This window comes from Sceloporus occidentalis, unplaced genomic scaffold (assembly GCF_023333645.1).
Source record: "Sceloporus occidentalis isolate IW3139 unplaced genomic scaffold, rSceOcc1.0.p SCAF_5, whole genome shotgun sequence".
NCBI classification, from domain to species: Eukaryota; Metazoa; Chordata; class Lepidosauria; order Squamata; family Phrynosomatidae; genus Sceloporus; species Sceloporus occidentalis.
Window position 1 is genome coordinate 118,960,051 of NW_028316985.1, and position 72,089 is coordinate 119,032,139.

Below are 72,089 nucleotides of genomic sequence, written 5' to 3' on the forward strand. Positions count from 1 at the left end.
AAGGTCAGATGCTATGGCACAATTCCTTTGGAATAAGCTCTATTGAAATCAGTGGGTCTTGTTTCACAGTAAAAACATATCAGAATGGTAAATCATCAATAATAAAAAATGTACTAAAACAAGTGACTGAAGCAACTGTATCGTACCATTCATATTCCCAGAGCTTCAGTCTATAAATGAAGTGCTGTGTGTGTATATCTAGGAGAGACTTGTTTTGTAACGAATCTACAGACTTTGGATTGGGTTTTAGTTACCATACATCTTTTAATTGAAATATGCAAAGTATGACATCTGCTGAGCCAGATGTTTTCCACCTCCTGCTTTGCCAAGAATAGAGCACTGAGAATATATTTTCTGGATGACCAGGTGCTTTTGTGTGAAAAAACAACAAACTAAGAACTGTAAATGAGTGTTAAATTGAGTAACAGATTTCTGAATTTTATTCCTGAAATGGAATATATGTGGGAAGAAAAGCAAGCAGGGACAACTTCCTTCCAAAACCAGGTGTGAAGCTGTTCATTTGCTTATCTGAATTACTTCTAAAATATTTTTGGAGGAAAATGGATTACCCAATAAAATCATTATAAATCATATAAAATGATGCAAAACTGATGTATTGGCCCATTGTAGAGGAATACTGGAAATGCAGAGAAAGCATACCTCAGAGAACATGACTGTTCTACCACTAAAAATGATAAAACAGAAACATTTACTTGCCAACTGCAAAACTGCCACATATTGAGAAGTTTTTAGTCTGACATTTTGGGCTGAAGTCCTTTGCAGTTAACGCACCAGACTGCACATATTTATACACAGGTAAGGCCCACTGCATTTTCTTTGTATATAATATATATTTATTTTTAATAATATATTACATTTATTTCTACACACCCAGACTATAAATACTATATGTGCCATTTTTGTTAATTCATGAGTTCCCTGTTGAAATATTGTACAAAATACAAAACAATGAATAAAAAATTCTTCAAAAATACAAAAGGAACAGCAGTCAAAATAGGTTTAACAACAGGTTTTTTTTTAAAAAAAAAAATCTTTACATTGTTAGAAGTCTGGGAAAGAAAAACATAGAAAATGGCCGCACAATTTCTCTACTGAAAAGCATCAGCCATAGAATCTCAGCAGCTTATGTAATTTTGTCAACATTGTTCGCAAAGTTGCATGCACAATACATCTGGGTATTTGTTCTTTCCTAGGACGATGCCTGGATTTCCAGAGGAACAAGGATTTGACATGTCACTTTTTACAAATAACTAGATACTGTTCTGAGACAAAAAAGTTAGTTACGTTAACATTTTTTAAAAAAATAACATTACCTGCTTGTTATTTAAAAGTAACTAAAGTGGCTCCCTTTAGTTGTTTTTAATCTAAATGCTACAAGCCTCTGGCCTGTAGTTAACCCATACCTTAGTAGTGAGGCCACACCCCAGTAACTACAAAAATACAATTACAGTTAAAAGAATAGAAATTATCCCAACTTAATTAGGCCTTAGTTATTGTGAAAAGTGACCCATTACAAGTAATTCAATACAAATTATTTGTAACTAATTCCAAGCTCTACAATGGTCCAAGCTCTAAAAAACGTCAAACCTTCCAATGATCATCATGTAAAGCCAACATCACCAAAAATAGAAAGTAAAACTCCTGAATCATTCAGCCGTTTTTGTATATACGGACCAAAGCAAGACTTAATTATTCTTGTCAGTAGGAAATATCCATTGAAGGAAGAACTTCAGCTGATTAAGCCTTGCACAGCCAAAATGCAACCTCTTTTAAAAAGAGGGATAAGTCCGCTTTTCACCAGTGTTCACACGTATAGTTCAACATTATTCATCCATTTGCTTCATCTGGCAAACTGAGTTCCTTTAGAGGTGTAAGCGAAAGGGAATTCTGCAAAGCCAGCAAACTGTACTGACAACATCTTTTGGAAGGCACTACAAAGGCACAGCTGAAACTCAACTGCTGACATAACTGAAAAATCCAAAGGATTCTCACTGAACTTTCTTCCATCTTCACACGTTTCATAGAAATATGTTGTCAGCATAATATTTCATGTATCTCTATAAGTCTGCAATACTGTCTTTTTAATCAAATCACATCAGTAGTTACAGTCAAACCCCTCTTAGCAGTGCTTGGTGATGTCTGATAGGTTTTAAAGTCCTTTCAAATGAAGACACTGGATCCAATATTCCATGTTGCATTTTGGGTCGATCTTATCAAAGAAGATGCAGGGAACTTTTTTTTAAACAAACCCAGGAATGCAAAGGTTATAGCCATTGGATGCAGCTAGTGCTGTTTTTTTTTAAAATGTATTTTATAAAGGCAGTGGATGCTGCAAGTTCCAGTTATGACTTACTTGGGAGGTTCCTTAAACAGGAGGTGAGCTGAGAGGTATTGCAGGGTCATACACCAGTGTACAGCAAGTCTGAGAAACATCTTCCCTGAGAGGTAAAAGTTCCATTTCTTCACCAGAGTAAACTGTGGTATCCATGTCATCTGAGTGATAGCCTGACTGGTAGCCACTGGTTGGATTTGAAGCTTCAGACATGACAGACTCCTTACTTTTACTGGAGACAAGTCCACTGCAAAACAAAAGGAAAAATTAATAACTTCACACCATGGTCTGAGCATTTCCTTTCATTTACGCTGTTGTTTTGCATAAAAAGCACAGTTCAATATTCCATCTGGGTACGGGGGGAAGAAAGATGGGAATTTGAGCTCACTCCACTGGCTCTGCTGAGAGACTTTCTATTTTTGGTTCCTTCCCTCCATGACTTGTCTCCACTCAATCTCAATGGTACTATTGGGATCAGACCACAGGGTGCAGATCTATGGCCATGCAGTCCAGAGGAACCACAAATCACCTCCAGACAAATTATGGTGATCGCATAATGCTACTTTGTGTTAGTATGCAAAGCTGCCACCATCCTGCCATTCCATTCCCCACTGTCATTCCCTTCTCCTTTTGTGTCATATCTCTTTAGATTGTAAATCTGAAGGCAGGGAACTGTCAAATTTACAATCTGTAAGGTGCTCGGTGAACCTTTGCAGATGAAGAGCATGGTATAAACACTCTAAATACAATAATAAATTTTAATTGACTCATCTTCACTCAAAGTAATCTGAATGGCAAGGAGCTGTGAGAATCTGATGCCACCATTGGGTTCCTGAGGCCAATGAGGGTAAGGGGCAGGCTGAAATTCCTCCTTATTGCTCTAGGGATATCATTAGCCCCAACACTAGTATACAAATGCAAGAACATAAAAAGAACTATGCTGAATCTGATTTAGCTCATCCAGCATTCTGTTCACACAGTGGCCCACCACTTGCATATGGGAAACCCACAAGCAAGTCATGAATACAACAGCTCATGCCACAAGTATACAGAGATATGTTGCCTCTAATACAGTACGCCCACGCCATACACGGGTGCACAATACACAGCTTTCAGCTTATGCTGAAGACGCACTGCAATACAATGAATGGTGTGCGTGCCCCTGGCGCACAAGCTCCATTATATTCAATGGGGCTTGAGCATATGTGTTATTCACCTTATGCTGGGGGGTCCAGAACGGATCCCCCTGTGTAAGACAAAGGTCCACTGTACTGGACAGTATATACATCATGACTAGTAACCACTGTTTGCCCCATCCTCCATAAATTTGTCCAGTTGGCAGCCACCACTGTTTCTTGCTTTAATAAATGTCCCTGTTTAACTAATTAGTCTGTAAAGAACTGCACCAAGACAAAAGGCTGGTCACCAGATTATGGATTGTAAAAGTGGCCACATGTTTAATGAAATACTTTATTTTATCTGTTTTGAATCTCCAGCCATACAGCTTCAGGGGTGACCCTGGTTTCTCATTATTATAAGAGGGGAGGAAAGCTTTGTTTGCACCACGTATAATTTTGTATACCTCAGTCATGTCTCCTCTTACTTGCCTCTTTCTAAAGTAAACATTCCCAAATATCACAATCTTTCCTCAATAACTTTCTTCAATGGGGAGTTGTTTCAGTCCCTTGATTATTTTATTTGCCTTCATCCATGTATTTGCCAGATCTGCAGTATCCTTTTCACAGTGCTGTATCCAGAACTGACCACAATATTGTCAGTATGGCAGTACCAGATATATCGGCAGGGGTAGTATGATTATTTTCCAGCTTTTAAAAATTCCTTTCTAACTGCACCCACCACAGACAAATACCCTTTCTTTTTTAGGGCAACGCTTTCAAGTGGGACAACACTTAGGATACCCAACACAACCCCACAGTAATTAGAAATTTTAGTCAGTCATTGCCAGCTCAAATCCCACCAATGTGTATGTAAAGTTGCCACAGGAGATTGTTGGGGCGTTGGCCATAGTGTGCCTCATTTTTGTACCTGCTCAGATTGAAACACGTGGAAGCTTTAACCCATGCCATTGCAAAGTAAAGAAGAGGAAAACCATAGGACAGAGAGGGAGAGATGGAGTAGGTGCATTATAGGCTCAGAAGGCCAAATGACCAAGTAAGCAGCCCACAACGGTACCCATCTTGATTCAAATAACCAGCCTGTTCGAAGAAGTATCAAAAATGAAACTACAAGATTTTTGCTTCATTCAGACTTACCTCAAGGGCAATGCCAGTTGTTTAGATTTCTCTTCTAGTGTCTTTAGCTCTTCAGAAGCAAGAATCATCCCACTGTCTGTCTGATTTTCCTGAAAGACCCCAAAAAGTCATGTCTCACATGAGGAGAAACTAAGAAGACTCAAAGAGCACAAATGATGTAAAATAAAGTATGGACTTACCTCTTGAATCACTTTTACTGTTTGTTCTACAGGCACAGATTCAAAGGTCTTTACGCTCACAGGACGGCTTTTTCTTTTACTGCCTTTTCTATGCTGACTGGAAAACAAAGATATTTTCTTTTTGAGAACTAATGTAAGTTGATCAGAGTGCTGAAGAGAGATACAAAACTATCATTTTAGATTTGGATACCGGAAAAGAGATTCCACCTAAACATTAGGAAGAACTGAACAGTAAGAGCTATTTTGATAGTGGCACATGCTCCCTAGGAGAGTGGTGCAGTCTGCTTTGGAGGTTTGTAAACAGAGGCTGGATGGCCATCTGTCAGAAGTGCTTTGATTGTGAGTTCCTGAATTGCAGGGGGTGGGACTGGAAGGCCCTTGGGGTATCTTCCAACTCTTATGATTCTATGACTGATTTTTCTGCCTGCATTGGACTGCAAATATTGGGACAGGGGAGCACGTGATGTCTTACAATTTAAGACTTGGGTAGCTGACCAGCCTTCCTATCCTCAGTGAAGTTGAAGGCTTTCATGGCCAGCATCCATAGTTTTTTTGTGGGTTTTTCGGGCTATGTGGCCATGTTCTAGAAGAGCCAGCCACAGATGCTGGCGAAATGTCACGAAGAAACCCTTCTAGAACATGGCCACATAGCCCGAAAAACCCACAAAAAATTATTACTATCCACAGTTTCAAAATACAGCAGGCCCTTTTGTATCTATGGACTTGCCATCCACAGATTCCAGCATCTGTGGACGGCAAGCCCACGTGGGGGGGACAGCAGAGGAGGAGGGGAAGGAAGAGGAGGAAGAGGCAGAGATGGTGGTGGGGAAGAGGAGGAGGAGGAGGAGGAGGAGGAGGAAGGAAGAGGAGGAGCAGGTGGCAGAGGGAAGAGGAAGAAGAGGAGAAGGAAGCAGTGGCGGCAGTGGGGGCAAGAGGAGGAGGGAAGAAGAGGGAGGAGGAAGCAGCAGCAGCAGCAGCAGTAGTGGCAAGAGAAGAGGCGGAGGTGGCAACAATGGGAAGAAGAGGAAGACGTGGCAGCCCCCTGCCACCCACACATGCTCTGCCATAAGTGTATGGTTTCAGATTACTACCTCTAATCTAATGCTAAAAATATTTCTTTTTCCTCAAGTAAACTCACGAGAGATTTTTAATTATTATTATTTTAAAAAAACAATTGTGTTGATTTCTGAGTTGAGCGTCTTGTTCTATTTTTTTAAATTATCACTTTGGAAGTAATTTCTTAAAGTACAACAAACAAGAAGCTTGGATCATAGGTCTTTTTCTTTGGAGTCTGCTTCTGAGCCCCCTTGCTGGACTGGCAACAGCAACCACCAGCTCAGCAAATTTCACTCCTTATTAAACTGTTGGAATTGACCCAAACTGTTCTATAACTCCCATTCCCAAAGGCTTTTCTCAAAAAAAAAAAAAAAAACCATCTGAGCTGGAAGATTTCCTAACTCTGTGACAATAAACACATCATTTGATCATCACAGGGAACCCAAAAGAGAATTTACCACCATTAGCAACAGTCAGGAATTGAAAATTCCTGCTAACAAGTAATCAAAAATTAAGGTTGCCATGGCATACTTGGTAAGATGTGAGAATTACTCCTCTGTAACAGGAGAGAACTAGAGTATTTAAATAACGACAATTCAGAATATTCAAATGTGATCTAAGAGCACTCAAAGAATAAAATGTATCCAAAGGCAAAGAAGGTTTCCATTCTCCAATCAGCAACTTTAAGGATGGTTGCTGTAGAAGTGCTTAACAAATTTCAGTTGTTATAGAAATAAATTAAGACGTCCAATATAATAATTTGTGTTTATTGTTATTAGTAATTCTACTAGGATCATTTAATTAGACATGTAATGGTAGAATAATATGTTTCTTATTTATTTATCTTTTCATTACAGTTAGGATTGGCGGTGGCAGAAGCCTATTGTCCCCCCCCCCTTTTCCCTTCTCTCTCCTCCCCCCTTTTTCTCTTTGTCTCTTCATTTTCTAATTTGCTTAATGTATTTGAATGTATACTGTCTTGGGTTTGATTGTAAATTAGACTGTCATTGTTAAATTAATAAATAAATAGATTACACCACCACCACCACCACCCCAAAAAAAACAAAGAAAAGGAAGAAATTAATAGGTCCTACAGTTGCTTCCTCTCTTGACTATTTCTTCCTATTAAAGAAAACAGTCTGAGGTCCCTTAAGAGAATGTGAAAGGCTGGATGACTTCCTCCTCCTCCTCCTTTTCATTATCACAGAATAACAGGAAAATGTAGACTGGAGAGCAAAGGTAGCAGGAGAATTGCAAAATGCTGCCAATGTTTCAGTTACCAAATTTTTCCATGTTCCATACATTACTGACTATGGTACTACAGGCTAAGTCTTCTTTATCCAAGACTTTGGATTTTATTTATTTATCTGTTTAGGATTTTGGAAGATCTGTATTTGCATATGTACATAATGAAATATCCTGGAGATGGGATCCATGTCTAAACATGACATTCATTTATAATTCATATATACCTTATACACATAGCCTGAAGGTAATTTTATACAATATTTTTTAATAATTGTGTGCATGAAACAAAATTTGTGTACACTGAATCATCAGAAAGGAAAGATGTCACTGCCTCAGCCATCCATGAAAAAAGCTTTGGTTTTTAGAGTATTTTAGATTTTGCAATGCCACGTAAGGGCTACATGTACCAACATGGGGATTCCAGGAGTTCAAATCATATCTATCTATCTAACTATTTTTATTTTGCCAAAAGCACTATGTAGAATACAGAGCTTTGAAACATTCCAATTTTGGACTACAACTCCCAGAATTTCCCAGAATGAGGTCTTTTCAAGCTGAGCAAAAGGCATGACATTAAACCTCTTTCTACTGTTTTCCTATTTTATGCTTTGTCTCCTTGCTCTTCTGGTGGTTGTTCCACTCTGTGGAGACTATCAGATGGGGGGAAATCAGGGGATTAAAAAAGCATTTCCCAGGAAAGTTGAGCTATCGTGGTGAAGATTTTCACACACATCACGATCTGAGAGGAGTTATCCCAGGAAGAACCAGGAATGCTCCAGAAACAAATCATTCATGGGGAAATTCTTCCTGGGATAAATCCTCTTAGATTGTGACACTGTCTGAAAATCTTTGTTGCTATTATATGACCTTCCCAGTAAATACCTTTTCAATCCCTTGATTTTCCCTGTGTGATAACATGGGTGCTTGGTGACTATTGTTGCTTTGTGGACACAGTTTCACAAATAAGGAACAGCAGAAAAGTGTTCCTCATTCTCACCAAATATCTCTCTCACAATGAAAAATTGAAGGGGGAGTGCATAAGGTTCCCAGTGGAATACTTATTATGTTACTAACCTCATTTCCAGTGTGCTGTCATAATGGAACTGAGGATCACACACTTCCTCTTCTTCTCCACAAGAAACAGGTGATGTTGGCAGTGAGAGTCCTGAATCCTCTTCAATGTTCATTAGTGCCATTTGGGGGAGGTCAACATAGTCCTTTCCATCCTGATGTAAAAAACAAGCCAAAATAATTTTACATTTCTGATATTTTGGGTAGACTGTATTTTTTTAAGGAATTCACTGCTTTTTTTAGGAGCTAAAACATGCCTGATGAACACTTGCTTGCAATAAGTTTCCCAGGTGTTCCACCAAATCTGAGAAAGTTGGTCTTTGTTTCGGTTCCCCATGCCAGCAGTCTAGCATCGTCCTATACCTGGAGAAACAAAATGGCAAGTATTACAATCAATTAGAGAGGGGAATCATGGAATCCTCTAGGTACTAATGGACTATAGTTCCCAGCATTCTTCATTAATGATTATACTGGGAAGAACTTCTGGGGCTTATAGCCTAATAACATTTGGAGAGCTGTATAACCGCCTGCTATAAATAAAATGCCCTTTGATCAACACATTCCACTTATTATTGATAGCTATTAAAGCAAAACAGTGAGTAGTAACCAAAACCATTCTGTCAGTAGGAAGAAAGGAAGGAAAGAAAAGGAAAGTGCTAGACCAGTGGTTCTCAACATTCCTAATGCTGCAACCTTTTCATACAGTTTCTCATGTTGTGGTGACCCCAAACCATAACATTATTAATATAATAATATAAAATATATTTTCCTCTTTTTTTTATACTGCGCCTTTTCCAATGGTCTAGGGCAACCCCTGTGAAAGGGTTGTTCGACCTCCAAAGGGGTCACGATCCACAGGTTGAGAACCACTGGTAGACAGATTTGTTTTCTCGCAATTCCTCCTTTCACCCCCTCAGTACCAACTGCTGCGGTGGCTAAGAATGGCATCTCTCGTCTGAATGCCTGCCTTGAGTCGGTAATGGGCTAGATGAGGGAAAACAAATTCAAGCTGAATCCAGAGAAAACGGAGGAACTCGCAATAGGTACCCCAAGTCCAGGGATGGAAATTTGTCAACCAGTCCTGGACGGGGGTCACACTCTCACTAAAGGACGAAGTTCGCAGTTTGGGAGTACTCCTGGAATCATCGCTACAGTTGTCATCCCATGTGGATACGACAGCCAGGAGTGCTTGGTACCAACTTCGATTGATATGCCAACTGTGTCTCTACCTGGACCAAAAGGACCTTGAAGCAGTGGTACATGCACTGGTAATCTCTCGTCTAGATTTCTGTAATGCGCTCTACATGGGGCTACCTTTGTACCAAGTCCAGAAGCTTCAATTAGTGCAAAATGCGGCAGCCAGATTGGTCAGTGGAACATCTGGAATGGACCATATAACACCAATATTAAAATCTCTTCATTGGCTGCCGATTAGCTTCTGGGCGCAGTACAAAGTGTTGGTTATTACCTTTAAAGCCCTACATGGCTTGGTTCTGAGTTACTTGAGGGAACGCCTCTCCCTATCTGCCCCACACGCTCAAAACATGTGGGAAGAATTTATTAGAGCATGTAAAGACCAGGTTAACAATAGCTTCCCACAGAGCATTCATTGCCATAGCCCCCAAACTCTAGAATAGCCTGCTGGAGGAGATCTGTCTGATTACCACCTTAGATGCCTTTAAGAAGGCACTAAGACGGATCTCTTCCAGCAGGCCTACCCATCCAATCTGTTGTAATAGATTCAATAATGCTCCACCTCCATTTGTAATTGTATGTATTTTAGTTGATAATTTAGTAGTGTCACGGTTTTTACTGAATGTATTTTATATGGTATTGTAGTTTTTATTGCTGTAATGTTGTTTTTATTGCTGTAATCCCACCTTGATCTGCAGGGAGAGGCGGGAAATATAAAACATTATTATTATTATTATTATTATTATTATTATTATTATTATTATTTGAGTCATCAACTCCTGCAACAACACTTATATACATCAGTAAAGGTTCTTACATTTCAGGTGTGGTATAATCAGGAGGCCTCATTCGTGTCCCCTCTTTCAGTCTTCTACAGAATTCCTCATCAATTTTTACACCAGGATATGGTGAGGCTCCTGAAATGACAGGTTTCCTTTTAGTAAGTTGCTAAAAATTTTGGCCTTACTATTCAAAGTTGTCACTGTTCACTGGTATGAGAACTAACTAAAATGGTAGCACATCACTGAGACTGATACATATAACTCCCAGACAACTGATCAATACAAGTCTTCCTCTGTTTCATTGATTAAATACTTTAAAGGCATCCAATCCCATCTGATCTTGGAAGTTAGCAAGATCTGCTCTGGTTAGTATTTGGACAGGCAATGGTCAAGTAATACCATTACCAGGTGCTATAGGCTATATTTCAGCGAAAAGTAATGGCAAACCACTTCTAAGAATTCAGAGAATACAGGAATAAATACACAATCAAAGCATTCCCAACAGATGGCCATCCAGCAACTGTTTAAAAATCTCTTTAAAGGGAGACTCCAGTACACTCTGAGGTAATGCATTCCACTATCGAATTATATATCCTCATTCTGAAAAGTGGGTCTAAATATGGTGACTTTCTAGTAGCTCCATTAAACATTTGAGTAGTTTAGGCTGCCATGCTATATGAACTAGAATGAATTCAATAGGACTTCTCACTAAATATGCACAAGGTTGTGCTTTTAGTTAGAAAAACTATATAACTCACCTAAGGAAAATATCTCCCATAGCAATACACCAAAGGACCACACATCACTTTGAATTGTGTACACTCTGTCAAAAATAGTTTCTGGCGCCATCCATTTCAGGGGTAACCTAGCCTGAATTAAAAAAGAAAGAAAGAAAGAAAGAAAGAAAGAAAGAAAGAAAGAACAATGTTATTTTATTATTTACTTCCTTTACAGTATTTCTATATCACCCAATAACAAAACATTATCTGAGTTTTTTGTGGGTTTGGGGGGGCTATGTGGCCATGTTTATTCCTGATGTTTCGCCAGCATATGTCAGGAATAAACGTCAGGAATAAACTCTTCTAGAACATGGCCACATAGCCCAAAAAACCCAAAAAAACTATGGATGCCAGCCATGAAAGCCTTCGATGTCACATTATCTGAGTTTTTTGCAATAAAAGTTAGAACCATAAAGCATACAAATATAATAATAATAATAATAAAAATATTTCTATACCGCTGAATGAAACAACTGCAGAATATCAGCAAAGTGATTAGGCAAAAGGAACCATTAAATATATGTTGTGATGTCATGGTTAGCATTATTTCCTATAAAATCTCCAGATTGTTGGCAATGAAACTTACATCTCCTTTCCTGACATAGTCAGGATCTTTGTAGATATCCCGAGCCAATCCAAAATCACAAATTTTGACCACATTGTTCTCTGATAAGAGGATATTTCGAGCTGCCAAGTCTCGGTGGATGCACTACAAGGAAATGAACAGCATTCAGTTCTTTCTACCATCACCACTGCTACTGCAACAATATTATTAACTTTATATCCCAAAACTAGGCTTTGAAACAAATACAAAATAGGTAAAACTAAAAATTAACATTACAATGTAATTAAGCTGTCAGTAACATCAAAACCAAGGTACACTGGCCCTACATATCTACAGATTTTTTATGCATGGATTAAAGTATCTATGGTTTTCAAAATATTCAAAAATAGATATAAATTCCAAAAAGGCAAACCCTGATTTTGCTATTTTATATAAGGGACACCATTTTACTACGTCACTGTATTTAATGGGATGAGCATCCCACGATTGAGCATCCAATGGGGAGGGGGGTCATTATAGTTCAGCAGGGCTTAATTCCTTGCTAACTAGACAAAAGATTGCAACTGCCTCTGAAGGCAGTGGAGTGTCCTTTTCTTGGAGGTCTTCAAACAGAGCTTGGATGGCAATCTTTCAGGAGTGCTTTAGTTGTTTCTTCATAAAGGGCAAGGGGTTGGATTAGATGGCCCTTGCAGTCCCTTTCATCTGTATGATTGTATTATATTGATAAAAGTATGCTTCACCAAATAACCAGAGCTTAGAAAAGTCACATTTTGAGAATGGCTACTAAGCATATGACTGGGAGATTTCTGGATGACGTAGTTCAAAGAAGTTACTTTTCTAGGCTCTGGGTCAGATGAAACAGGCAGACAACTCTCCACATGCCTGATGGTGAATTTCCAAGTGCTGACATTCTTATCAAAGCATTTGGTAATATTAACTGCTTAGACTCAGTATGTTCAGAAATGTTCAGTGAGATCCAGATATGAGCATTACAGTTTCCTGCTATTGAGCACCATCCTTATCACTATCATTTCCTGAAGCATGGAGTCATTTGATGAATGTCATTTCCCCTGAGAGAGATTTCTTACTTTTCGTGAGGCCAGAAATTCCATTCCTCGGGCCACCTGGAAGCTGTAGCAGATGAGGTCCTCCAAGGTGAGAGCATTTTTGTAAGGATCGTCAGATGTTACTGTAAAGGAAAACATTAATTCATAAACAATGCCTAGTGACAATGCACATCCTGGTTAATAATAATGTCTCATACTTTCGTACCAGCAAACCCCATCCTCCAATTGCTTCCCTAAGATCATGCTGTCAGGGTTTTATGGATAGACAACATAATAAGCAGGGATTAAAGCTTCACTCCTAGATCTGTTTATGCTTGAGTAAACCTTACTGAATGCAATGCAATTTTTTTCTGAATAGACCTGGTTCATACTTGGAAGGAAGGCTGTCAAGGAATACTGGATGTTGTAGGCTATATTCAAAGGAAGGCAATGGCAAACTACCTCTGAAAAAATCCTGCCAAGAAAACCCTAATTTGAGTCACCATAAATCAAAGTCAATTTGGAGGCACTTTAACAACAGTGTGTAAGATTGCACTATTTCTGAAGAAAGTTAAGTCAATGATTAACTGATAAAGAAAGAATCCATTTTGAAGAGTCAAAGGAGCAATATTCCCTTAAAAGCTTCATGATCAAGGAATATTTTCCCCCCGGTTTCTACTTCCACTGGAAGAGAAATGTATGTACTAATTATACAGAAAATCAGCTGAGTTTCTTTTTATATCTTCCCCTCCAATGCTCAGGGGAAAAGTCTGCAGCATCTTGAAGAGGAAGATGTTTGAAAAAGATAATTCAGGTAGACCTCTGGAGTCTTGGGCTGCATCCAAATTGCATAAATAATCCAGTTTGACACCACTTTATCTGCCATGGCTCAACGCTATGGACTTCTGGGAACCGTAGTTTGTGGCAGCACCAGAGGTCCCTGACAGAGAAGCCTACATGTCTTACAAAAGGCTACATCTCTCACAAAACCACAGTTACCAGAATTCCATAACACTGAGTCATTAAAGTTGTGTCAAACTGGATTATTTCTGCAGTGTGGATGCAGCCTTAGTCACCTACCACATACTTACTCATTATTCAGAACTGAGGTTGATTGGATTTTACCTCAAGTGGCATTAAAAAGCTAAGGCAGACCTAAACAAAAATCTTTGATCCATTGCTGTGAGCATAAATTGGGGAGAGCCATTTTATTGCCTTGAGGTCACTGGAGGGAGAGCATGATATCAAATAATAAATAAAGATAAACTGTACCTTCCCCCTCTTCCACATCACTGAGGGATCTCTCCTCTCCAAACCCAGAACTTGCTGAACTTTGGCTACTCGTGATGCTGTCCAAGCGTTTCTTCAAGTCCTCCCCAAATTCCTGCCTAAACCTAGCACTTTTAGCCTGTGATGGTTAAGAAGAGGAGGAAAACAGAATTTCTATTAGCAAAAGGTAAATGATTAAAAATGCAAATTATTACAAGCACTTAAAACTTTGGAAACATCTATACTGAAGTGATCCCCAAGCACTAAGTGGTAGCTGGTGGCACCCACATTAGTGGAACAATAAATCTATTCTGGAAAAATTATTTGTGGGCTAGGATTTAGCATCTTGGACAGCTCCTTTAACATCTGGACTAAAACCCAGAGAAGACTCACAGCCCCACTGACAGGGAAGCCACCAGGCCCCACATACAATTTGAAAGATGGAATTCAAAAGAGAAAAGCTCAGTTCTTTGATGACAGGAGCAATGGCTCCATCTAACACCATTCCTGTAATTCCTTTATGCAGGAAATCACTAAAGTCAGATCAATGAATCACTTCTTCACCAGTAACCCCTTGGTGTGATGATAAACTGGAGAGGAGAAGCAAATCCTTTACAGTGCCTTGATCTTGCTGAAGAAAAGGCTGGAAATGGATGTAAAAGTAATAAGTAAGATAAATCCCACTTTCTCTCTCTTGCTATCACTGCCATCACAAAGGAAGAGAGCACCTATGTGGGAGAAAATTGTATCATCGACCTCTGTCATATGATTTCCTGTCTAAAAGTTCCAATCCAGTTAAAGTATACTGTGACAAAATCCTAGTGATGCTAATAGAACAAGTTAACAAGGACTAACTTGTCCCATTGTTTATAGTGAGACTTGTGGCACAACCCAGTGAATGCGTACTTAGACATTAGCCTGTTGAGTTCATGTTCGAGATGTATGTTTGTAAGACTGCGACCTCAGCCATGATCAACTTCAGCCACAGACTGAGAACCCTGCCAGAACGTTTTGCTACCTAAGGAGACAGAGGGCTACCTAAGGAGACAGATGGTATCTCCTCTCCATTCCACCTTTAGAAGGTGGCTAGACTAATTGTTGAATCTCATTTCATTCCTGACAACAGGATGCTTCTATCACACTTGAGGCAAAAGACTAGGTTGGGGGGTCCAGGACATGCTGTGTGGTACACATAGCTTTGTTTTCCAACAGAGGGAAACACTGTCACTGCTTCCCAGCTTCTCGTGCCTGTGACAATCACTCCAACCTGTATAAACTTTACTGGAATGGTATGGGAAGAAGCTACGAGGAATGAACAGTCACACATCTCCAACAGTACAGGAAGAGACCCCAAGCTTGTCCCTGATTATCAAAAAAGGGCTTCTCAAAGGGTATGTTACCTGATGCATAACCTACCAATTGTAGAAGTCTTAATTGCTTAGCACATCTGCACCCTTCATAGAATCATAGAGTTGGAGGATATAACAAGGCCCATCCAGTCCAACCCAATCATCATCACCACCATCACCATCATCATAATCAATACCACTTCCACCTTTATCCTGGCCTTTCTCCCATTAATGCAACTCAAGGAGGCTAGCAACATATTTAAAGAAATATAAAGATATTTAAAACAATACAGTAACAGCTAGGATAGTGTGTGCAGTGTTGATCACAGATGGCCTACTAAAGTTTAGGTCTCAGCAAGAAAAATTGACAATTGTTTTAACTCCAGTAAAACAATCCTTAGTAATAACCAACAGATCTCACAGCAAAAAGGTGATAAACTAAAAAACCTCTTAATTAAACACATACACAGATACTGATTCCCAACATTTTAATTTGTATGCAACCTCACCTTGTATGGAATAAAATCACTTCGTTTGCTTCTTAAGTACACTGAAAGATTTCCAAACTTGCAGTACTCCACAATCACCATGAGTGGACCTGAATATGTAACAGATGGACATGGTTTAGTTTTTTTAAAACCTTTAAAAAAAAAAAAAAAAGATCTATACGAAATGTCTCCCTGCCCTGCAAAGACTGTGGCGAAACAATCTGAGGCATCCCAGCTCACCATTCATGGAACCCAGGAAGATATTGATAAGCTTTCTGTTTTGTTCAGGGTTTGGATTAAAGCTCTCAGAACTCCCAGAGAGCATGGTCATAGCCATGACAGCTGGGGAATTCTGGGGACTGGAGACAAAGGAAGTTACTTTTTCCAGGATTTGATTTTGTTCCAAAGGTTCTATAGTGTTGCTCTGTGCAACACATCACACCACAATTACTTTCCAAAGGGAAGCTTAGAAATGCTTGATTTTAAAAGTTCTCTCTTTTACTTTCCTCATGCAATATTTTGATTTTCTTTTTAAAAAGAAAACAAATTTGATTCTCATTAACTTTTAAATGATCACAAAATTTGGGCAACCAATTTTGCCTGAGGCCTAGGCAAATTACCTGGTGATATTTTGAGGTAATTTTGCTGCATAATATCACCACACAGACAGAGCTTGGAAAAGTTATTTTTTTTTATTAAAACTGTCAAAATTTCCCAAGTAGCATCACCATACTGGCTGAGGGATTCTTGGAGCTGTAGTCCAAAAGAACAACCCCCAACACTTTCCTAAATTTTGGACTTAGCATAGATGCTCTAACTATGCAAGGAAATGTCCAGTTTTTTTAACTTTCTGTTTATTTTGTAATTATGCTACAAAGTGCTATTTCAGTTGTGTTTCTATCTTCATTGCTGATCTCCAGACTGTAGACATAAATGTCTAGGAGCCAAGCTTTTGGAAACTGAAAAACTGCAGATGTTCAAGATCAAACCACAATGCTTATTTTCTACCAACTAGCTAGGCTTTCTCTACAAAGTGACAACTATCTTCCAATAAATACCTCCTGGTTTTGTGCAGGCTCCAAGTAAATTAACCACGTTGAGATGATGACCAATGTGAATGAGAATTTTCAGCTCAGACATCAGTGCCCTGTGTTCACTGTGTGTTGCACCATCTGTAAAAAGAAAATAAACAATTGGTTTGGCTATCCACAAAAAACAGAAATAAAGTTTCATCTGCCACCTGTCATCAAAGAAAGAGAAAGAATATATAATCCTAGTAGAGCAAAAGCAGTAGCAGTAAGCATAATCTTATGTTATGGTACATGCAGAACCACTGTAAAAACTATTGCAGAACTCCAAAATGTTACTTTTTGGACTGCAGTTCTCAGACTGGTTAGAGAGTTTTGGGAGTTGTAGTTTACAAAGTAAATTTTCAAACCTCTGCTTGATCCTATTCTTATGCATGCATTTTGCTGAGGTTTCTTTGATTCTCTTCTTCCAAAGACAGCTACTCCATCAACGCCTGTTATGGGCTTGACCTGGAACACATTATCTACATACTATGCTCCACTCATTTTTCTTTGAGTGGCTGTGTTTTCACTTCCAGTCTGAATGGCCAACATCTTCCCTGAAGCCAGCCACAAGAGGGATTGAGACAGTATTTCCAATAAAGTTGACACAAGAATATATTATATAACTTCAACAGAGAACATGCAATAATCACTGACTGTATATATTCCCCTAAAGGCAGTAGGGCAAATGTATACAAGACAACACCATGAAGGAGGAATTTCAAATACTGCAGAGCTCATTTTCATTACTGCCAAGAGATGGTTACAGAAAAGAGAATGAGGATAATAAACTGTGTGTACACTGGTCAGTCAGTGAATATACCCTTTACATTGTAGCTGTGTGTATTGTCCTGGAAATACGCTAACATTTAGGCAGAAGCTAGGCAGATTAGCTAGATAAAAGAGAAAAGGCCTGTGGTGTTCACATAGTCTAATATCACCAATTATCCATATTGGCTGGGAAATATAATGCTGATCCAGTCATTTTATGCACCCTTTCCACATTTTCATGCAAATGTGCACAGCTGTTAATATTTACGCATGTTTGCCAGTCAACTTACGTGAGCTCCAACATACCTAACAGTCATTTCCACATAGCAAGATACAGGAACATCTACAATCTATGAAGCCACAAGACAGTACTGTGCATAATTCTAACACTATCCTCCAGTCAGCTGTAATTGTCATAAATGTGTGCTGGTCATTCCACATTTTCTTTTGGGGTGCTTTTTAGTTCCTGATCCTCACCTTTGAGCATTTTGACAGCAACAGTACGGCAAGTTGTAGCTTTGTCTATTCCAAAGGCATCGGCTTCAATGACTTGGCCAAATGCTCCCCGCCCAAGTGGCTTACCTGGATGCAAAGGGAGAAAGAAAGAAAGAAATGGATAGCTTTTTACATATCTGTGGTCCAAATAATGGAGAAGAAAGTTAATAATTTAGTCAACAGGAGCTAGAAAATTGGGGCTAACACAAAGGAAGAGTGTGAGAACACTACAGCTAGTAGGAGAGAAATCAGACAACAGCAAAGTCCTGCCACTTCATCCTCTGGATGGTAACCCCTGCAAACATACATAAGACAGGCCTCTAGTTATTAGGGGTGTAAAGTCTTCACTAGAGAGCCAGTGTGGTGTAGTAGTTTGGGCACTGGACTATGACTCTGGAGAACAGGGGTCGAATCCCCACTTGGCCATGAAAACAAACTGGGTGAACTTGGGCAAGTCACACTTTCTCAGCCATAGAGGATGGCAATGGCAAACCCCCTCTTAAGGTATTTGCAAGAAAACCTTGTGGTAGTTTCGCCTTAAGGTTTGCCATGTCGGAAATAACTTGAAGGCACATGTACAAATTCTTCACCAAGTTGCTAGCAACAAGTGATTTCAGCAATTTTCTTCTCACTGCATAGGAAACAGCATTTTTGGTGTTGAAAATATTTCAAAATAGAAATATTAATAGAAATATTAAATGTTATTTTCTGCACAGGAAATGCTGTTTTCTATGCAAATCAACCATGTAATTAAACTCCCAATTATAGCATTTTCTGTGCAGGAATTAATATTTCTCCATTTAAATATTATTTTCCATGTAGAAAATGATGTTTCCTGCACAGATAACAACCATGTGTGAATTTTGTATTGAAAATATCTGGAATAGAAAAGACTCTCATTAGTCCAGGATTCTTCTTGTCAGGGTTTCTCAACACTCAAAAATATTTTTGGACCATTTAAAAAATATTTTCAAATTTTCTTTCCATCCCTATCACTGATGCAATCTCTTCTTTTCATGGAATCAGAGACCCCCTAGACTGCCCCTTCTTTGGGTGAACTGCCTCTCCAAGATCAGTGGTACTCCTTTTGAACAGATTGAAATTCTCCCTGAATTGTTTAATGTAAATCATATGCATCTTTCAAAATCAGAAGCAGACTTCTGGCCACATCTGGGATTTTTAAAATCCCATGTTTGACTATCTGTGCAGCCCTTGGAGTATCTCAGGGGCAAAACATTTGCCTTCATACATGCCACAGTTGCCCACTCCTGCTCTCAGTTATACCAAAAATGTGATTCTTAAGAGATCTCAGTTTTATAGACAGGCAGATAGTGATTTTGAAAGATGAGCATGGTTTGTATTAAGCAAGTTGCTTAGTCTCAGTGGAAAAAACCAAATATCCCATTAAAGAACAGCCACTTCTGGTCAATTTATCAAATGAGAGGTACTAATAAGAAAAGCTATGTTTAGAGATTAGGGCCTCTGATGAGGAAACCCAGCTTGGCAGCTCCATAAGTGAATGCATATTATGGTTATTCTATGGCAATGGGAAAGCAGTCTGAAACATATCAGGATTTCTTCCTTTATTATATAGCATGTATTATGGTTGAGACCTGGTATTAAGAGAAGTTGCAGTGCTGAAGTCTTGTTAAAGGTAAGAACCTTAAATATCCTACTACAGTAGATTCACTGGATCAACTGCTGAATGGTTAAGAGAGCCAGCATGGTATGGTGATTTGACTAGGACTCCAGGAGACTAGGGTTCAGATCACTGGGCATATAAACCACAGTGTGACCTTTGGCAAGTGACACTCTCAATCAGTCTGAGGAAAACAATGGCAAACCACCTCTTGCCAAGAAAACTCCATGACAGATTTGTCTCAAGGTTGTCATAAATTGGAAATGACTTGAAAGCAAACAACAATAATAAAAATCACCACTCTATGGTTCTGGTTTATGGATCCAGTAAAAAATAATAATAATAATAATAATTATTATTATTATTATTATTATTATTTTATTTATATGCCACCTCTCCCACAGGATCGAGGCAGCTTACAATAACAGATAAAATACAATCTCAAATACAACATATCTTAATTTAGGGTTTGGATACTCTAATTTTAACCCCTTTCATAGATATCCCTAAAAATCTAATCTAATCTAATCTCACCCGGTTTAATTAAGTTTTATTTGTTTGTTTATTATTTTTCTCCCACCTCTCTACATAATAGTACCAATCTCAGAATTCCTTACAGATTTAGAAGTGCCAACATAGACATAGTGTTCATTCCAGAGAAGAGTGCATCAACTTGGTCCTCAAACTGATACTCAATACAGCACTCTCTAGATTCAGGGCCATTCTCTGATTTGTCAATAAGAGGAAAGCTCACCTAGTTTGAGCCTCTCCCTGGGGAACTCCCACTTGCTGGCATCATAAGGAAGACGTTCACACTGCTCATCCATAGGAACTTCATCTGGATCCATGATGATGGACAGATAGCCAGTTTTTAGTTCTCCGCCACTGGCCTGGAAACAAAGCAGAATCATGGCTAATTAAATAAAATTATCTTTACTGGTTAAGCAACGTGCAATTGATCACATTTACTGGTTTTAATGAGGTCTGGAACATTCTTATTATTTAGTCCCCAAGAATGCAAGTATGTAGTCCCCTTCACCAGTTGTACTGCAGGGCATGTGCCCACAGATTGTTGTTAATGACTTGCTTTATTAATATCTGAAAAAGGAACATTTTTCTCTTCATCAGATGGCTGGTCAATTAAATAGCAAACTTTTTAATGTCCTCATTTCCCAGCAAGAATGTGATGGTACTAAGAGAGGAAAAATGCAGCTGTTGATTTAAAGACAATGCAAGAAACAACACAAAAGATGGCCCATCACTTTCCATTTGTCATGCAAGACTGATGCTGACAGGGACAGTGAGAAAAATGGTTTCATTACCCGTTTAACGGTCTGCAGAATGATGACAAGGAGTAACCAGAAGAACATGGCAATTACTGCTGTTCCAACCAAAATAATGAGCTCAAGATTCGTTTTCTCATCAGTCCCTGGGAAGAAACAATTGGATGGTTCACTAGTAGGAGATGAGAGCCTATTTTAGGTAGGTCATCAGTTGAACCACTGAAAGGGGTTCCTTGTTCAGGAAAAACAACCTGAGAAGCCTCATACATAGCAATTCAATTAAGGCAAAAACATGTCAAGGGAAAAGCATTATACACACCTTTGGTACACAGTGTAAATCCATCACTATAACACTATTGAGGTAAATAGAGCCAAGAATCGTCTATATGACTGGTCAATACGTTCTCAGATTGCTCTTCTCTGTTGCAATTCATGAATTAAATCAAGTGACCTTTCAGTGGAGACTGAACAAGCAAGCAAGGTTCAATCAAATTAACTTTAGGTTTAACCACATGCTCAGATCTTTCCACTGAAATCCTCAGATCTTAAAACTGCATGAATTTTGCTGGGACAGAGATAAAGCAGGTTCTCTTAATAGCTTAGAACCATAACAACTGGCTCATAGCCCAAGAACACTAGCACCCAATAGAGCTTGACTACATTTTACTGTAAGGAGAGCCATCATGTCCAAACCTGTTCTTGCTATTTGAGGGAGGGGTGAAATAGCTCAAGAGCAGAGAATACCACTTATATGAAGAAGGTCCCAGGTTGAAACATCATTATCTCCAGGTTGCACTTGGAAATATTCCTGTCTGAAAGCCTGAGGGACTTCTGGCCATTAGTGCAGAGCAGAGGTGGACAACCTGTGACCTTTCACAAGTTGATCAGCTATAACTCTTATTAGTTTTGTCCAGCATAGCCAAAGGTGAAGATTTATAGGAGATGCAGTCTAACACTGTCTGGACAGTGTCAGGTTTCCTATCTCTTGGTGTACACATTACTTATTGAGATGGACGAGTAGCCTGACTTGATACAATACAAAGCAACCTGCTAGGTGGTATAACTCAAGCAAGCACAGATTAAGTATGCATCTACACTTTAGAATTAATACAGTTTGACATCATTTTGACTGCCATGGCTCAATGCTGTGGAATTCTGGGATTTGTGGTTTTGTGAGCTCTTTGGCCTTCTCTGTCTGAAAGCTCTGTTGCGACAACAAACTACAAATTCCATAGGATGGAGCCATGAAAGTTAAAGTGGTATAAAACTGCATTCATTTTGCAGTATGACAGCAGCCATTACAACTCAGCAGTCAGCATCAAAGAACTCATTGTGCACACTTTTCAGGTCTTGTGTCATGTAACCAGGGTCTCACAAGGGGATATTTCAACATTATTCCACACAAGGCATCAACTGTCAAAATTTAAACAATTTATCAAAATTGTGCTTACACTTTTTATTACTTGTAAAAACATATATTGAGACCCCACCTTCCTCATGGCACAGGACCTTACATTTTCATAGAATCATAGAGTTGGAAGACACTACAAGGGCCATCCAGTACAAGCCTCTGCCATGCAGGAACACACAATCAAAACAACCCCAAGAGATGGCCATCCAGCCTCTGTTTAAAAACCTCCAAAGGAGACTCCACCACACTCCAAGGGAGTTTGTTCCACTGTCGAACAGCTTTTACAGTTGGGAAGGTCCTCCTAATGTTGAGGTGGAATCTCTTTTCCTGTAGCTTGCATCCACTGTTCATGGTCCTATTCTCTGGAGCAGCAGAAAACAAGCTTGCTCCCTCTTCAATATGACATCCTTTCAAATATCTAAACAGGGCTATCATATCACCTCTTAACTGTCTCTTCTCCAAGCTAAACATACCCAGCTCCCTAAGTCGCTTCTCATAGGGCATGGTTTCCAGACCTTTCACCATTTTGGTTGCCCTCCTCTGGACACACTCCAGCCTGTCAACATCCTTTTTGAATTGTGGTGTCCAGAACTGGACACAGTATTCCAGGTGAGGCCTGACCAAAGTAGAATAGAGTGGTACTATTACTTCCCTTGATCTAGATGCTATACTCCTGTTGAGGCAGCCTAGAATCACAAACTGGCCTTTTTAGCTGCTGCCTCACACTGCTGACTCATGTTCAACTTGTGGTCTACTAGGACTCCTAGGTCCCTTTTACATGTACGGTTATTAAACCAGGTGTCCCCACGCTTTATCTGTGCATTTCATTTTTTTTGCCCTAAATGCAGTTTAATTGTTGGTTTACAACAAATTACAACATTTATTTTTTTAAAAAAATCAAATCATTCTAGGCTATATTTAGACAAATCTTTGTTAGATAACTGAACACACACATTTACATGGAGGACTGTTTACAGGCACTTTCCAGCCAACTAAAATATGTTTCATGGCACATCACTTCAATATCTTGCTGTGGATTTATAATAACAACAGGATATAGCTTTGGCTCACTTGATCATAACAGTTTAAAAATCAGTGATTTATCATACTGTGCCAAGGTTTTTCTATTTTGTATATACAGAGAAGGGACACCAATACTTAGAACAAAAAATCTGATCATAGTTTTTGACAAGAGGGCAAGATCTTTCAGTTTATTTTAGGGTCTTACATATGCAAATAACTGCTTGTGTAAAGAGAACAAGGAGAAAGCAGGCCAGAATAAATCACCTAGATAACTACTTCCCATAGCAAAATCTAGTGTTGTAAAAGGCAACAAAGTGATAGGATTATTGCTACATGCAACTAGATAAAACCCATTAAATCAATGAGATTTGTGTAAGAATTGATTTAACACTGAGCAATTGATCCAGTATATCTGCTTTAGCAGGGACTAGCAACTGGATTTAAGTGTTAGTGAATGAATTTGTAGTTTCATTGCCTCAGGGGCATGTGTGTGTTATTTCTGGTCTCAGGTGCCAAATAACTGCTTAGTTTGGATGTGGTGGGCCATGACTCTGAAGGAAAGGTCACCATTGTACCTCAGGCAGCAAAGTGTATTTGGCCTACCCTGCAAAGAAGTACTCAAAGTAGATCTGACAGCAATGCTCTCTCTGTACTTAGACTTTCCCCTTCTCTCTTCTCTTTGGACTTGGCACTTTATGGCCTTTGTTTCTTGGCTAACATACAGCTTCTGTCCGCTCTGCTTTTGCAACTTTGGTTTCTGTCTGCCCTGATTCCATTCAACCACTCAGGAATAATTATTTTACAGAGAGCACATAGGGTTGTGTTTTGTTTTGTTTTTGATAGCAGCACTTATATAATGGATATTCATTGTAAACAGAGATTGAATCAAACATAAATGGAGGGAAGTTTTAGCTAACACATAGGAAAACTTTCCCATTGAACATCAGTACAGACCTTCCACTTCAAAAAATGCTGCTGCTTTTGTACAGCCCAGAACATTGCAGGCATGGCAGGTGTAGATCCCTTCATCTTCCTTCCTTACCCTTCGGATGGTGAGATTTCTGTTTCCATCTTTCAAAACAATACCTTATAGAGGACAAAAGCACCACAATTACTCTTCTGCTGCTATTGGGGTTTTTTTGGGAGGGGGATTAGAGATCATTGCTGAACAGGAGACAATGAAGCACAATCATTTTTAATGGGATTTTTAAAAATCTCAATGTGTACAAATATGGAGAAGCGCACTCAGGAAACCCTTATTTCGTCTCTTCTGTTCAAATAGTAGAACATGGGAAATAAATGCATCTTAGGTAGAGCCAGAATCAAACCCCCAAAGATATTTTCAATGATGAGGCTCAGTTCTGGACAGAACCTGGAAAAGGTACTTGTTTGAAGTAACTTTTCCCACTTCCTGCCTCAACCAGCATATTCACTGGGTGGTTTTCGAGCTCTAGTCCAAAATAGTTGGTCCTGGATCTTACTAGAAAGAGAAATAATATTTGCTGTAATTAATTTTTTGGCTGTAAAATGGAAAAAGTAACACAGTGGCTAGAATCCTGTGTAGTTTTTGCCTAATATTTTCATATCCTGGGATTTTTCAAGAAATTATTCCACTCAGAAATATATATTGGTTCTCTTTGCCACAATTTGGGGGATTTGTACCAAAAACACTGTTTCCAGATAGCCAGATCTCTGTGTATCCAAGATTTTTGTGCAAAAGCCAGCAACCTTGTACCCCCCCCCAAAAAAAAAAAAAAAAAAAAAGCTCTGTGTGCCTATCTGGAAATGTATTTTGTATGAAACATGATTCTTGTGCCAACCCATACATATTTTGGCACAGAATAATATCCTAAAACATTTCAGGATGTGCAAATACCTGATGAGGATGGCACAATGGGAATAACTGCTGAAATTATTTGTCTTTATTTGCAAGGACAAAAATAGTCAAAATTTTACATCCCTAGGTCATATACTACAATGATAATGAAGAGAGGTCTGAGGAAGTGACTGTGGGCAGTATATCCAAACAGCTGGCACTGGAAAAAAGTCTTCCAGACCAAAGGACACAACTTACTATTGGCCTGAATTTTGATTATTTCATGTGTAAAATTAATTAGTGGCTGGATGGAATCTGAAGACCATTTCATTTCACTTCATGTAGGATTTTCCATATCTAATGTACCTATATCACTCTTTAAGAACCTCTGTTCTATTAAAACTGTCCTGCCCTGTCACCAATCAGACATTTATAAGAAACCCAAAAGCAGGGCATGTGGGAAGAACCTTCTCCTGTCATGGGTCTCCAGAAAAAGATAGTCACAGACATGATTGCTCTAATCCTAGAGACAATTAAATAGTGGTTTGAATATTGGACTAGGACTCTCAGAGACCTGGATTTGAATCTTCACTCAGCCAAGTGAAGCCAAGAAAATCCACTTGATGGCCTTAGTCAAGTCACATTTGCCAAGACATGTGCCATAAGTCAGAGCTGAATTGAAGGTACAAAATGATATAAACCAGCAATCATCAGTAATCCTCCACAGGTATGTCTAACTCCCCTTTAAAAGAGCTTTTCATATTACACTACATTTGAATATTCAGTAAATCACAGGCAGAATGAGGTTGGCCATTGGAGGCACAATTTTCAGGTGTTAACATAATGCATAAACAGGAGACCCAGTGCTATAGACTCTGTCCTCATAATTAGCAATGCTACCACTATAGGGTTCCCAAAGGAAAGGAAAGGACCTGTTGCCCATACAGCTAGTCTGTTGTAGTTACAGTCCTGCCCATCTCCTCGTGTATTTCCTAAATATGTAGAGGAGCAACAGCTACTTGCAATAAGGGTTGATTGCTTGCTAAAGCAAAGATCAGGAAAGAAGGAAAACATGAAATAGTGGAATGTGAAAGGTGCTTCCTGGGAAGAACTAACTTAAGTAGAACCAAAATCAATGAGGAATTTTACATAAGCAACTCAGCAAATGGAACTGCTAGACATAACGTTCAGTCTCACCTGAATCTTCAACAAGAGATTCGTTGTTTTTAAACCACTTGATGAGTGGAGAAGGGATTCCATTTGCTACACATGATACTTCTATTGTTTCACCGATATATGTTGTTTGATTCTCAAGGTTCCCCATAATGCTGGGTGCCACTGGTTCTGTTTGTGAGAGATTTAACATTTAAATTTTAATGTCAGATATTTTAAAAATGCAGTTTTGGAATTATAAACCTGAAACTACTGATAAGTCATTATCAGATCCCACTGGTTAACTTTGAACTATGGGTTTAACACAGAGGGCCTATTCTCAGTACCACAAGTAGCAGCCAGTACTGCTGTAGATTCTGTGAAAATTACTGTAACCAATTTTGAAGGTTAAAGAGTCTAAAATATATCATAATACTTATACAATAAATTCCACAATGTAATTATATTGTGAAAGTGCCTCCTTCCATTTTCCTCTTCATTCTCTACTTGTTTTGCCTCTATGGCCCTGACACAGTCTACAAACCAAGTGGACTACAAACTTCCATGGAACTATCCTGAAACTCACATGCAGCCCAAATACAGTGCACTCTTTAACCTATTATTCCTAGTATGTAAAAGGATCTTGTAGCACCTATGAGACTAACTGAAAGAAAGAGGTTGGTAGCACAAACTGTCGTAGACTTGAGCCTACTTCCTCAGATATCAATTTCTTTCTTTCAGTTAATCTCAATGTTGCTACAAGATCCTTTGCATACTGATTTTCCAAACTAACACAGCTATGTCTTTGAATTCTATTATCTCATAAGAGTGTACAGGTTAGAATGGCAGTGTGCTCTTCCCAAATGTTCCAAGAGTTATTGACTCAAAAAAGATGTATTTAAATTGTATATTTAGAGAGAAAATATCTTATAATATGCATTTAAATATGTATTCAAAAATGTGAATTTTTGTGCAGTTGTTTTTTTTTAAATCACCATTATTGTAATGGTGAATAACATGTAACGAACTAAGGAATAAGCACATATGATAGTCACCAGAAGCAGACAGGTCCACCCATTCCTGAAGCCTGCAAATGTTATTTTTTGGATGACAACACCCAGAAACCCCAACCACATTGGCAGTTATTCATGGTTGGTGAGGTAATATGGGAACTGTTGTAAAACACAAATATTCAAGCCCTGTCAACTCCTGATCATAGCTTCCCTTCTCATCAAACAGCATGACCTCATGTCAGGAATAAACTCTTCCAGAATATGGCCACATAGCCCCCAAAAACATAAAAAAATAAGCAGGACCTTACCTTGAATAGTGAGGTGTTTGACAAGGCAGTGTCGCAATTTGGTCTTTTTGTCCTGTGCGACACATACGTAATCCCCACTATCTTGAAGGGAAATGTTCTGGAGAAGGAGTTCCCTGGTAACATTTTCCCCATTGGCACTTGCAGCCATGGCATTAAGCCTCTGAAGAGTTTCCAGGTTTTTGCAAATGGGCATGGGCAACCTGCCAAGTCTTGTCATCGAGGCACGAGGGCTCAGCTTAAACCAGGTCAAGTTTTCAAAAGTAAGCCTGTCTGCTGTGCACTGCAAGGAGACATTGTGCTTCTCAGTAGGTTGGCTTTGAGGCTGAAGATTAATTTCAAGGCCTCCTACAAGGGGGAAAATGAAATTATTGGAAGAGAATGAGAGAGAGAGAGATCATCCATCATGTCTAGAGATCTTCATGCCCTCAGTGGTTTTCTTTCTGAAACGTTCAGGATAATCCTGAAAATGAATAGGTTTCAGTCCCCAGTATCCTGCTATATGATCAACTTAGAGCTCAGAAAAATTATTCTTTTAGACTACAGCACCCATAATCATCAGATTGCATGGTCATAACTGGTTGTAGGTGTCTGGAAGTTCTCATCCAAAGAAGTAACTTTTGCATGCTCTGATAACTGTTGTGTGCTTTGTGCGTGCTGGCACAAAGTACCAAAGAATCAAAGAAGGGGGGGAAAGGGAACGTTTTTGAGCTCTTTCTTTTGGACACCCTGGAGGAGATGGGGAGCAAGTGAGCCCAGACCTCATACATGTAATGATAAACCATGGTTTTTTTGTAATATCCAAATGAGGCTGAAGATTATTCCCTGTTTCAAGAGAAGGAGCAATGGATATCATTATGGCTAGATTTGACTGCAATGCTTCACCCAATCAGTGCTGTTTGATCTGACAGTGCTGAACATCACAGCAAACCATGAATTCTGAGTAAGATCTTCCCACCATGCAGTACCCTTCTACTGAAGGTCAGATCCAGCAGCAGCAATCTGTTCCTATTCAGGATCATTCTCACTATTCAGGATCATTCTCACTGGGTAGTCTATAACATCTCATGATATAAATAATTAAGCTTCTCTCTTTTGGACCATTGTTGTTGTTCTGTGCCTCCAAGTCAGCTCTGACGTATGGGAACCCTATGGCAGGGTTTTTGTGGCAATAATTATTAGTGGAGGTTTGTCGTTGCCTTCCTCTGAGGCTGAGAGTTTGTGACTTACTCATGGTCACCCAGTTGGTTTCCATGGCTGAGTAGGAGGCTGAACAGACCGACATTTAATGCCAGCCTTGGGGCAGAGTGAGGGTGTGGTGGCTGCACAACATATACCTCAACTCCACCCCAAGCTACTGTCACGCTGCCCACCTAACCACACAGCGAGTGGCATTACGGCGATCCTTTGGGCGTCCAGATGATGCATGCCAAAAGGAGCACTGGAAAATGCCACCATGGCAGCAAAGGTGCCCTTTTTCCAGCTCCAAAAGGAGCAGCATTTTGCTGTTCTTTTTAAGGCCAGAAAAACACCAGATGGGGGCCATGGCATGTAGTTCCTCAGAGGAAGGCAATGACAAACCTCCTCTAATAAATATTGCCACAAAAATATTGGGGATAAAAACTGTCTTTCATTGCAGGATCAGGGCCGCGGCATGTAGCTGCTGCAGCCCATATCTGGCAAGAAAAGGGGCAGCAGGACATTGCTCCAAAGGGGGGGGGGGGCAGTCTGTTTAGCTCCTAAGAATTCAAACCCTGATCTCCCACAGTCTTATTCCAATATTCAAACCACTATACCACACTGATTCCTTACTACTCCTAATTCATAATCCCAATCATGGTATATTTCACAGTCAAAAGTGGAAGTTACAGGTTAAGAGTAAAAACTATTTCAAAAATAAACAACCAGTAAAACCATCATGTACAACCATTATAGAGTATCATTTTTAAAAAATATATATATAGTGAGGTATTTTTTCAGGTGCCTCTGAAATTTGAACTGGAAATGAATATGTGCTGGCAAGCTTACATACCACCAGAAAGTGTTTGTACATACTGACAGCATGGGATAGAGAGTGTACAAAGTATGACAGCATACAGCATGTGGGCCCCTTTTCTGTGCTCCCCCGGTTCCCCAAATTTTTTGGGGGGGGATTGGTACAATTTTTGGACAATTTTTACTCCCAAACTTTGTGGAAAGTCCCCCAAGTATACAAAAAATGGGAAAATATCCCATCCACAAGGACATCAGAATCTGATACTATGCATAAATTCCTCCATTTTCCTCTGCATTCCCTCTCAAAATGGTGACAGGAAATGACTGGATGTCATTTTCTGTTGCCATTTTGAGAGGGACTGCAGAGAAATATGGAGGTACTTGGGCTTGCTGAAGTGGAATTGGCCCCTGGCCTTCACGCAGTTCCTTGCCCCTGGTACAGAACAAAAGTGGGCAAATGCAGCCCTCTAGATGTTGCTGAATCGCTACTTTCATCAACTCTTCCCTTCATGGATTGCTACAATTATATTGTTAATTTTTCATGATTAGGTGGTAGAAATTTGTCATTGCTGGAGTTTAACAGAGGTTTTTTTTTTAACGGAGGAAGAGGAGGAGGAAAAACCTTAGTTAGCCAGAACAGCCAATGGTGAGGAATATTTGGAGTTGCAGTCCAGCAACATCTGGAAGGCTACCTTGTTCCTACACTGGTACAATAGGGTAAGAACCCTTGTTTAATGAAATTGGTTAAGATGTGATTTGCAAACTGTTATGTAGTACTTACTGGTAACGTGAAAGGAGATCACCCTCTCGCCTTCTCCAGCTTTATTGCTAGCCACACATTTGTACAAAGCAGACACATTTGCTGCTTGAATGATGAGAGCGCTTACGGTCTACAAGAGAATGAAGCAAATAATGTCAGGACACACTGATGCTGCAGGGCCTCTCTGAACCCCACACAATAAGTCAGCTGTAGTTATCCAGGCCATTATAAATTCCAGCACAACACAACCCACCATTGTTTTGGGTATCCTGTTTGCATCTGAAGCTTACATGACCTGCTGCTTACCCATTCTGGCAAACAAAAGTGAAATTGTTTACCCTCCCTAAACCATCTTGCTACAATTGTCAATAGAGACTGTGGCCAACAGAGATCTTAACATTTTAAGCAAGATCCAAAATAGAACACTTTCTTCCACATTCCATTTGCATCAGGCTGGCCAGCTTGAAGCATGTTTATACAAAAGTGAGTCTCATGGTGTTCAACATAATTTACATTCTAATAATGCAGTCAGAAATCCAACCTTAAGCTGCAATCCAAATCACAGTTACTAGTGAGCAAATCTTATTGGACATAGTGGGAATTACCTCTGAGTAAGCATGCACAGGATAGCATATCCACATGCCTACAAGGGCCATTTGGGCATGTCTACATGGACGAATGTAGACCTGGCCTCATTCTCCAGAAATGCTTAAACATCATTTGACATTGTCCCACATGCAGTCTAGATATGTACTTAGATTTTGCTGGTCAATGACCGAATAAACTTTTACATTACATGTACTTAGAAACTATTATTGCAATTTATCCTTTATAAAAATTTGAATTTTTAAAGTGCTTTACAGTCTGAAGTCGAAGGCTTCCACAGCTGGCATCCATACTTTTTTGTGGGTTTTCTGGGCTATGTGGCCGTGTTCTGGAAGAGGAATAAATTCTTTCAGAACATGGTCACATAGCCCACAAAAACCCACAAAAAACTATGCTTTACAGTTGTTATTCTCCTTTACCCACATTTTTGGTGTATATTTGATAACATGTTGGGGATTGATAACCAAGGGCTGGATCCAGATTTAAAAGTAAAGGTAGTCTCTTGACATGAATGTCTAGTTGTAACCAACTGTAGGGGGCGGTGCTCATGTCCATTTTTAAGCCAGCTTTGTCCAAGGACTGCTCTAGTGGTCATGTGGCCAACATGACTGCACAAAACACTGTTACCTTCCCCCTGAGAAGTGGTACTTGTCTATGTACTTGCATTTGCATGCTTTCGAATTGCTAGGCTGGCAGAAGCTGGGACTAGTGACAGGAGCTCATTCCATCATGCAGCACTTGGGCTTCAAACTACCAGCCTTCCAATCTTCAGATCATCAGAACTGGTGTCTTAACCACTAGATACATATAATTGAGGGACCTCTCCATCTCCTTCTCTCCACTGCAGCTGCTCCATCCCCCTGAAAATGATACTGTACATAAACAGTCAGGTCTCCCTGCTGAATAGGGGTGAGCTACAGTGCAGAGAACAGAGATTCCCAAATATCAGGAACCGGGCCTATGAGTATTTGCCAAGCATTTCTGTCACAACATTTCAGAACCAATCTATTCCTGATACTCATTTACACTGATGGGGAAATTAATGTCCAAAACACACTGCAGAAATAATCCAGTTTGAGACCAATTTAACAGCCATGGCTCAGTGCTAGCGAATCCTGGGAATTGTAGTTTATTGTGGCATCAGAGCTCTCTGACAGAGGAGTGTAAATGTCTCACTAAACTACAGTTCTCAGTGCTACAGTTCCTTAGCATTGAGCCTGGGCAGTTAAAGCAATCTGAAACTCGGTTATTTCTGCCTTGGACTTAAATTCATTATGCTACTTGTTGTCTCGCTTGTTAATTATCACACCTGTGCTCTTACATGTTTCATTTGCTTTCAAAACATATTTTAGTTGCACCCTTATTATCAAAATTTTAATTAATTGTTGTTAGCAATGTTATAACTAACAAGTTATATCCAAGATTTGCACAGGATATTAAGTTTTCCAGGCTCAGTTCTCTCCATCACTGTACTGTGTGGCTCTCAGTTTCCTGACTATAATTCTACATGTCTACAAGAGAATGTTACTTTTATATAGGAATCCTGTCCATTTATCTGTGGACACAATTATTTGTAATTGTGTATGGGCACGCCCATGATTCTAATGATCACAAATAAGCCACTAAGTTAGAGTTATTCTGATTCCTTTAAACAGCATTTCAAATATACAGACAAAAGATGACACGCTCACCTTCCTTTTCCCAGCAATAACAACAGACTGAGTTTTCATTATTTCAATTTGATTCCCACCTCTTCTGTCAGTTATATCTTTCCATTTCTTACAGGAATAAGGATTGTTTCCCAATCCAGCCTGGCTGTAAAAGAAAAGATAACCAAAAAGTTATGCTTCAAGGGTAGATTGGTTTGTTTGCATTAGCCAATGACAAGATAAGTATGAGCACAATAGAAACAGGAACACAGGGCAATCATATGCCCCAAAACCTTCATGGACATAGTAATTAGTCTGGGAACATCTGATGCTGAGGAATTATTGAAACTAAGCCAGAATCTGGATTAATGCCATTGTAATCCCTATGTAAACTGATGTAAAGGAAAAGAGCTAGGAAGTAACCTATTCTAAGTTCCAATATTACCTGTAAAGAATTAATTTATAAAAGTAATGTATTTATTCCTTTGGATGTTTGTTCTCAATTAAAAGTTCTCAATGTGAAGTACAGAAACCAAAGCAACATTAAACTATTTTAAATGGTCTAAATTTTTAAACAGTTTAAAATGTACTTATTTTAAAAAACTAAGTTTACATTTTTACATTTTAATAGTCTTAAAAACAGGGAAGTCATACACTCCTTGGGCAAGTCATACACTCTCAGCCTCAGATGATGGTAATGGCAAACCCCCTCTGAAGAAACTTTAAAAAAAAAACCCATGATAGGTTTCCCTTAGGGATGCCAGAAACAACATGAAGGCATACAACAACATAATGGCAACAAGCAAGGATCTGCCATTCAGAAATAACATTCCAAGCTCTGTAAGGGGCAATGAGTATTATCATCTCTAGCAAACGTAAGTAATTGTCAACCAACTTGGGCCACTGAGAAACAAGAGGCTGCTATCACCTTGGTTGGATGAGCCTAGATACAATATAACTTTAAAAAACAGAACACAGTGAGGACTAAGGAGTCATGGAAAGTTAGTTGTCACTGGGAAAACAGCCTCTTCCTCATATTAGGAAGAAGATTTGACAGAGAGATGGGCTGCTAGCATTCCTTACATCAGATAGTATCTTGGAGGAGCGAATGGTTGACTGGAATCCTGACCAGTAGTACTTGTATTTTGTGGAAGAGGACATCCTGCAACATTTTGTTGCAGGTCCTACTTGTAACGAAACACTAAATAAGCAATGCCCAACTTTCCAAGACTTTGCTATGACATAAAAATAGATACTCCCAGGCCCTAGAGGTAAATTCCTTCATTATTCTGACTAGGTCAACCCAATCAGGATACTGATGGCACGGGGGATGGGGTTGTCAGCAGCTATTCTAGGAACAAACCTCCATTCATAAAATTGATGATTTGAGTTAATTTGGTTCAAGAGAAAGACGGAGAGGGACATAAAAATCTTTGGATTTGCTAATGGATTTTTCTAGGATATCTTAGGTAGGAAATGACCAGGCAGGCACCAAAAGGATGAAGATAGTGGAAGTCATTTTAAAACAACAACAGGAAATCTGGCTCCTTTTTTGTTTCCTTTTAGGGAAAAAAATTCTAAAAGGAAGTCTGGCCTTATGCAAAATTAGGGTAAGGGAAGTGGAGAAGCTCACTCTATCATTCCCTAGCATCAGTCAAGGTACTTCCTCCGAGATACACTTTCACATAGATAAGAAACAGTGTCAAATTCAGCAGTGGGTTGACATAAGGAAAGCAAAGCAACAAACAAGCTGCTGCAAGCATAAATAACAACAGCTTTCAAAACTAGCCACTGCCCCGAAGGTATAAATCCTGCCTACACAAGCTTGAATCCTGACTTATTCAGAAGATATCTCACTTCCACAGAGAAATATATTGTTGCTATGTGCCTTCAGGTTGATTCCAATTTAGGGTGTTGGAATCAAGAAGTGGTTTTGCCAGTTCCGTCTTCTGAAATATAGCCTACAGCACCTGGTTGGCTATCTTCTATCCAAGTACTAACCAGGAATGACCCTGCTTGAAGATCAGAAAGGATGTGGTGTCTTTAGGGAGACCACATCATACAGCTTTGTTGGCAAGATTTATGAGATTCTCATATTCAGAAAAGTTTGGTATTGCCTTGGTCTATGACTAAGAGAGTATAACTTGACAAAGGTCACCATGGCTGAATGGGGATTCCTGGTTTCTCAAAGTCCTAGTCTAACACTCAAAGACTACATTATGTATGCTGGCTCCCTTTAGTTGCCAGGCTCCATCCTTTGGGATCCTGAGATTTGTAATTTGTTGTGGCATCAGAGTTCTCTGACAGAAAAGGCTAAATATCTCACAAAACCAGAAATCCAGCATTCCATAGCACTGATCAATGACAGTTAAATTGTAAACCAATCAGTCCAACAATGCATCATCTAAAGGGAAAATTTCCAATTACAAGAATTAGAAAAGAGATAGAAAACAGAGAGATGTGTCTGTATATCTGAAGAAATGGATTAGAACAGATTAAATTAATTGCCTTTAACGGTACCACATAATAATAATAAATAAATAAAATCTTTATTTATAGCCCGCCTTTCCTTGGTAGATCAAGGCGGGTTACAAAGTACATAAATGTACAATTCCACAATAAACAAATACAACAATAAAACAGCAATAAAAACAAGTTAAAAAATTACAGATTAAAAAACTCACATATCTAGCTTAAAGTGCAAGTGCGATGGAGGGGGAGCAGATATTACATCGATTAGGGGAAAGCTTGTTGAAAAAGGAAGGTTTTTAACCCCTTTCTGAATAGGTCAAGGGAGGCGGCCGAGCGGAGCTCGCCGGGAAGAGAATTCCAGAGCTGCGGGGCCGAGACAGAGAATGCCCTCTGTGCTGTCGCAGAATATTTTGCGTCTGAAACTTTCAACAGTTGCTTCCCAGCTGACCTGAGAGCGCGGGGCGGATTGTATGGGGAGAGGCGGTCCTCCAAGTACCCTGGGCCCAAGCCATTTAGGGCTTTATAGGTAATAACCAACACCTTGTATTGCGCCTGGAAGCGAATAGGCAGCCAAAGTAGATCTTTCAGCACAGGTGTTATGTGACTGGCCCTGGAGGATCCAGTGACCAGTCTTGCTGTCATATTCTGAACCAATTGTAGCTTTCGAGTATGGTACAAGGGTTGCCCCATGTAGAGCTCATTGCAGAAATCCAACCGAGAGGTCACCAGAGCATGTACCACTGTTTCAAGGTCCCCCCAGCCCAGGTAGGGTCGCAGCTGGCGTATCAGCCAAAGCTGATAACAGGTGCTCCTGACCATCGCATCCACCTGAGATGTAAGGTGGAGCGACGAGTCCAGGAGCACCCCCAAGTTGTGAACGGAGTCCTTTAAGGGGAGCGTGACCCCGTTCAGGACAGGTGGACAAATATCCATCCCCGGGCCCGGGGAACCTATCACGAGCACTTCCGTTTTCTCTGGATTCAAACTGAGTCTGTTTTCCCTCATCCAGCCCATTACCGACTCCAGACAGGCATTTAGAGGAGAGATGCCATCCTTGGTCACTGCATCAGTCGGGGACACAGAGAAACATATTTGGGTGTCATCAGCATACTGATAACACTGCGCCCCCTGTCCCCGGATGATCTCTCCCAGTGGTTTCATGTAAATGTTGAATAGCATGGGGGACATGACTGCTTCCTTCTTCTTGTCAATCTGTCTCTATATTCTAGAGGCTGAAAAATTTAGGGATTTCTTTTTGAACCACAGGGTTCTGGGAAGTGTAGTCCAAAAAGCAACATAGCCCTGAGATCAAAGGTTATCTATTTGGGGGTTTTTTTGGGGGGTTTTTTGGATGACCATAGTCAGTTATGGCTTGGCATTCTGTTAGTGACTAATGGAAGGTGTGAATCCAATTTACATCTATGTTATTAATTTTTTAGTGAGCCTCAATACCCTAAAGACATCAGATCTCATCTGACCTTGGAAACCAATAAGGGTCAGGCCTGGTTAGTACTTGGATGAGAGACCACTAACAAATACCAGGTGCTGTAGGCTATACTTGAAAGGAAGGAACTGGCAAAACTATCTCTTGAGTATTCCTTGCCTAAGAGAACCCTATGAAATTCATGGGATTCCCATAAACTGACAGATGACTTGAAGGCACACATACACACACAATCGATTTTTGGTCATCAAAGAGCTGGAATTATCTTCCAGTCACATGGAACAACCAAACTCCCTCCGCAACCCCACCTTTTGCCTGTGTATCAGAGGAAGCAGAATCTCCAAAGGCTGCCCAGGATGGACTGCCCAGTTGCAAAAGATACCTCAGTGTTGTGTGCCCAGCTGTGATCTATATGTTTGCCACCACCAGAAACTCATTCTCCACTGGCCAGTAAATGGCCATGCTCTAGGGACTGCAGCAGGTAAATGGTGAGTTTGAGGGAGAATGGAAAGAAACATGATGTAGTTCTGCCTGGTGGGACTTTCTGCTACATCTCCCTAATACAAGATCTAAGCATACTTCAATCAACAGTAATCTGGACATTCCTATGCAACTGTAGGGGTTTTGCTACCTAAAATTTTGGGAGGGAGGGGAGATTGCAAGGGGTGTGAGAAAATGGGAGGCTTTGGCGTGTTTATCAACCTATTTTGCTGAAAGCAAATCCCAAGTGCTTTTGCATTCACAGCAGCACGAGAGGAAGTTCTGTCTACTGCCCGGAAGGGGTGGAAATGAATATTTTTATACAGACTTCACTCTTCCTCTAGCATACAGCCAAGTTTATTATCCAGCTTTGTTGCCCCTAAAGGCTATTTTAGTGAACAAAATATGCAAAACACATTTTGAAAAAAAGTCTTTCTTCGGACACAGGGCCATCTTGGGTCATCTTGGAGATGGGAAGGAACAAGAGGTAAAGGTTGAGTGTGCTTTTCATTAAAGGTTCATTCCCACCCACTCCAGCCATAGTCCAATAGCAAGCTGGGATATCTAAGAGAGATTGCAAACATAGCAAAATTTATTTGCCCATTTGGAGTGAGGGCAGGTAGCCTTGTCCTCTTGTTGAATTGTTTTTGTGATGTTGTGTATAGTCAGCCCTAACTGGTTATATGGCATTGTGGTGTCATGCTTTGGCCAATGTGATTGGGTCATGTATTCAGAGTAAAAGCAAGACATTTGCCCTCACTTTGAGTCAATTTTGTGAAATTTTCTCAGTGACATATTTAATGTGATCACTGAGACTGAGTTATGAACAAAGATAATGATTTTTAATGCATCAAAGCAGCTACTGGGGAAGACAAGAAAAATGGTTTGGAAAAGCACCAAAGGAAGGGTACATTAACTTACTTCATTTTCTTGTTTTTCACTGAAATATTACTTCATGAATATTCAGTGTAGCCTATATTTTATGATTCTACACAAGTACTGGAAACTCATACTCAGTACAGAGCATCCAGAGGATCTCTTTCTACTTCTTTTTAATAAATAATAATAATAATAATAATAATAATAATAATGTTATTTTTATCCCACCTCTCCAATGGATTGAGGCGAGTTACATCAGTAAAAAATTACAATAATAAAAATAATAATAAAACACATACATACAACATCAACCTTATAAATAATATTAAAATCACTAAAACATAATAATTTGCACGAGACATCTTGATCCATATCAGTGGGAGTAAGATGATCAGTCAGGGAAGGCCTGTCAGAAGAGATCCATGTTGATGGCTGATATGTCGGATATCTTCCGACAGGCCATTCCATAATTTAGGAGTGGCTGATGAAAAGGCCCTCTGGGTAACTGCAGCCAACTTGGTTTTTATTGGCTGCAGTAAATTTTTCCCAGAGGACTTGAGTGTGCAGAGTGGAGTGTGTGGAAGGAGGCATTCCCACAAGTAAGATGGACCCAAGCCATTTAGGGCTTTAAAGGTTATTACAGTCAGCCCTTCTTATACACAGATTTTTTATACACTGATTCAAACATTCACGGTTTGAAAATGTTAAAAAAAAGTATAAATTTCAAATATCAAACCTTGATTTTCCATTTTTTATACGGGACACCATTTTGTTATGTCATTATATTTAATGGGACTTGAGCATCCACACATTTTGTTATCCACAGGGGATCTTGGAACCAAACCCCAGCATATAACAAGGGTCCACTGTGCCTGGAAACTGATAGGCAGCCAGTGAAGGGATTTTAGGATTGGTGTTATGTGGTCACCTCTAGATTTTCCAGTGACCAATCTGGCTGCCATATTTTGAACTAATTGAACTTTCAGAACTAGGTACAAGGGTAGCCCCATGTAGAGTGCATTACAGAAGTCTAGTCGAGAGGTTACCAGCACATGTACTACCAATTCTAGGTCCCCTGTTTTACTCTGTATAATTATGTAGATAGTTAACCTATAGTCCAATTCAGACATAACAGAAAAGCATGATTTCCTGCTATGTGAAAGAGATAGTGAGATTTAATCTCACTCACTTCTCCCTCTTTTTTTGTGCCAGTGAAGACAATATTGGACGTTGTCACCCCCATTAAAAACAAGCATACAATATAAATGACAGATCCCTGCGATATTTAAAATAGGAGCAGTGTTGCTGGTTTTAAATTGTAATTAATGGGAACAAGCCAGGATCATACCATGGTCCCAGATCCTTGTTGTTAATGTCTAATAATGGGTATAACTCATATTGTACTTACTGAGGGTTGAAAGTACATTCTTCCTCAAACTGCCAATACCACTGAATCTTGGCCACTGCTGGAATAGCATATATTGTACATGTTAGGATTTCAGTAGAGCCATACTTATAAGAATCGACAGGAGCCAAAAGAGCATTCTCTCCAATCTGAGGTGGAACTACAGGAAGGAAAAAGAGATAACAGGAATTACTTTATTAATGGAGCCCTATAATTAAAGTACATTTTGTCCAGACAAACGGGATTTGCAACAAAACGTGCAGTGTGGTGTCCTCCTTTTCAGAGTTCAGTCAGCCATGCCTTCCTTTGTGATAGCCCATTCCATTCTGCGTTCCACTTAGTTTCCTGGAGTGGCAAGTGGTTTGCTCAGGGGTTATTTAGTCGGTTAAAATAATCCCAGCAGAATGTGGTCTGAATCTTTGTTGTTCAGATGCATTTTAAATGCATCTGAGTAAGTTTAGAGAAGAGGGGCTGAAAAAAACACACACACTTAACCAACGCTAATCAACCACAAGTTTTCCTCTGAGTTTTCCTAAAAGATCATTGCTGGTTGTGTGAATAACTTATGTGAATAGACCCTGGATAAACTGGGATAAACCTCTGTATGCCTTGAACGTGTTTTTACTTTTATTGATTTGATCATTTGTGTGTACATTTACAGCACTTTAGAAATAAACTATAATAATAATGATGATGATAATAATAGTAATAATAACAGCTGCATCATCAACTTGATTTTTATTTGAGTGCTGACATGTGTTGAGCAACAGAACTCACAGATATGCATAGATATGGTTCTGATTTAAAAAAAATAGTGAACAACAAAACTGGAATGTATGAATGAGATTATTCTGATATTCGCACTAAAAAAAACCCCAATGTCTGAATAACTCTTCAATAGTTCATCAGCATTTGATGACCATCAAGCAATAAAATAAAATAAAATAAAATAAATGCTGAGTCCTCTTTCAGCTGTTTCCCCCACCACAGGTTTTTCCTAAAGATGTTTTGCAATTCTGCATGCTTTGGGACTTTCCCCAGGCGTGTCCTTACTTCCCTTTCATGCAGGGATGGTTCCATTAAAAAAGGTCTAGGCCCCACTTCTAAATTTTGGAACTAAGAGGAGATGAGGTTGTTTAGTTTGGAATACATAAAGGTTCAGTTTCCAAGCCTTTTCTATGCAATTGTAGGGTAGCATTTTATTAAAAATCCATAGACCTAGTTACGTTGAAATAGTAATTAATGTACGATGTCAAAAAAAACCTATATTGTGGAGAAATTGCTGGAAAAATAACTTTTTTAGACTACAGCTCTCAGAAGCCTCCAGCCAGTGTGGGCAGCTGCTATGGATATACCAGATTCTGAACTCTACTCAGCTGACATAACTGAACATCAGGGGACAAGTTGCATGACTGAAGAAGTGTAAAAGTGTCGAAAAGTGTTCCTTTTGCCTGGCTGAAAAAAATCTGTTTTGCAAAAAGGACATTTTTTACAACCCTCTCCCATGCTTTTTATGACTGAAAGAGAATGAAAATGCTTCAAAGTCTTGCTGAGACAGAAAAATAAACATGCTTCTCTCCATTTGTCTGCCGGGTTTGTTTTTAATGCGATAAGGCACCGACAGTAGCCACACACTTTAGATCAGAGGGTCTAAATCTGTGGTTCAGAAACCCCAGAAGCAAAAAAACACGGAACGTTTTTTTAAAATCCAACTTCCTTCCTGCTACCTTGAAAATTGTGTCAAAGTGCTTTTCTCCAGGCTGGGGATCCATCGGATTCTCAAAGGGGGTTGAAATCCAAAAAGGGAAGGAAGATGGGGGGAGTTACAGACTGTCTGTCTGTCTGTCTATCACTAGACATCAAACAATGATTGTCAAGGGAGATAATTCCAATGTTTCTCACCAGTCAGAGACTGGAGAGCACAAGGCTGTATAGAAGATCCTGAAGAAACAAGTGACCCAGGAGAGGAATTCCTGAAGGACACTCCCTACAATAGACATTTCCAATCTCTCCACCATATAGTTAATATCTTTCCTTGCCCATGAAGCTACCCTCCCTGCCCTTCCAAATTATTGAAGGGAGACTGTTGTCCCCCCCCCCCCCCCCCGTGGCTATTTTTATAGCAGTAGCAACATCCAATACTTTCCTCAACAACAAAGTGGAGGAGAAAGGGTGAAGCTGGACTTGTAGGGTGAAGCTGGACAGGACAGTGACGGAAGATCAGGAAGGATGGGTGAGGCACATACGGACAACAGGGAAGGGTTCATGGTAGACAGGAGTAAAAGAGCACACTGAGGACAGGAAAAAAGCAGGACATAAAGACAAATACACATGCTGGGTAAACTGAAAACAATAATGTTTTCATAAAACAACTGCTTAACCAGAAGTCTTTTTAAAAAATAATAATAATAAACTGAAGAAAAGGATAATAGACTCAGGCAAAGTAAGTACATTGAATGATGGCCCACACTGGGCTTGATAAGCCTACTGTTTTTATTTTATGCCTGAGATTATGAAAACAGAGATGTGGTGAAACAAAGAAAAATAGCATCATCATCATCATCATCATCATCCTCTGTCCTATATCAAAGATCTCAGGGCAAAGTACAAAACAGGTTAAACAGTTTAAAACAATAGAATAATTAAGCTAAAAACATATGCAACAGCAATAAATTAATAAATTAAAAACAGATTTTAAAATGTAAAAATTTTAAGAACTATATACAACCATATTTAAGAGTTTTATGATGAAAGTATAATAACAACTAATTATTGGGTGGTCTTGGAACTATAACCATAACCAACAAAATATTACGGCAACATTCAATGCTTTGGTTCTGCCACTGAACTATAGTCTCTACTCACACCATGCTAAGCATCAACTTGTGACTCTTAGAGAAGCCTCCTTTACATTATTGATGACACTGTTGAATGTAAATAAAGAATGAAATGTCACTTTTCTGCACAGTTTATCATCTGCAATGGAAGCAAAATTTTACTCTTGTCAAAACCAAGGATTTTGGAAATAAGATTTTACCGTTCACAACCAGATGGAATGTATGCCTTTTCTGCTCTTTGCTTATGGGATTGGTCATCACGACAGTATAATTCCCAGCATCTCTTTCATTTGTTTCAATAATTGTCAAGGAGTAACCAAGTTTAATGCTACGACTTGTAACTATGGGTTTTCCATTTTTATACCTGGAAAAAAAACCCAACAACAGTTGATGCTTTGTTGAATGATAAGGTATTCATACAACATAGATATAGGGTCACACCTGTATCCAATCATTCTACTGAGAAGCTCAAGACGAAGAAAAAATATGTGATATCCATTATCTACGTAACATTCCTGTAAGGCAGGTTATGTTTGGAAAAATAAACAATGCCCAGATAGTGAAATGCGGATTTTCATCTGTCTTGAGGGGAAAGAGATTGAGAGAGAGACAGACACAGAGAGACAGAGAGAACTTTTAATGAATGAAACAGCACTTCAAACAAATTATTCTAGATCCTTAAAACAAGCTCTTAGTCAGTAAAATCATATGCTTATTATGGTGACCAGCATAATTGAAATATTAAAAACTTGAAACATCTCAGCTTCTCCTTTTATCAAAGCAGCTGGAGAAGACAAATTCCAGATCATTTTGGTTTAAATATTTCCACTCTGTCAGTCACTGTAATACTTAGGAAGTAGAAATATAGTCCTGTTATTAAAAGCAACACCAGGACTATATTTATACTTACTAAATATTACAGTGACTGACAGTGAAAATCCAGTTTTTAATGATGACTTTGTTTTTAATGCTGCTGATGTTGTTTGTTTGTTTTCCATTTATTGTATGCTACCTTATTGGTTTTAATTATAAAATAAATAATATGGTGAGACTAGGGAGACATTGTCAAAAGAGAGAATTAAAGTCATTTTTAAGAGGAAGATATTTTTCTGATTCATACCATTTTGCATCTGGAGATGGATAACCTCTGAAAATCACAGGAATTTTAGCTGGTTCACTCACTTTTGTCTCCACCAAAGATGGCATTCTTCCAAAAGATAAGAAAGGCTTTTCTGAAAGGATTTTGAAAGACAACAAGCATTTGAGACAATTTAATTTTTCGTACTCTTTGCAGAAAGACATGCTTTCTTATTGGTTATAAACACAAGCAAACGGCATCTCACCAAAAAACAACAGTGACTTCAGATTGAGTCTCCCTTATCCAAAAGGATTGGATACAGATGTAATTTGGATTTCAGATTTTGGGGAGGGGGGATTTTGGAATACCTGTATTTATATATATGAACAGAATAAGATATCTTTGATCCAAGGAACGGGAACTCTTACCAATTCAGGTGTATGTGAAATATAAATGAATTTCATGTTATACTTTAGTCCCATCTCAAATATTGACTAGAATAGTGACTGCAGAGAAGAAGTTAGAAGATGACTAGGATTGGAAAGGGCAGCTATGAAAGAACTGATCCTAAAGAGATCCTAAGTGAGGATAGTTTAAGCCATTGTATTCTCCATCACCATGTATGGATGTGAGAACTGGACAGTGAAGAAAGCCGATAGAAGGGAAATCAGTTTTGGATTTTGGAATATTTCAGATTTTGGAATTTTGGATAAGGAAAACTCAACCTGTATATGGCCATGCTTTACTCTGAACCAAAAGCAGTCACAAATGGATGACAATGCCATACAGTATATGATATAGGGGAGCAATACAGGAACTTTTAAAGAACAGTGGGCTCTTGGTATTCGATGGGGTTTAGTTCCAGGAACCACGAGCACCACTGCCACTCCCATAGATACCAAAATCTATGGATGCTCAAGTCCCATTAAATACAATGTAACATGTTTGCTTCTTTGAATTTATATTTTTGAATTGGATCAAGGTTTGCTTGACTATTTTCAAGCCATGGATGGTTGAATCTGTGGTTAAAGAATCTGGGGATACAGAGGGGCAACAGTATATCCTAAGAAACAAATTTAAACAAGCAAGGAGATGTGAAAGTGCTGGCAGTAATGGCAGCCACGTATAGTACAATTTTCTACAAGTCTAATCAGATGTAATTGAGTTATAAACTGCATGCTATGTTGTTCCTAGCTCATTTCCCCCTCAGTTACAAAGCACTGCCCTTGAAAATGAGAAAGTGTATATTTATTTTATAAATAATGATTTAAAAAGAAACTGAAGAAACCTTTGTGCTTCAGTCTGATAACCATTTTGATTTGCTGTCTTGTCACAGGTGTCAAACAGAAGGAAATCCTGAAATGTGCCTTACCATAAATTATAACATTGATACTATTTTTCTTAGTCATTTGACTGCTGGAGGCTGTGCACCTGTATTGACCTCTATCATTTAAGTTCACATGGTCTATGATGAGAGTGCTGACAAACTTCTTCACTTCTTTACTAGGCAATGTCACTCCATCCCTGATTGTAACATGCTTTTTCTGTAACAGAATTAAAAACAATTCATTCCAATCTCACCCTTTCAGATTCGCTGCCCCCACATATATGGATTTTTTGCTAAGTTGATTAAAGAGGACAGAGGACAAGGCTCATCCAAATACCAGCCTGAAATATCCTCTCACTTAATTACAATAAGGTTAAAATACGGTACAACCAAATTCCGAAAGACAGAAAAGTTTAAAAACAATTCAGCTAGCTTTATTAAAACACCTATTATTTTAAACAGTATAAAATGATTTTAAGTCACAATAAACATTATTAACAGGAGAGAAAGAATAGAAACTGTTGTAAATCTGATTCACAATTGGCATGAAAGATATCATATGAGAAAGCATGTCAAGGAATATTAACAATTTTTCTGCACTTGTAACGTTCTGTGGGTCATATTTACAAGACAACTGAATAGGAAAAAAAACTGATCAGTGCAGCAGAGACACTAAAAGTTATACCTGCAGAATAATCAATTTACCTGCACAACTCCAAAATAACATGAAACCTGTTCTCATTTAAAATCTTGGATGTACATATATGTAAACAAGGTGTCTTAGTTTAGAAGGCTGCAGCTTAACAGAATTTATAAGATATCCTCCTCCCAAGCACCTCCACTGTCTAATGGGACACAGTAGAGATCTTATGAACCACTCAGAATACATGGATTAATTATTGAAATGCTAGTCACTTTCACTCTTACAGCCTTTTTTTCTTTTCTTTAGCTAGTTTCCAATTGTGCATCATGGATCCAGTCACTCACAGGAACTGCTGGCTACCACTGGAAAAGGAATATTTCTTGATCCAGAGGCAGACATGGGTCATGAAGCAACATGTGATATGTCAGAGGCTGTTTCTGACAGTCTAGTCAAGAACCTGGGAGGGAAGTCATTTTTTGGATTATCCCCAGAATCCACCAGCTATACTGTCTTGGGAAGGCATGGGAGAAATAGTCCAAATGAGAAATTTTTCCAGGCTTAGTTGTTCCTAGCCTGGTCCCATAGGCACATACTGCTGATGTCAGGGAGTAATTTAAGCTAATCGGCATCTCCATTTTTGCATGGTAGTAACTAAGGTACAAACAGCCAACATGGTGTAGTGGTTTGATCATTGGACTACAACTGGAAATCAAGATATGATTCCCCACTCAGCCATGGAAACCCACTGGGTTATCTTGAGTCAATTACACACTCTCAGCCCCATTCCGTGATAGGTTTGCTTTTGGATCTTCATGTCAAAAACGACATAAAAACACACAACAACATCAAAGGCAGTGCAGGTATTTTATTTCTCTCTCCATTGCCATGTGGCAAGAGCCAGAAGTTTCGAGCAGCATAGAGTTACAATGGTTGGTGCTCATCACCATCACCACCACCACACACTTGTCTACTCAAATCTGATGATACTCATCCAAAATGTTTAATTCTTATCTATCCATTGCCAGACATTAAAATTAAAAATCCCTGGGCTTCAGTCCAAAAGGTCTTTCTTTAAAAAGGAAGGCTACCTTGCTTGCTGATGCCTTCTTCGATGGGTAGTCCCATTCAAACACAATCCCCACATTCAGCTCGGTCCTTACAGTACAATTGAGAGCCAATTTCTCTCCTGCTGCCAGCTCTACATTGTGCGACGGGCTCATTGCAAGATCATGGATTTTATATCCTAGGTGAAGATAAATAAAAAAATGCACAATTTATACAGAGACAACACAGACTAAAGCAGACCATCCATTGGGTTGAACTGCAACTCCCATTATCCCCACCTTACACATCCACTGGGTGTGTTACATTGATACGAGTTGCAGTTCATCATATCTGGAAAGTGTTGGATTGGAAAGGATGGAATGAAGCAAAAATGATAATCACAATAGTGAAGTGTCTGACAAATGAGTGATTTGAAGTGGATCTGTCAAGCAAGAAGAAAAGCTGAAAAATCAAACTTTTCACTCAAGTTAACAGTGTTATTTAGAATTATATTTGCATAAGCTACTTCAGCTAGTTGTATAAATGAGATAAGAAGCTACAGGGTGCTGAAGAGCCCTCCACTGGAACCTGCTCAATTAAAAACATTTCCAGCCACCTCTCTAGTTTCACAGATATCAGTAGAGATTACCTAGAGCTTGGCAAAGTATTCTCCAGGCCCATCTTTGCAATCATACAGGCTTGGGAATCTGATAGACTGATTCATAAACATTTTAAAAAGAGATTCTAAGTATGCTTTTGAGAACACAGTCTTTTAAGAACATTCATGTCAGAGACAGATGTAAGTGCTAGAAGAAACTTTATCAATGTATACAATCTCCCCGAGGTCTAATTTAGCATATCTTAATTTGTTCACATCACAAAGCCTTTTCTTCAGGGTTGAAAAACTGAAAATAACAGGAGAACCATCTAGAGCCAGAATGAGCTCTCAGAATGAGCTCTCTATCTGGGATGACTTGGAGGAACAGAGATGTCAGCTGATGCATAGGATCCTAGACCTGAGCTGTAGTTTTGCTTTCAAAACTCTCTACAATTGTGCTTTAAGAACATCAACTCTTGCAATGTCTGAGTTCTTTCTTTCTTCATTTTTGTACTATATAACTCCTAGAATTTGTCAGCCAGCATGGCTTTTGGTTTATGATGATTATGAGAGTTATAATCCAAAAAAGAACTTTTCCAAGGCTGAAAATCTGTATGTTGGAATATTGGTCTGCCACACAGCTGCAAGGTAGTGAGATTTTATGTGAAGAAGTATGACATGAGAGTGGGTTCTTCAGATGCCTGCTTTTTCCCCTTCTCTTTCACTTGTTTTCCTATGTGTTTTTTTTTCCTGACTGGATGGCTACCTTTCTTGAAGCCCAGTCACAAGCAAAGCAGCTGGAGGATGTGGATTCAGGAGAAGTGTTCAACATCCTTTTCACACCTATTGTCCCTTGGACTGAAATTGCCACCACCTTACTTGCTTTGCAGCTGGAAGGCATCAACATTGGGCTGGCCTTACAACAGGCAGAATGAGGTAACTGCCTCATGTAGCAGAGTATGCCACCCTTTCTCTGCCTAAGAAAGGAGAGGCTAGCTTTGCACAGGATAGGGGCAGATCGAGCTCAAAAGTCACTTTTCTCTCGCTAATAGAGTTGAAATCTTCTTCCCAAACATTTGTGGACTATCACTTCCTTAGTTAAGTTTATGTCAGAACTAAAGCTTTTCAGCTTACAGCTTGATTTTGACAGATAAGTACAGTTGGCCCTTCCCTTATGCAGGGGATCCGTTCCAGACCCCGCTGCATAAGGAAAAAAGCGCATAAACTTAGCTCGTTCCCATGGCACGCACCCAGCGCACCCCATTGCTTCTTCCAGGGTGCAGGAGAAGTCTTTGCGGCACAGCTTCCAGCGTATGCTGAAAGCTGTGTATGGCGCACCCACATATGTCGCGGGCACACTGTATGTATTAGTGTATATTGTTTTTATAGCCCACTGTTTTAGAATTATTTTAATGTTAAGTTGTTATTTTATAATTTTGTTGCTTTTTGATTTTAGATTGAATGCCACATGCAGGTTTTTATGTGTGTATTGTTGGATGACTGTGTAAATCACTGTGTAAAACTTACAGCGCTATATAAAGAAACTTTAATAATAATAATAATAATAATAATAATAATAAATTTTATTACAAGCATTTAAGCATGCATAATGGATTTTATGCCTTGTGGATTTTGGATTTTGTTGTATGTCACCCTCAAGTGCAAGAAGGATCGTATCCCATCATCACCAAACAAGTACATAATGTGAGGATAAGCTGCATTAATATCAAAATGCTTTAAATGGAAAAGTAAAAGAAATAGTATTTGAATAAAGATGGGAACACATTGCTTCTCAAAACCATCTAGACCTATACGATCCATACAGTTGCAATGCCCTTCCTTCCATTATGTTAAACAAAACTGCAACAAGAAGGAAAACGCTCAAAGATAGTAATATATATCTTACCTAAAATCACCACAATATACATCCGAGATTGGTAACTTTCACCATCAATCTTAGCTTTGCAGTAGACGATGCCAACATCGCTGACCAAGCTGGTGGGAATGGTGAAACCTTTCTGACTATCCCAGGTTATCGCTTTACCATCAGGCACAAACACTTTGTCTGGATACTTCTACAAGAATATCACAATAACCATTGGTAATGTTCTCAATCTTTTTTAAAAGAAGCTATGAAGGGACGCCCTCCTCCCCCCAATGTAGAAAATATATTATGTCAATGCAATAATAAGTACAGCTGAAACACTACCAAATAACATTCTGCTTTGTCTTACCGTATAGAGTGAAACATTCAGATTTGATGTGGACCCGAGGCAGGGTATCACCACAGTTTTGTTTCCAGTTATGTAGATAGCACCCAGTTGTTCACTAGCTGATGTCACAAATGGAGATCGATAATCTGGAAGGTCTGTAAAATCTGCAAGATTTAAATAAACACCACTAGTTTGCAAGAACCTCCTTTAAAAAAAACACCAGAAGACAAATAGGAATGCAAATGAGCCATTTGATTATGATAGGTTAGAATCCTTCCATGGAACTTGTAATAGGTTGAAACCCAATGGGACAATACACTGGTGCAATAATGTGGCACTTAGGAAAGGACCTAAATACCCTAAAGGCACTAGATCCCATCTGATCTTGGAAGCTAAGCAGGGTCAGCCTGTTTGGATGGGAAACCATGAACAAATTCTAGGTTCTATAGGCTATCAGAGAAAGGAATTGGCAAAATCATGCCTGAGTATTCCTTGCCTAATAAAACCCTATGAAATTTATGGAGTTTCATAAACTGACAGGCAATTTGATGACAACAGGTGACACACAGAAGAAGAGAGGAGGATTTCTTGGAAGAAAGTGAAACTGACTGGAGGCTCATAAGGATAAAAACAAAATGCTGTTGGTGAGCTGCTTTGAGCAAAAATATTTTTAAAACAGGGATGGTCTTTCTCATCTTGCTAGACTCCATCTTTCATGAGTCTCAGCCAAAATGCCCAATGATAAGGGATTAGGGGAGTTGCACTCCAACAAATCAAAGAACATCAGGAAAGAAAATATGTATGGTATCATAATATTTATTTCCTAATAACACATCAAAACTACAAAACATAAATCCTAACTCAATTTCCATAAATTAGAGGGGTAAAACCATACACACAAACACACATACACACACACACAAACTATTCCAGCTCACTTATGAAAGTTTTGCCTGTCCCATACTACCAAAGATTTACAAATATTTCATAATGCGCATAAATCGCTGCAGATACAAATGCTTTGAGCAAGCCAATATTTAATAAGGGGCCTACAAACAATTCAAGTCTAAACTAACTTTGTTTTTTTCTCTGAATAATAATAATAATAATACATTTCTTTATATCCCGCTCCTCCGAATGATCAAAGCAGAAACAACAGATGTTCTGTAAAAGCCCAATATATTTCAACAAACTCTGGTTTCAATGTGGTTGATGGAGTTGCCAGTTCAGGGCTGTCCAAGGCCATGGGTTTCTGGGCCAAAACCTGAAATGTAGGACTGGCCCCTGGTGATGTCATTAAGTGTTACACATTAATATCAACCAGAGTTGCTCACAGCCAATCATTCATTCACATACACACACACACCATATTCTCCTGTTTGGAAATGAAAAGTTAAAAGGGACTGTTCCCAGGTCATTAGTGAAATGCATGGATTATGCCTTCTCACTTAGAGAGGCAGGATAAGAAATATTTAAAGTAGCCTACTGGCTTCTAGCCAGAAGGCAGATGCAGAGCAAAGTGGAGGACAAACCTTGAAGCCACTCTGGCTGGGAGGGATGGAGAACACAGAGTCTTTGCAAGTTGCAGCAACAAATTAATAAATCCTTCCAAACTGCAGCAAATAGCTGCTCTGGTAACTAAACAAGAGATCTGCACACAGTCCTTTTCTTGTGCCTGAAGCTGAACCCACCAAAACTGGAGAATTTGCACCCTTGTCGCCTGCTTGGAAATTACCAATGAAAACAGGAATCTCAAGACTTAAGAGATTCCTAGAGAGAACGTATTAATCAAAACCATATATAATCACAGCCACAAAAGTCAAAGCCACATATGTGGAGGGCCAACTGTATATTCTCACCAACACCACTGTTTCTTTCCTTGCAACGTTGCCCTTTGTATTAGGCAAACATTTATATCACTCTGATACTAATAGAGATGCAGAAATAAAAGTGTTGCCTAATATCATCTGTTTGTACAGTGCCATACAGAACCAAATTCCATAGAACTGTTGCCAGGGACTACATCATAGCTTATGAATATCGCCTCTTGGTAGTAAAACCGAGCATACACATAATCTGCAAGATATTTCACATTGTGCAGCATAAGAAACTGCAACTGATACTTGAATGGCCACACAGTAGTATACATGTTTTCTTTTTCCTCTGCCAAAACGCAAGGTGTGTGAACTGACTCTTGGGTTTATTTGCAGCAATAATGAGATTTCCTTTGGCCAGCAGAATGAACAGAGATCTGATTCCAGCCATGATCTAGCTTTTCCCTACCATGGCATTCTGTTCAGCTGCAATTCTTCCAGCTTCTGGTGCTAGGTACCAAAGAGCTCAATACATTTTACTATGCAAAGCTTCAAATACCCACTATCTTCCACAAAAGCAAAAAGTCTGTACCAATATGAGCAAAGACATTTCTTCTTTCACAAAAGATAATGGGCATGCATAGGCCCTTTGCAGCACTATCTTACACCATAACTGAAAATAATTCAGTTACAAAGTTAGAAATACCGTAACTCCCTTTTCTTCAATGGAAGAAAAAATAGTATAAGATTGCTGTCTTTATCTTTTGTTTCCCAATGCATTATCGGGAAAAGAGCTTTACTGCAGTAAACTCTTACCTTGTACATAAATATAAACACTTGACACTGTATGGTTGTCTTGGTAAAAGCACTTGTAGGCCCCCGTGTCATTGCCTTTTACTTTAGTTAGTGTAAGGATTTTACAGTAGACATTGTCTGTACAGTCAGTCACTGTCACACGATTTTCAAAACTTGTCTGATTGTTAGGCCAAAGCCATTCCAAGGCTCTTTCACCACTAAAGGGGAAACAGAGAGGTGTAAGGATACAAAAGCAATACTTTAAGGATATTCTCACATTGTAATGAAAGTGTTCATTAATTGATAAACCATCACATCAGTCTCTTGTGCATCTGAATGAGCCATCACAAACCAACAATTAATATGACCTCCAGTAAACTAGTTCAATGTTCAAAGTTATGACAGCCCAATGATTGGAACTAGATATCTCCTTTCACTTTCAGAATAGCCAGTGCTCCTGTGGTACAGTAGTCTCAGGAGCTGTAACTATATTTTCTCACTTTTGCAGAGGTCATACCAACCCACCCCAATAAATCCACTCTAAACATGGTTTCTGAATCCAGTTTAACATTCCTCATTGATGTCAATACAAACATCAAACCAAACCAGTTAAATTTATCTAACCACAGTTAAAAGTGCTCAGTTAAAAGAGTGGTCATGTCTTCAAACCTGAGTACTGATATATAAAAACTAACTGGGGAGGGGAGTCAAAATATATTTTGCATATGGGTTCATTACAAACTATGGCTACCCCTGGGAGGAAGAGCTGTCTTCTTAATTCTTCACATTTTCCATTGTGAAAGCATTCAAGGAAGACACAAATGAATTTATACCAAGTCTCATATATAATCATGTATAATCTCGCAGATATAAATATAAATAAAAGTTTATATAAAATACATCAGGTGCATACATATATGCATGCATGCATACACTAAAATCTTCCATCCTTCCAATATTTGCAAGAAAACAATCACACTATGTTTCTTCTTTTTCATTTTTTAGATACATCAGTTTTACATAACTGAGGCAAGAGCCATTTGGCTTAGTTTGACACTTTGGGATTTTCTACATTTTCTTGGCTGACATTCTTTTTTCCTATGTAACTGTCTATTGTATGCCTATGATAACCAAGGAAGTCGAATAATAAAGGAATTACTATCATCTCAGTGCTTCCTCCTTACCTGCAAGTAATCTGTAGTGTATCATTTTCAGCAATAGTAATAAGTGGTTTTTGAGTGCTAAGTAATGGTGGATCCAGTGAAACAGGGGAGTCTGCAAAATAAAAAAGGAAAGTCAATCGACATGTTGAAGAATAGCTGTTCAACAGAGAGGTGATTACATCAAATCACACATAACTTTCTTGTATAGTTAAGTGAGTGTATACATTCATGATGCATGCTCAGTTAAGATATGCAAAGAGGAATGCCACAGTTGGATACCCTGCTATAGGAGCTGTGCAGTTTATGGGTTAAATTATGAAGGATAAAACATGTCCTTTCACATATCATGCCAGAGTTTGTGAGCTCTGTCATAACAGGAAGAATGGGCAGATGGTCAGCCAGCAACTCAGTCCTGCAATTCATAATGCTAGGGTGGAGTTCCTGTTTTGTTGCATTGCAAACTTCAAGGTCTAACAAAAGGATATGGGTCACTGAAATAAAGTCAACTTAACTTTACATGATGATCTAATTCACTCAGGAAAAACTGATTTTTGCTTAAAAGCCCTCTTTTTAACATAATCATAATCTACCTATGCTTCAAATTCTTTACCTTTGCTCAGAATTATTCTGAATGGTTTATACTCTTTTTTATACTTCAGTGTATTTTTATGCAATACTGTACTGCACTTTATGTTATACATATTTTATATACTTTCCCTTACAAAACAACCAAGTTGGGGTACAGTTAAAGAAAATAACTAAAACCAAGTAAATGTTGTGAAGCATTTAAAAATTAAACATCAAGAAAACAAAATGTCAGATTAAAAGGAATTTTTTTAAAATGTGTATTTTAGACATCTACCTTGTATTATTTTAAATCATGGGGCAACTTCTCATCTCTGTACTGAAACTCCAAAACACACTGTCAATGCACTACAAATTTATTGCTATTGCACTGCTACTGCCCATGAACCTTGGCAGTAACTACAACAGGTAACTGAGTGCTCTATAGGAGAAGACAAAAAGAAGGCAAACAGAGGAGGAAGCACCGGGAAAATGAAGTCTGAGCAACATAATAATGTGATTTTAGTAGAAGAAGTGCAATGCAGCAGTTGTAGAAAAATATTTCTGGGTTTTTTCATAATGTTCATGTATTGCCCACCATGATTTAAGCTTTGTGCATCAATGACCTGGAAGCTGCTATTATACAGCAAAAGGAAGACTCCTGGGCAAAACAGGTGTATCCAAAGAAGTTTAAAAGTTTGAAACTGTCTGTTAGGGTTTGAATAGAAACAGTGGCTTCCTGTTCCATTGCAGATGGTAATGAACTCAAAACTAGTGCATTGAATTGAATTATCTTAGCGCGTATGTTGTTGTTGTTTTTTTAAAAAACAGAAGAAATAAAGTATCCTTTCCCTAATAAAATTCTATGTCATTTTTAGGGCATTTCTGCAGGAATAACATGTTTGCTGTAGCTCACTCCCCTATTATTTTCATGAAAGCTTTTGACTTTGTGGCAAGGAGCAATAAGCAACATGGAGTGTGACAATCACCAAAGAATGTGATGCCCAGTGTTGCCAATTTCCAGGGAATTCCCTGGTTTCTGGGTAATAAAAAGCCATTCTGGGTAATTTCCGAGTATTAAAATTATGGGGAATTTTTGGGGAATTAAACTTTCCTGTTGGGTAATCCTTTCCGTTTATGGGGAATTATACCTTCCCATTCAGTCTCACCCCTTTAGGTCCCCATGACCCCGTCCCAGTCAGATCTTCCAAGAAGCTGATGGGAATTGTAGTCCTGTCCATCTGTTTGCCCATCCAAAGTAGAAGAACTTAAGCTACATCCCCAACCAGCCAGGCCATGCATGAGGCCAGGCCCAGACTAATCTATCCAATCCATCACACTCAGCAGCCTTAGCCAATCGCTGCTCTCGCCTCCTCCTGATTGGCCATCCAATCCTGCCCTACTTCAATCTGCTCCCTCAGATGCATTTGGATACAATAATAATAATAATTTTGTAGAGTAATCTTGTAGCTCCTTTGAGACTCCCTGCAAGAAAGGAGCTGGCAGAATGAGCTTTCCTAGATCTAAGTCCACTTCCTCAGTTTTTTGTGGGTTTTTCGGGCTATGTGGCCATGTTCTAGCAGAGTTTCTTCCTGAAGTTTCACCAGCATCTGTGGCTGGCATCTTCAGAACACAGAGGGACTTATTTCTCAGCAGGATATATAGGATTGCAGATTTCAAACTGCACAACATGAGAAACGTATAAGTGGCAGACATATGCTCAGATAAATAGGTAAGATGGGAGGGAGAAGAGTGCTTCAGGCAAGTCATCAGACAAAGATGGGATTGGTGCATATAACCCAGCATCCTGTTTTCTTAATGTCCCATCCAAATAATTATCTGACCCTTTCTTTCTCTTAAAGCCTTTAGGCCGGTAGTTATCATAGCACAGATATGTTTTCCTCCCAATATGAGTTTTCCTGGAATTTCCATCCTTTTGCAAGTATCAAACGGCTATGTCATCCACTACAATACTTGAGCACCTCTTCAATATTGGCGACAAGGCCACAGTGAATAAAAGGCACAGATTCTCTGGCTGACAACCTGATTCTTCTGAGGCAGGGCTATGTTATGATGGAATCAAATATTACGCTTTTGGGAAAGAGATCTTGCTGTTGGAGTGTTTCTCTTAAAAAACAAACCTGAGACTGGTCATGCGGAGTGTTGTTGATGGGGGACAGGGTCACGGTGGTCTGGCTTAGGGTTTATATTTGTAGATAAAGATTTTTGTTTTCTGCATTCTTCCTGTGTGTTTGTATTTATTTTTAAACCCACTCACTCCCTTTCAATGGACAGGTGGGTTTTCAAACATTTATACAGGCACTTCCTTTTCTTCTAAGTTCAAAACCAGGAGAAGGGAGACAGAGTAACATGGAGGTTTTAAGGTACCAACAATACACTGAAGTTCTAAGAGGAGTGAGTGGAGGTGACACCATCGATATAATTCAAGGAATTAAAGGCTTGGCAAATAAAGACAATCAGTCAATGAATGAAAAATACAAAACATAAAAAAGAAAGAACAGGTACAACAATTTTCAAAATGATATTTACTTTTCACAAAAAGATAAAAAAAGTATTGGAAAAACCTAGTTCTTTTTATCTGGTCATCTTTCCTTGAAAAATGAGGACGACAATAGTAGCCAGAAGGTAGCTCTGGATCCACTGTAGATCTCTGGGTGATTTCAGAAACTCAGGAAAGGATTTGTGTGTCTTCTAAAGGTTTAAGAACAGCAGCAACAGAACAACTCTTCCAGTCCTCTAAATTTTACTATGGACATGAAGAAAACTTCACACACACACACACACACCCCTCCTGTGCATTCTGTTCAGTTATGCTACTTCAAACAAATACATGGGCTCTGAAATATTTCACTCCAAGGGTGTGCCTTTTATACCAGGCTCCAGTTAATGGACCTCAGGATTGTAATACAAAAACAAAGTTGACCCCATCGGCCTGACTTCTTCTCACCCCTACTCTGCAGTTTGCAACTGGGAAACTTTGGGATGAGAACAAAACAAGAACAAAGAGAAATGTATTTGGTCCTTGTTTTCATGGGTTAGATCATCACACAGACGCTTGTTAGCGCACCAAAATGAGGAGCTATTCTCTTTCATACACAATGCTTACTATATTTTGTTATTAGCTGCACAACAATTAGAACAGTGTCAATAGACAAACACTGGTTCTTCATCTTTCATAATAAAGCGCCAGAAACAGTCTGAAAGAATCTTGTAGCCCTTCAGGCCATTGGCAGCAGGCATGGTCTGCTATTTCCATACAATGCCTCCCATCTCATTAGCACAGATAATACTTGAAATGCAATTGCTAAGGAATAGGCCTACTCTATCAATGGAATTTACATTAAATGTTGATTTGACAAGTTCCCCATTGATTTAATTGATCTACTCTAGTTAGGATTAAATGATCTACTCTAGGCAATGTGTTTAGGCTACTTATAGCCACAGAAGCTGTGCCACACAAATCCCCCTTGAAAGTTAAGTATGCTACTTTAGCTTTTTGATGATGGAATGATAGTCCTAGTTCAAGTGCCCAATAAATTTACTGGGATGGTATTTACAGTATTTGTCTTAATAGGTTTAGTTCTGGTTGTTATATATTTTACTTCTGAACTTTGTTGGTTATTTTACATTTATTCAGTTAGATCATCATAGCCGATCTGAGAGTTTTTGTGGCTGAAGAGTGGTGTATAAGTAAATCATGTTAATGTTTTCACATATACAAAGAAGTACCAGAGTCATCCAGACTTTTCCAACTCGGCGGTTTGAGCACTGGACTATGATTTTGGAGGGGTTCGAATCCCGGCTGGGCCATATAAACCTGACCTGGGGCAAGTTACACTCTCTCAGCTTCAGAGGTTGGCAATGGCAAGCCCCCTCTGGAGAAACTCGCCAGGAAGAAACCCCATGATAGGTTCACCTTAGGGTTGGTAACAGCTTGACAGCACACAACAACAAACCAACAACAACAAGTCCCACTAGACCCAGAAAGCTCAGGGTACAGTCAACACGCCTGGGAGCCCTTGGGTCGAGAAGGCTGGGTCCTACACAGCTGATAGGAGTTGAACTCTTGATCTTAGATCATACAATTTATCTTTCTTCCATGCACATCATTGCTGAGTAGGGAAAACATGTCAGGTATAAGAAGACTGAGCCAGAGAGGTGTAGTGCTTTCAGTGTTAGACAAGGACCCTGGGAGACCAGAGTCCCAATCTTTACTCAGCCATGGAAACCCAGTGGTTGACCTTGGGAAAGTCGCACTCTCTCAGCCTCAGAGGATGGACGAAACGTGCCAAGAAAACACTGTGATGAGTTCGCCTTTGGGTGGCCAGACGTTAAAAGTGTCTTGGAGGCACACAACAACAACAACAACAGGACCAGGAGGAGGCCAGGGAGGGCGTCCTGTCCGGCCTCCCTTCCACAGTCCCCGAGGAAGGCTGGGGTAGATCCCTTCCCACCAAAGCTGATCCCTGAATCCCACCGAGTGCAGAAGCCACTTAAGATTTCCCTGACCAGACTTGGTCCTCCTTTTCCTGGACCTGTCCTCCATTTCAGCCTTCCCTCCAGGAGGCATTCGAAAACGTCTCCCATTTTGAGCAGGACACAGAAGCATGAATTTATATGAGTGTTCTTAGCTTTTATTTTAGAATGTCCTATATATGTGTGTGTGTACACTCACACATATATGCACATAAGTATGCGTGTGTGTGCATGTGTGTATCTATCTATGATTTCCTCCTAACCACAAAGGAGGACAAGGCACCACAAAATGTAGGACATTTTACGCGCGCGTACACACACACAGATATCTAAAATGTCCTACAAGGCATCACAAAATGTAGGCCATTTTACGTGCGCACACACACACACAGAGTCCTACAAGGCACCACAAAATGTAGGAGTGTGTGTGTGTGTGTGTGTGTGCGCACATATATATGTCCTACAGGGCACCACAAAATGTTAAATAATTTTTATATACATATATATATAATGTCCTACAATGTACCACAAAAGTTAGGAATATATACATATGTGTGTATGTGTGTGTTTAATGTCCTACAAGGCACCACAAAATGTAGGACAATATCTATATCTATATATAATGTCCTACAAGGCACCACAAATGTAGGACAACAATATATATAGTCCTACAAGGCACCACAAAATGTAGGACATTACATGTGATTCCCTCCTAACCCTCAAAGGAGGACAAAGCATCACAGAATGTATAGACTATATAATGCAATCTAGATAAAACATTATTTGCCCTTTGCCCTCCGCAAAGGAGGCCAAGGCACCCCAAAATGTATAGAATATATAATGCCCTACATTTTGTCCTCCTTTGAGGTGAGGAGGACATAACCCTGCCCTCCCCAGACTCTCATCACCAGATCATCCCAGCCCAGGAGAATAAAGAGATGCAAGCATCCCCTGTTGCAGCTGCTGCCTGGCTTACCGGAGTGGACAGTCCCAGGCTCTGCAAGGAAGCAGAGGGCAAGGAGGAGGATGAGCTTTCCTGGGGGTGCCAGCTCCATCTCTCCAAGGAAGGGATCCCCAGAAGTGGTCCAGGGGAAGCAGTCCAGGAAATCGGGCTCCTTCTCCTAGTCCTGCGAGCTGGATCCCTTCTGCCAAGGTTTCCAGCCCTGGAGAGGCACAGCCTGGGCTGCTCTGGCTGGGAAAGTGTCAAGCAAGCAAGGGCTTCCCAGAGGCAGGCATCTCCCCTCCTGGGGCGGGGTTTCCCAAATCTGGGAGGACCAATCCATGGCGGCAGCGCTTCTGGGGGAGGAGCCTGAGAGGGGAGGGGGACTGTCAGTCTCAGGGCTCCCAAAATTTAGCTCTAGATCTGGAAGAGATGGCCCTTGGGGTCCCTTCCAGCCTTTGATGCTGTGATGCTAAATGTGAACTAGTTGCAGACTCTCTGCAAATGTTGGACATGTGGAAGATGGAGGGAAATTTAATTCAGTGGGTAGGAATTTTGTGTAGGAAGGCAATGCTCCCTTTTGTTCCTCCATGGGTGGATGATAATAATAATAATAATAATAATAATAATAATAATAATAATAATAATAATTTTATTATTATTATGCTTTATTTAGATTTACACAGCGCTGTACATACAAACAATAAAACAGATAAGAGTAAACCTGCCCATGGCATAAAATCTAAGAAATAATAGCATAATACATATAAATAATACATAACAATACAGGAAAGGGTTCAACGTACGTGAATTTATTAATTCATAATTTATTTGTACCCCGCTTCTCCGAGCGGATCGAGGCGGCTTCCATAGATGCACATAATACAACATAATAACCATTATAAACTAAATGACAATTTTAAGTGGCTTCTGCACTCGGTGGGATTCAGGGATCAGCTTCGGTGGGAAAGGATCTACCCCAGCCTTCCTCGGGGACTGTGGAAGGGAGGCCGAACAGGACCTCCCTGGCCTCCTCCTGGTCCCGTTGTTGTTGCTGTTGTTGTTGTTGTGTGCCTCCAAGACCTTTATCCTCTTAAAACAATCCAAAAAATGTATATATGGTCGACAGTGATAAATACAACATGTGACAAATTATTACAGGAAGGTCATTCAAAATAAGACAAGTTATAATATAGGAAAATTCTGCTAAAGATGATTCAATGGTGCAGGTTTAAATTATTTTGGAATAATATTGGTGGTTAAATGAAAAGTTAGAGATGTAAACTTTAAGTTAAGTATAGATAAAAAGAGGTGTATCAGTTAATCTTAAAAGATATAAACTTTAGGTATATACAGAAATACAAAATATATATGGAAATATAGATACTACCTTTGCATAAGAATTAGACAGATTGATGATAGATAAAAGAACAAATTCTAAACACAGGAAACTTTTGATTAGTCACTTGGAAGTCTGTAATATTTAATCATAAGTACTTTTTGTTTGCTTGCTTTTTTATTATATGTATATTCATGTGATGTGCAATGTGTTTTCTCTTGTTGTGTCTGTGTGTGTAGGTTGTTTGTATATGATGTATGTAATGTATGTTATTGTATGTTTCATTTCAGACATCAATAAAATTTAATTTTAAAAAACTTATATAGGGACTGAACAGACAGGCCAAAATAAAACTGCTTCAGGTAACTTTGGAGGTATGCTGATTAAATGACACATGGGTCCTAAGAGGCCAAAAACCGCGCCAAAGCCACGCTACAGTCCTAAGGACTGGAGTGCAGCTTTGGCACAGCTTCTGGCCTCTTAAGATGTGTGTGTCATTTAAACAGCACACCTCCAAAGTGACCCAGAGCAGCTTTATTTTGGCCTGTATGTTCAGGCCCATAGATAACAAAAACTCACACATTAATGACATTAAAATCCTTAAAATCCTGGGGATTTGTTGATTTATTTATGTATTTATTTATTCATTTTATAACACACACAAACACTACCGTTCTTCTGAATGGGGCATGAAGTGATACAACGTGCATGAATTAAAACAAACAACACAGTAAAGCAAATGAGGGAAAGTAACAAAAGTATGGCTCAAAGGAGAGAAGGATAAATAAAATAACTAAGTGTATATAGTATACATATATAGTTGTCCCTCCATATTCACTAGGGTTAGAGGCACAAGACCCCCGTGAATATGGAAAAACCACAAATAACAAAAACGCCACGTTTTTACCTGAGAGGACACCTCTCTAGGAATCTCTAGGTCAGTGATGGCGAACCTATGGCATGCATACCAGAGGTGGCACTCAGAGCCCTCTCTGTGGGCACATGTGCCGTTGCCCCAGTACAGAGTTTGGCAGAGTCTGTTACTAGAAAGCCAGAGAGACATGGCACTTTACAATAAATAAGTGGGCTTTGGGTTGCAGTTTGGGCACTTGGCTTCTAAAAGGTTCACCATCACTGCTCTAGGTCTTTCAGTGCAACTTTGAGTTAAAGTTGACCATAGAGTTGCACTGGAGGACCTAGAGATTCCTAGAGAGAACATATTAATCAATTCTGTGAATAATCAAATCCTCAAATATCAAAGCCACAAATATGGAGGGATGAGTGTAGTATATTTGTAATATGCAAACAAGATATATATAAAAGCAGCGGAGGTAAGTACAATATATTTGTCTTAGTACTGGAAAAGAGGATCAATGAATTAAGGAATCTAGATAAAGGTATAGCAATTCTAAACCACCGTATTATATGGCAAGGAATAATCCAGGATGACATAACTTTAACTGCCCTGGTTCAATGCTATGGACTTCTGTGAACTGTAGTTTTGTGAGACATTTAGCCTTCTCTGTCAGAGAGCTCTGGGGCCACAACAAACTACAGTTCCCAGAATTCCATAGCATTGAGCCATGGTAGTTAAAGTGGCATCAGCCTGGACTATTTCTGCAGCCCTTGACATTAGATTTCTGAAAAAACAGAAAGCTTGGAGTGGAGTGGGTTTTTGTGGGAGGTTTATGAGCTCAGTTCTGATTCAGAAAACAAATTTCTGCAATGGGCAAGTGGTCAGCAGTGACCTGGACTGTAACTCAACACTATGGAGTTTATCACATGAAGAAGATTGGGAGTTTATCCTGTGAATATCCTGGACAAATCGTGTAATTAGTTGAAACGATTTCACATGACGTCACACAAAACCTGCCATTAAAGTGGTCACAAAAAAGCATTAATGTGCATCTTTTTACTTTCAGGATTTCAGCAACAATGCATTTCTGATATCATTTGCGCAATTGTGTGTGATAATCAGGCATGCAATTACTCACTTCATTTGCAGGATGCTTTAAATGCACTTTAATCTCTCTTTAATGCAGAAATTAGTCCCAGTGTGTGATAAACTCCAAAGTCTGCTGTCCCAGGTCACTTTTTACATTGCTTATAGTAAACAACAACAACAGAGCACCCAAGCTTAAAGTTCACATATCCTCAATCTAAGACAAAGCTTAGAAAATGTACTTTTTGGACTACAATGCCCAGAATCTCTGGAAGAATCCCTAGAGGATTCTGGTAGTTTTCATCCAATAATTTTTTCAAGCTGATCACGTTTTAACTCAAAGACATGGTGTGTTTTGTTTCTTCTGTTTTGTTATCCTCATGCTCTGGGGCAATTCATGGACTGAACAGGGATGTGTGTGTGCGCGCTCAATGCTACATCTCATGGAGATGACAGTCTATGTGGAAGAAAAGCACAACATTCACCTCCAAGAATGCATCTACACTGTAGAAATAATCCAGTTTTGCACCACTTTAAGTGTCATGGCTCCATCCTACACAATCTTGGGATCTATAATTTTGTGAAGCACCAACACTCTTTGGCAGAGAAGGCTAAAGACTTTGTAAAACTACAGTTCCCAGGAGTACTTAAAATGATGTCAAACTTCATTATTTCTGCCGGTAGATGTATCCCAAGCCTTCAGTCTCATCAGTACTGGATTCAATTTTTTTTTCCCCAAAACTCTCCTCATGTATTTATGCATACGGCTCCTTGCATCCCGTGTTTTCTTTGTACAAAATAAACTGAAAGCGGATTCCATCATTTAAAGAAAAAGCAACAGTACATCTAGTACTAAATGACAAAAAATGAACCACAAATGACAAAACTCCCTCCATCTAGAGGACAGCAGCAATAAAACACCTCAATATAGAAATGAAGCCAGCCAAGAACTTTCTGAAACAGCCATATTTTGGCAAAATGCCTAGCAGAGCAAAGCATCAGGTACTAGGACAGCATGAACTTCCCATGGTGTCTGAACAAATTCTTCCGGAAGTGTTAAAAGTGAATTTATGCAACACTGAATGCCTTGGGAACTGACATTTGATATAATGTTTAAAACAAACCTGTCCCTGTCTCAGATTCTTCACCAAAAGATATTATGGTTCCCTGAAATAGGGAAACTATTCCTCATAGTTGGTTGTAGGCACACTTAACTGGACATTAGCCTTCATGGAACAAGTTTAATAAATTGTGCTCTTTTGTGTGCAGATTTGTTACAATTATAACTGATAAAACATTTTCTTCCTACCACAACATTGAAGGCAATACTTCTGTCAGAGTCAGCCAAAACAATTTGAGCAGCCAGATGCAAAGCTGAAAATGGGATTCCCCATCTTACCTGTCCAAGCCAAGATATGTAGTATGCAAAGCCAATGAAATTACTTTGGTAACATGAAACAAAAAAACAATCCCATAGACATGCCTCTTCAGCCCTATTTTTTTAAACAAAAAAAACAAAACAGTAATAACCAACTTAATAAGTAATGTTTCCTTCCCTTTAATGATAGCCAAACTCTGCCACCTGAAGCAACCGCCTCTGTTTGCCTAATGCAAACAAAAGCCGCTTTGATTATCTTGCTACAGAAAAGCAGGATACAAATAAAAGTTTTATTATTATTATTATTATTATTATTATTATTATTATTGTAAGAGTGAGAGTCAGGCAGCCCTACAGATGTCCTTGGACTACAACTCCTGGCTTTTCTCCCTATTGGCTAAGGTGGCAAGTGCAACAGTATCCAGAGGGCTACATGATTCCCATCCTTGGCCTCATGGGAGAGCAAGGGCCTGAACAGACAGGCCAAAATAAAGCTGCTTCGGGTCACTTTGGAAGTGCACTGTTTAAATGATGCATGCGTCCTAAGAGGCTGGAATCTGTGCCAAAGCCATGCTCCAGTCCTAAGGACTGGAGCGCAGCTTTGGTGCAGCTTCTGGCCTCTTAAGATGCGTGTTTCATTTAAACAGCATACCTCCAAAGTGACCCAAAGCAGCTTTATTTTGGCCTGTCTGTTCGAGCCCCTAGTCCTTTAGAAAGAAAAAGACAGGAAAGTTTGGCTCAAAACTGAAACCATTTGCCTTTCACTTTCATATGGTGAAAGTCTCATTTTGAGATAAACTTAAATCACTTATTTTAATATAAGTTATCTTACTTAACATTTCTTCCTCTGAGCTGGAAAAATGATTTTAGAAGAAGATGAAGAATTAATAGCTGAATCAAGACCAATGTAATATTGCTCCCGAGTGGATCCAATTTAAGACATTTTGCACTCTGAAGCAAAGAACAAGATGGTATCCTGTCTCCCATATACAGAAGCTGACCAGACCCCACAACTGATTTTTTACTTCAACAGTGCTGATGGAACAGCATTTCTTACTGCACTTGGAGTAGGAGGCTAGGACTGCATCTGCACTGCAGAAATAATGCGGTTTGATATCGGATTAACTGCCATGGCACAATGTTATGGAATTCTGGGAAATTTAGTTTTATGGGATATTTAACCTCTGTCAGAGAACTGTAGTGCCATAATAAACAACAAATCCCAGAATTCCATAGCACTGAGCCATGGTAGTTAAAATGGTGTCAAACCGCATTATTTCTTCAGTACAGATCCAGCCTAGGTCATGAGACAAAAGAAAGGCCACATGGCGCACACACGGCTTTCTCTTGCTATGCCTTGTCACTGCTGCCCAACCTACAACATCCATTGGGACAATTGCCTTATTATAGTGACTTTTAGTGTCTTTCAGTTTTACACGAGAAATGACTTCTAATGATTCATAGTGCAAATATCAAGCTTGATATCTTATTGAATCCATCAAGTCCCAATAAATAAATAAAAAGAAGGACCTGAATATTTCCTATTAGCCATACAATATATATTAGCTAGAGTAGAAGTTCACCTTATTTCATTTGTGCGTCTCCTCCTCCCTTTCCTGGCCACGTAAACCAACAAACAAAGGTTCACCAGAAGCTTATGGAAATTGATTCAAAGCCTCTGAGAAAAGGCCTGATATCTTCCAGTCATTTCCCAGGGCACCTCTCCCCCTGTTGCTGCACCAGAGCTGGTCACGACTTCTCTCCCCAGACCTGCCACTGGCACCTCACCGACAGACAGAGTCTGGCTGAAGGAGTCTGGCCAGGGCTGGCAGGAGGCAACAGCGGGGGCAGACATCAGCTACAAGCTGTCTTTTGTTTCCTTAATGGTTAAAAATAACAACAAGCTGGGAAGAGAGAGATCTTGGCACACAAGTCCCTTCTCTTACAGACAACCTTATAATTTCTGCAATAAGAGAGCAATAGAAATGGCTTCTCATTTACAATCGATGAGCCCGCTGAACTTTTTAAAAAGGTCTTGAGTATTTTAGGACACAGGGCACCTTTTTCTTATACTATGCTAATTATCTTCCTACTTAATAAAATCATCAGATTGTAAGACTGGAGGTAGAGGGATGGAGAGAGATGAAATTTCCTGCTCTGAAAACAACAACAAAGCAGGAAAGCTAAGTTTTATTATCCTGCAAGCAGGTTCACCACTTTAGACAGATCCTTCACCTTTCATGCTAAAATTTGGAATGGACTTCTTGTTCCACAGACATGGAAGGCAACAGCCACCACTACATTTCTCTCAATAAGTCTAAACAGCCAGAACAAGTGAGAGAAGTCTCTCCCATTTTTTTTCTTTTTTCAACTGCAGTACTTTATAAAAATGTAATGCCTTGAATGGACTGGATTCAACTAGTAGGGTAAAGATTCTGGAGACTCATTTGGATAAAATATGGGAAAGGAGGAGATAGACATATGGTTTTTCTTTCAAGGAATGGAGTAGATACAAATTAGACCAATTGAAATCACTGGGAATTAAGTTAGTCCTGACTAACTGTATTGATTTCAATGTGTCTACAAGAAATCTGGATACAATCCAATATTCAAAGTTACATTTTGAAGCTTGATGAATATCTGTTTATCTAAGGTCCTGTATATCTAGAGAATACCAAGAAATGGAGACAACTAAGCCTATATGAGAAAAAAGTGTAATGCAGGTTGAGGGTCCCTTATCAGGAATTCTGAAATCTGGAATATTCCAAAATCCAAAATTGTCCACATGGGTAGTTGAGGTAGTGACACTTTTGCTTTCTAATGGTTCAGTGTACACAGACTTTGGCCCCATACAGACTGCCAAAATAAAGCTGCTTCAGGTCACTTTGGAGGTATGCTGTTTAAATGATGCATGCATCCCAAGAGTCCGGAAGCTGTGCCAAAGCTGCTCTCCAATCCTTAGGACTGGATCATGGCTTTGGCATGGCTTCCAAACTCTTAGTATGCATGCATCATTGAAGCAGCATGCCTCCAAAGTGACCCGAAGCAGCTTTATTTTGGCCTGTCTGTATGGGGCCATAGTTTCATGGACAAAATTATGAAAAAATATTGTGTCTAAAATTACCTTCACACTACGTGTATAAGAAACATAAATGAATTTCATGGTTAGACATGGGTCCCACTTCCAAGATATCTCATTGTGTATATGGAAATATTCCAAAATACAAACAACTCCAGTCCAAAAGGCTTCTGGCCCCAAATATTTTGGATAAGGGACTCAACCTGTATAAATTGCATACATGCCTACATACAGTATATATACTGTAATTCAGAGGGGGAGGAAACCACACCCCCTTCAGTTTCAAGATGATGTTCTTTGTTGGATTATAAACTCAGGTCACGGTTGGATAGGTGATCAGTTTTAGTGAATTTGAATATCAAAGCAGACTTGATAATATTGCACAATTCTAGATATTATACATGCAATACAATTGACAACCTCCACTTTTAAAAGTCTTTTCTTCACTCCCCACACCAAGCTGAACAGCTATATGACTCCTAAGAGATAATGACTTTACTAGTGGGAATGAAGTTGCCATCAAGAATCATTGTTTATGGGTAAGAAAATGTTCTCCTGCAGATGGATCCAGATTCAATCCCTGGCAACTCCCATTAAAACTAACAGGAAGCAGGGAGCTGCTTGCAGATAGAAATGACTGAGCAAGCTGGTGCCCTACAGATGTTTTGAATTCTCTTTGCCATCTTTCCTGACCATTGACCATGCTCACTGAGGCTTGTGTATTTTTCAGATTTTGTAAGTAATGAGTCATACCCAACTTGGTAACACAGTTAAATTCCAAAAGTAACATAGCATATGGGAATGACATTGTTTCATTGCTGTAGTGAGTGACTTTACATGCTTTGAAACTACTTTCAGATGTTACTTTTAAAGACATTTTGAAAAGGATTCATCCAACTCTCTTTCTAATCTGATCTATTCTCATATTAATCTGAACCACATCTGCTGCCACACTGTAGAACTAATATAGTTTGACACCGCTTTAACAGTCATGGCTCCATGCTGTGGAATCCTGGGATTTATCATTTTTGTGGCACCAGAGCTCTCTGACAGAGAAGGCTAAATATCTCACAAAACTGCAAAAACCAGAATTCGATAGCACTGAGCCATGGCAGTTAAAGTGGTGTCAGACTGCATCAGTTCTACAGTATAGATACAGCCCTGAAAATATATCCGGGGTAGCTGTCCTGGCCATAAAGCAAATTAAAAACAAAATAGAAAATCCACAAAAGAGTGGTTTTAAATCTGTAGAAGGTTTTTTTAAAGTAATGAAAATGAAAAAATCACAGTCAGTACAATAAGTACTGCAGCAGTTACTTTTTAAACATCACAGCATACAATGGCAATGAATTCATTCTATAATACTAAAATACATAACAGAAACATGTTGCTTTTTTTAAAAAAAAGTAAGTTTCTTATGCTTCCACAGCATTCTGGGACATTAAACGTAAGCATCCATGAAAGTCATCACCCAAGAGATACCTACAGGAAGCTAGAGCAGACTTCCTTTTCCTATAGAGCTAGAGCAATGCTCCAAACCATGTAATTTCCTTTTAACTTTGGCAAAGAATTAATAGTACTTTTAGACCAATCCTATAAAAAATTGTGAAAGTGAAGAATGTGAACAACTGAGAATGCACAAGATACAGTAGCTGGAAAATGGGGTAAAATGATAAAATGAGGTATGTTTTTTTAAAATGGACATCAACACATGGAAGATGAGACATAATGGGTAATCATGCTGATTATGCCATGATATTAAAAGGATTGCCAAAGTTGGGACAACTATATAAAATGTGCTCAAACATCGGAACCCAACCTGTAGCATATCCCTTCCTTTATTTGTTTCCAAAGTTTCAGGCCCAAAGCTTGAATGAGTTTTCCATGCAAAGCTGCAATTAGCATTTCTGCCACAGGAAAGATTGTTGTGCTAGCCCTCTGAAGGATTGGCATTGCATATCTCCTTCTGCTCTGACATCTGTTGACCTCCTAGGTGCCAAAAGAGACACCCAGAACAGTTCAAGGGCTGAAGATAAAGAGAACAGGGCACTTGCAGAGGGAACATATTAAAACAAATATGGAAAGACATTTTTATGGAAGGAAAAACTTAAATGGTAGATAACCCTACCACCCCATGAAGTACTGAGCCAAGACATGTTTCAAGCCTGAAACACTTCTATGAACTGGATCCCTTACTTATTAATAAGGTCTTTGTTGTGTATCCAAGGCATAGCTTGCCTGGTACTGTAGCATCTTCTCCTTGGAATACCTCTTGAATGAGTGCAGGACAGAACTTCTTTGGATAGACAGATAAAGTCCCTATTTGCCTGTTTTTGCATTTCTGTTCAGCACTGGGAGGGAGAAGAGGAGGAGCTCCCTATCCTGTTTTTGCTAGTTGGACAGTAGCCCTGCAAAAGATTATATCAGTCTTTATTCATCTCTATTATTACAGTCTGTGACCAACACAAAAATTAAAAATCTGAGCATACAAACAATCCCATCAGTTTGCTGCATTTGGAAGTGTAGTCAATCTTATCTGTGTTTTTCTTACTTTTAAAAAAATAACATTATTAGAAACTCTTTCTTTTTGATAGTGCTGGTCATAGACCATAATAATTAATTGTGACTGAGTGGCATAAGATTATATGATTCTGCTCCATATATCTCCCCTCCATCAGTTCTGATAGTTACACCATAATCAGGAGAACTGCATACACCATCCCACCAGTAACATTTCACAGATGGAAACATAGTAATACATGGCCAAGTAACATCAGAGTGTGGTCAAGATGGAAAATATAATTAATGAGGAAGAACACACAAGCTAGGTGATGTGGCAGCAGTTTGCTTTTGCACCAGTCTACTGGGAAAGGCAAGATTTGGCCTTCTGCTCTTCCCACAGACTAAATCAAATGCAAACCACTTTTGCATTTTGAACTCCAGCGACATCTAAATGAACCATATAAAATGGTCTCACCTAGTTTTCACAACAAGCTGTCCAAAAGACATATGCAATGACTGGGGCCAAATCTGGGCCTTTTCATCACCTCAGGATTTTAATCTGGAGAGAGAAAACTGGGGATTACCTGGGTTTTCAGTGGAAAATCTTGATATTTGTATGCATGTGTGGACTGCACTGCATAGTGATATCAGTGCACAGTGAAGTAGAGGAGTTAAGAAATATATTCGTTCACACTCATGGAGAATGGAAGGGACTAAAAAAAAAACAGTGGCCACACATACAGTAATTTATCACACTGGAGTGTGTTTGAAAGAGAGAACTGTGTGGACAGTTATTCCTCGGAGTGTGTAGACAAGCCCGTGGTCGCTGCAGATCGAGGTAACCTGGAGGTAAACTGCATTTTCCTGTTAATATAGACACATCCTCAGTTTGCAGCAATTAAAGTAAATTTAGGACAAGGGTGGGGAGAAACTGGGACATTTTAATAACAGATGAAAAGTGGGACAACCGATAATTAATTGGGACTGTCACTGCTGAATCAGCAAAGTTGGAGCTATATAACTTTTCTTAGCTCTGGCTTTAACCCCACCATTTCCCAGTGCAAACTGCTCCTTAGGACTAATAGCTGGAGAATGGAAGCAGTGTTTCTTGATAGAACAATGTGCAAAATATATATGGAAGTGAAAATGCCTCATGGAATGACATGGGTAGGGAAGGGATCATGGTGTCTCAAAGGCCCAAAATATACTTAGCTTTTATATTACATGAGTGTTAACATATCATCCAAGGCCCACCTGGATTTGTGTCTGTATTTTGTTAAAGGCAGACAAACATCCTGCTGTGCAATCAGCTACTATAATATTCAAAGGAGATCATGGTTTTTCCCCTCTCAACATATCAGCAAAAATGTTTTGACTCGGATGTTACAGGATGGGAGGGGAAATTTCACATGACCTAAGAAATGCACATTACAACTATTTGGGGGACAGCACCTGTATATTCCTCATGCTTCAAAAACATGGGGAAGCAAAGAAGTTGGGCCTCCATGTAACAGGAAGTTAACTTACTCATGTAAAAACAGGTTGTTAACTAAAGTCAACCAAAGCTGCAGCTGGGTGAACGCAGTAGGGCTTCCATCTGAGTACTGTAAATAAATGTGCATAAAATTTCTCAGTAGAATTAATTTAGCTGTTCACAAGTCTCTTCAAGATCTGGAAGGGGGGGGGGAATCAAGGAGCACCACTAGCCATTTCCTATTGTATTCCTTTGTACTTCCTTGCTATTCCAGCTCTTGAAAAGGATGACAGAGGAATTCCATCTCTTCCTTTTATGTCATGGTGTCAGGGCCTTTTTAAGGAGGCATTTTTGTTGTTGTTGTCATCGTCGGACAACAAGCCATTTCCAACTTATGGAGATCCTAAGATGAACCTATAATGCAATTTTCTTGGCAAATTTCTTTAGTGGGGGTTTGCCATTGCCTTCCCCTGAGGCTGAGAGAGTGTGATTTGCCCAAAGTCATCCAGTCGGTTTACATGGGCAAGCCAACATTTGAACCTTTGTCTCCAGAGTCCTGGTCCAGTGCTCAAACTGCTACACTACACTGGCTCTAGACCCAGCTAAATACCTCTTAAAGGCGCTAGATCCCATCTGATCTTGGAAGCTAAGCAGAGTCAGCTCTGGTTAGCACTTGAATGGCACACTGCCAATGAATACCAGGTGATGTAGGCTATATTTTAGAGTCCATACACACACATACACACACACACATATATATGAGGCTCCTCACACATGGAGGAGGGCACATTAACATTGGCCTTGCTGCATTGTTGCCAATATTCCCTTCAGAATCTCACTAACTTAAGGTCCATACATTCTTTTACTGCTTTTAAATTGTGTTGATCTCTTTCACTGCTATTTGTAAGTTAGTCTGAAATCTTTTGATATAGTGGGGTTTAAGCAAACAGTAAACCAAAGAGGGGGAGAATCACAAAGGAAACTCCACTCATGACATGCGAACATGAGCAAGATGGTTATAGTCACAGCAGCGCTAAGAGTAGCATTCCAGCCCAACCCAAACTCAGTCATGGAGCTGTCGTTGCTCCTCCTGCTGTTGTTATATTAATATTCTATCCCTTCTTTTCCTCCAAGCAACTCAAGGAGGCTTAATTAGCCTCCTTTTTTTCTTTTCCATTTTATCCTCACAACAGTCCTGTGAGGAGGTTCAGACTGAGAGTCAATGAATGGCCTAAAATCACCTAGTGAACTTCATGGCTGTGCAGAGACTGGAATCTGGATTTCTCAGTCCAGCACTTTAACCACTACACCACACTGAAAGTACCTTAAATTTATTTATTTATTTATTTAATTTATATGCCGCCTTTCTCCTAGAGAGGGACCAAAGTGGCTTCCAGAAATAGTAAATTTAAAAATATATATTTACAATAAAAATTAAAAATTATTATATTATTATTTACCTTTCTCCCAACATAAGGACTCAAGGAGGTGCACAAACAAAGAGAATTTGTTTATAGAACAAAACATAGCACTGGTAAAGAA

At 39.3% G+C, this 72,089-nt stretch overlaps 1 protein-coding gene across 1 annotated transcript; it reads right to left on the reverse strand.

The window, feature by feature from the left end:
* Positions 1-444: 444 nt before the first annotated feature.
* Positions 445-59,075, reverse strand: KDR (kinase insert domain receptor). The gene is made up of 30 exons (XM_089525244.1): positions 58,870-59,075; positions 52,854-52,944; positions 51,691-51,887; positions 49,082-49,224; positions 48,754-48,922; positions 46,294-46,448; positions 44,608-44,779; positions 43,278-43,389; positions 42,358-42,521; positions 39,324-39,480; positions 32,683-32,806; positions 30,407-30,515; positions 27,634-27,978; positions 26,358-26,504; positions 24,299-24,430; positions 20,950-21,056; positions 20,382-20,517; positions 17,971-18,075; positions 16,711-16,824; positions 15,674-15,762; positions 13,819-13,954; positions 12,589-12,689; positions 11,522-11,644; positions 10,915-11,026; positions 10,192-10,291; positions 8,438-8,543; positions 8,184-8,335; positions 4,806-4,902; positions 4,627-4,715; positions 445-2,600 (listed from the first exon to the last, which is right to left on the reverse strand). The coding sequence occupies exons 1-30, from the start codon at positions 58,946-58,948 to the stop codon at positions 2,387-2,389; spliced, it is 4,077 nt and encodes a 1,358-aa protein (XP_089381370.1). The 5' UTR covers positions 58,949-59,075; the 3' UTR covers positions 445-2,386.
* Positions 59,076-72,089: the final 13,014 nt, after the last annotated feature.

Coding starts and splice junctions, on each gene's coding strand:
- KDR (XM_089525244.1), bottom strand. CDS start 58,948: ATGGAGCTGGCACCCCCAGGAAAGCTCATCCTCCTCCTTGCCCTCTGC. Junction 48,923..49,081: donor TGAATGTTTCACTCTATACG/GTAAGACAAAGC, acceptor ATATTCTTGTAG/AAGTATCCAGACAAAGTGTT. Junction 4,903..8,183: donor GACAGCACACTGGAAATGAG/GTTAGTAACATA, acceptor TTTGTTTTCCAG/TCAGCATAGAAAAGGCAGTA.